A 72,089-nucleotide genomic window follows, 5' to 3' on the forward strand; every position below is an offset into this window, starting at 1 on the left:
TGGAGGAGGGCAGTTTATGTGCATTGCATAAAACTTGTCAACCCTCAAGTCCATGGCATCTTATAGGAGGACATACAACTTGCATGCTTATCAACAATACAGTACAAAATACTAGTATTGTATGGTGCATTTAAAAACTATAAAATTGTATAATATTGAAAAATCAAAATTTTAATAAAATAAAATAGAATTTGTGAACTTTTACCAATTTCATAAAATTCCATTCTCTCTTGTAATCCACCATCTCAAATGCGTAAAAAATTGAATATTTCAATTTCTATCACCATAATACCAAATCCTTGCATAAATAAATAATTAAACACATAAACACATGTTTTTTTTTATCACAATAATTGAATATAATTAATTTCTCAAACCTTAAAATCAATTTGAACCAAAATATCATTAGGAACATATGCAATCTCACATATAATTAAATATATAAAGATACATTTTATTATGTGTCATAACCTCACAATAAAATTAACAATAATTTAACAACAATTTAAGATTACAGATTTCCTAAATTTTCAAAAATATTAACTCAATGCCATACTTATTCAATTCAATATAAATTTGATATTTTTAATTTAAATAACAATTTATTTCAGCATTAAACACATACATTTTTTGTAAATTCTAATAACACAATATTATAGATACACATACATATATATACACAAGTATGTGTATATGACATTTATAAATACATTCGATATATATATATATGTATATATAGATATATTCATCCATAGATGTCTATACATATATTCACATATATATATATATATATATTCATACATTTAAATATATACATGCAAAACGAATTAACAAGCATAATATCAACACACACACACACACATATATATATATATATATATATGTATATATGTATCTGTACATTTTGATATGTACATACAACGCCTAAATACATATTTAAACAGATAAATATATATATATATATATATATAAATGTATGTGTGTGTGTATATTCACATCTCACAATATGTAGTCTTACATTATCATATATACATATCACCATATATATATATATGTAATGCATGTATTGATAGTATACCCACACAAATGTGCACATAAAACACATATACATATACAATTTAATTTAAATTTTTATTTTTCCACATTTAATATAGTAATAATCCAAAAAAAGCAACTTTTCAAATATACCACCAAAATTCACAAATGAGGTACCAACGGAAAGCTAAAGAGACGAAGAATACATTACCAATCTCATTGGGTTCAACTCGACTGGCAGTGGCCAAAAAATGAATAGAAAATTTCTACCAAATTTGAATTTGTCATATCTCCCAAATGGTAGCGCATTGAGCTGAGTGGACCTTGAAATTGAGCTCAAGAGGTCCAAAAATAGAGGAAAGGAGTATCAATTTGACCAGATTGTGGCTGGATTGCAAGAAAATCGGCCTTTCGTTGCCGATGACGGAGGCCTAATCTGGGCACATCCGGCAACAGCTTACCTTGCGGTTTCAGCTTCTGGCCGAAAACTTCATGCTCACCACCCTTGGCTAGCGCGTGCATCATATGGGTGATCAGAAAATTGGATTTTGAGGGGGACCCAAGAGAGAGGAAGAGATAGAAAGAAAGGAAGGAAAAGAAAGAAGAAGAAGAAGAAGGCTTGGGAAGGGGGGGTTGGCTCCCCTATTTTCCCATGTGAGGGGAAAAAGAAAAAGAAAAAGAAAAAGCAAAGTAAAAGTAAAAATAAACAATGATAAAATAATAAAATAACAATATTATATTATATTCGGGATGATACATGGTGCTTTATAAATACGACACATGGTGCATCCCATGTGGTGACACATTTCACACTTAAAAGTCTCCTTTCAACATTATATTACTTGGTAAAATCAATCCCCAAAAAAATTAGATACAACTTTATAGATCATAACTTTTCAACCGTAAATCCAAATTAAGCGTGCCACCAGCCTAAGGACTCGTCTCGATGAGTACTTTACAACTATACATGAGTCAAAGCAAAATTTCACAAAAATAAAAAGTCAAACTCGACACCCTTGGACAGTTTCGACCGCAACTTGTTTAGCTTATAACTTTCAAATCGTACTTTTGTTTTTGACGTGCTGCTAGTATATGAACTTGGTTTGATGTGTACTCTGCAATGGTGCCTCGACTAACATGAAATTCCATCCCAAGCAAAAAGTCAAAATTTGACCATATTTACTCAATGACGGTCAAACTTGGTCAATGCGAGAAAATTTACGATGTATTTTGGGACACGATGGTACAATAAGCGCGCAAGTTATATTCATGGTCGTTCTTGTGAGGGTAGACAAGTATAATACAGAATGAGCACCAACCATCGCCTTCTTGGCCGCAGGGTGGTTGCCATCATGAATTAGTTTGCATATATATATGGCCATCCAGTGAGAGTTATAGATCCAAGGTATGGCAAGTATTGAGCCAAAGAGCATTAGCCGCCCTCACAGTTGACTATTTAGCCATGGCAAAGTATAAGCAATCGGTGCCATTGGGATGCCAAGACGACCGATTGCAAGTTTTTCTTTTTAACCTTCCCATTAGTAGTACTTAGGACGCCACGTACTATCTGGCACCACTGGTATATAGTATGGTGCATCAAGTATCATTATATATATGTGTGTAGCAGAGTGCCGATGACAGCTGGAATCATGGATCGCGTAAGATGTTGGATGGTATCGTATATACCTCCGAAATTAGTGTGTATATTTTGTAATATGTTATGAATTTTAAAATATTATTTGATCTACTTTACCTTATTTATTCATAATTTGATTTCTTAATATTATCCTTAATTGCCTTTCTTGTTATTAGTATTACTATTAATATTATTGTTGTTATTAATATTATTATTGTTGTTGCTTATTTATTTATTTATTAATCATTATTATCATTATTAGGTGTTATTGTTATTATTATTATTGTTATTTTTTTATTACTATTGTTGTTGTATTTATTACTATTATTTATCATGATTGATTTTTATTATTATTTCCATTATTTACTATTATTATTATTATTATTATTATTTTCATTGTCAATGGTATTTACTAATAAATTTGGTGTCAATTATTTTTGTATTTGTTATTTTTAATTGATGAGATTATTATAATTATTATTATTTATTATTAGTATTATTATTTATTTATTCATTATTATTACTTGTTACTATTATTATTATTATTATTATTATTATCATCATCATCGTTATCACTATTATTATTATTATTATTTTTATTGTTATTATCATCAACTATTATTATTATTATACGTTAAGCCTTTGGGCAAGTGTGTAAGCCTTTGGGCAAGTATGAGAGCCTTCGAACAAGTTGGGTTGTTAATTCAATAGATAAATAAAAATATAAATAAGATAAATAAGAAAAATAAACAAGGTTTCTTTTTTTTTTTTTTTTTTTTTTGCTACTGATATAAACCTAGGTCGACACTTGCCTAAACCTGTATTATATTAGTCCGGATCTCAATTAAGTTCAGATTGGATTGATCTTAACCCCTAACCAATCTATGATTAGAAACTTTAGCATAATGAAGACGCCACAATAAGTTATGGATGCCTTATTGATAAGTCAAACTAAAACACACACTCTCTAATGACGTTTTAGATATTCAAAGAGAATAAAGAAAAATTCAATCTCACAAATTAATTTCTGAATATTATTAAATGTGTCTTCTTCCTCAAAAATAAGCCTTTAAATAGGCTAGAGTCACAAACAATAAAACCCTAAAAATTGAAGCAAAAACTGGCCACCAAAGAATAGGAAACCTAACTTAGCAAAAAATTATCTACTTTCCTAAACTAATTTGGATTAATTAATTCATTTATTTTAATTGAGGAATTAATTAATTTACAATGAAAACAATAAAATAATAACTTTCCTAAGTTGATTTGTCTAGCAGATAAATAAATAAAAACCAAATAAAAGACTAATTTTCTAAAACAAAAAGTCAAAATTAAATTAGAAAACTAAAATACTATCTTTTTGACTAAGTTGTCTTTGACCAGGTTTTGACCAATTTAAGCTCTAAATTAGCTTCAATATACTTTGTAGGATGCCAAATAGGATGATCATTGAGTCCCACACGTTGCCCTTGCTTGGAACAAAGAGAAAAAGCCAACTCAGCAAAATACAGTAAAACCGGCCAAAACCCCTCCTATGCACACAAGTCCATTTTGTTTGCCTTTGATGCTACCTTGACTTGATTTCATGACCTCTTAGAAATATCCATTGAATCCATGAAGTATTAGAACCATTTCATGTTGCTTGGAGTCCATATTTGCACCAAAACAACTACCTAAGTCTGTATCGGCTTCCACCACTTGTATGCTCAAAACATGCAAACTCTTTTGAGAATGGAGTATTCTTTATATAAAGGCAGCAATGTTATCTTTAAATCTCTTAACTTGAGCCCTAGTGATGGGCCCAGTCTTCATTTGTATTGTGTCAACACCCTAGCCGGCTATCGGTTGTGCAGGCATGGGCAAATTCTCATAAGTTACTGACCTCAGCATGCTAACATCAGCAGATGACACATCGTGCTGACATTAGCATGATTGTAACACCCCGTCCGGAAGTATATTGGAATTTCTAAAATTTGACCAAGGTTGACCGGGTTTAACCGTCGTTGACCGAGAAGGAGCCAAATGTTGACTTTTTGCTCCTGATAGAATCTCACATTGACCAAGGTCCCATTACGAAGTACACATTGTCACGAGTCCATAGACTAGTAGCACGTTGAAAATGGAGCTACGGTTTGAAAGTTATGAGCAAAACAAGTTGAGGTCCAAACTGTCCAAGGGGTTCCGGAGTTGACTTTTTCTTCATACAAAGTTGAGCTTTGGCTCATGCATGGTTGTGAAGTACTCATTGATACGAGTTCATAGACTAGCCGCACGCTTAAATTGGACATCTGGTTAAAAAGTTATGGACATACGAAGTTTTTCGAATACCGTAATATTTTAATATATTTGGCTTGAGTTAACAGTGTATGCCACATGTCGCAATTTCAGCCAATCCCGTGAGTGAACAATGTCACCCACGGGTGGCTTTTATTTTGGCAAAACAAGGGAGCCGGGGAGAGGAGAGATAAAGAAGGGAGGAGAGAGAGAGCTAGAGAGAGAAACTAACCGACCACCACCGTTCACCCATTTCTGGCCACCGGAACAGTACACGTGCCACCCCATCTGGAAGCCCACCTGAAAACCAGTCGGCCAGCCAAAAATCACGGCCAACCAACCGCCGATGAGCTCGGATCGAGGCTTTTTTCTGCGGCGGTGCCGATCACTTCAAACCTAGATTTCTCCCTATTCCGACCTCAGTTTGCCTCACCACCAGTCTCGTTGAGTTACCCATCACCAGATCTACCTTCCCACCAAAAATCACGGCCAGTGGCCATCGGAGGTGGCGGATTTCAGTGACCACGGCGGCTCGCCGGGAAATTCACTTTCTAGTGAGTTTCCAGCTGCACCGACCCTCCTTTCCCACTAATTCCGACCCTTTGAACCCAAATCCGATGTCCACTTTCCTCAATTCGTGATGGATTGTGAGAATCAAAGGCCACCACGGGTCCGATCTCCGGGAGGTAAGCCTCAATCCATGATCCTCGTTCCATAAGCATCGTTTTGGTATATTATTCACAAATTGTGGTTAACGATTGTGTTAAACCCCCGGGTACCGAGTATTATTTACCCGAATAAAATATTAATTTATTTGAATTGTGTAATATTGTTGTTCTTGGAGCACGTGTGCGTCATGGAATTGATCATATGGAGGATCTGCGGTTAATTGTGTGCTCGAGGTGAGTGATCCACTTTCAAACTTAATTTCGGGTGTTAAATTATATTTATTTTGTGATAATTAAATGCTTGGATTTAATAGTTATGTGTTAAATATTTAGCAAAATTATATTTGAAATTTTGATGGCACAATTTGAATAAATTGAAATATATGATTTTTGATAAATTATGGAAATCTAGATTTTATGACAATTTGATATTTAAATGAATTGTAAAAGTAATATTATTTGATTTATTACGGAATTTATTTGTGAATTTATTTTGATTAATAAAAAATGCATTTATATAAATTTATGCATTGTGGAAATTATTTTATGGTATTGAGGATATGTGGAATTAAATTATATATGAAATTCATGTGGTTTTAATATTGTTCTTGGTATGATTTGATTTTAAATATTTCAAGGAAATATTGGTTTAAGTTTGATGGTTTCAAATTATATAATTATGTCCTTGGAATATTATTTGATTGATTTTATGATTTGGGGAAAAATTATTTGTATATTATTATCTATGGATTTATGATGAGGATTGAAGAAAAATGTGGGAATGTGAGTTTGAGAAATGGTATAATTCCCACGGTGAATTTTGGAAAAAATTGCGTATTTTAATAATAAATTTGGTTATTTATTTTAGACGCACTCATACAGTACTGATGTTCTGTACTATATATGTGGATGAGCGTGCAAGTTATAATGTCTCCCGTGAGTTGCCATCGGACCGGGGGCAGGCAAGTTTGATATTGGCCATAAGCCGCTCCCCTCCATGGCCGGGATGACAGTTTAAGCAGCGGCGCTGTCGGGACGTTGAAGCGACCGTATGCAAGTTTCTCTCTTTAACCTCCCGTTACACAGTGCTCGGGACGCTGGGTATCATGGGACATCACTGATATATAGTGTGGTGCGTCAAGTAGCTTGAGCAGTGAAATTATTTGGTCAATTTTGACTAATCTCCTATAAAAAACAATGCTGAAATCCATATATATATATAGTCGCGGTTTCATTTGTTTCTGATGAATTTGAATTGTGTTTCAGAATAAATTCGCGGGGTGAAAACTCTCCATTCAAAACTTAAATCAATTTTCCATTATGAACAGGTCCTAATTTGTGCAAAAAATAATATTTTCCCAAAATTTTGGAAAAATATGATATACTGTATAATTGGAACGCGATGTTAGATAATATGTATACATTTATACAATTAAAAGGCTCCAATAAAAAAAAGATTAAAAGGGAATCAATTCATAAAACTCAAAATTTAATCATCAGATCACTCTTGATATCGATATAGTAAAAGGATTGGAATACTTCCATAGCATGAAATGTATAACATATAGTTATGAATCTTAATGTGCTGCTCTGATACCAATTGTTAGTGCTATCCTAATATAAATAATTAAACATGCATCAACCATGACACTTTATTTTTAAGATCTACACATAATTATAATTGTATTTAATTAAATTCTTAACCTTTTTTTATATAGCCATCAAATAATCATAGAATTCTTCATCTGTAAAACAAGTAACAAAGTGATAGGAGCAATGTCAAATAGACACATTCCTCTCTAACATTTTTCTTCAATTTTTCACCAAACAGGCATCCATAGATATCTCAAGCTCTAATTTCTCTATTTGTATATTATACTAATTCTCTAGTAAACTATTCTCAATTTATTTATATATATATATATATATATAAAATAATTAATAAAATAATAACAAAAATAGGGAATAAACTGATTCGACTTTTAGAGAGAGTAGGTCTTTCAATCCAATGTATCAACTGAAGTATTACAGAGAGTATGTACATGAAGGCTCTACTAAAAATCAATAAATAAGTCAGTTCCATTACTGGTACAAACAAGTCATATAAGTGAGTTGTATGATTATAACTAGTTCATACAAAATATCTAACAAATGATGTAGATTATACCGGCTGCCAATTTTGGGATAATTCTTATTAAGCCTTTTAATTCCTTCTTGGATGGTACACAGCCTCCATGGATCTGGACAAGGCTCATCATCATCTAGTTTTAAAGCAGCTTTGTTAAAGAACCTGTATATCAGAGAAACAACATCAACATAAATATACGAATCGCAATTAAGAAATGAGTTATACCTTATAAACTATGGTATAGTATATAATTAACAATTGATACTTTGGTGACCATATATATGAATCACAATTTAAAAATGAAACAAAGTTTAAAATAAATATCCAAAAAATATATCTAATATAATTTATGATTAGCCCTTTTCATAGTTGGCCTAAATATTATTGATTAATTTAATATCAAAAGTATTGTCATCCTCTCTACCAGTTTCAAAAATTTATATCATCCTTTCAATTGTTATAGAAATGCAAAACGTTTGAAATTAAAATAGCTATAGCTTAACAGTATATGAAATTAATGTTAGATATTTTATATGCACTAGCCATAATCATGTGATTTACTTATAGTATTTGTTTGTGCCAGTAATGGGACTGGCTTATTTATTTACCTTTTCAGTAGAGCCTTTGGGCACACATTGGGAATAAGTTACCAATGAATAAGTACAATAATATGATAGAGAAATTTATACTTGAAGTATCTATGACACCTATTTGGTGAAAATCTGAGGAAGAGAGATTAGGTAGGAGTGTATTAATTAGGTATTGCTCCTAGAAAGGAGTGTATCCATTAGGTATTGCTCCTAGTTCTTAATTATCTATTTTGCGTGTTAAAGAATTGTATGATTATTCAATGACTGCTTATAGAAATTTATAATTTAATTAAATAGAGTTCTATAAATGTGTGTGTAGATCTTGACAATAAAGTGTTGTAATTGATGCATATTTAATTTGTTTATGTTATAGTAGCATTAATAATTTGTATTAGAGCCACACACATGAAAAAGTTTTGTCAAATTTTTGTTGGATGAAAGCCAAACTTAGGCTATGTTGTAAATTCCTTTTTGAATTGAATGAAGTGATTTAAAGGCTTCAATTTGGCTTGAAACCATATGAAATTAGTCAAAACCATTAAACGGAGACCCATAATCCCTTGGTATAGGTATTGCTATTCCTGCGAGATAAGGCCAAATTGGCATGTGGGTTTCTGGAGCCATCATCGAGATGACAAAATATGGACCAATGACACTGGAAAACATGGTCCGAGGAGTGAGATATGGCTGAGTCAACTTTCAGGTTTGCAACCTATTTGGATTGGAAACCTAGGTTTTTCGGGTAAGATACCAAAATTGGACTAAGGGTTTTGTTTCCCATGAACAGATGAAGCCAAGGCTACCAGTATTATCGAATTGGATGTCTAAATAATGAGATTTGGTCGGGTCAAAATTCAGGTCACATGACCTGTTTATAGTCAAGTAGATCAACCTGCTACCTGGTTGGTTGAGGAAGACAAGCTAAACGACTTGTTGTATGCTGACATCAGCATACTAACATTAGCAGTTATTCTTCCAAACAATTTTTTCCCTTTTTATATTATTTTTTTTTTGTTTAATTTTTTTAATTTAGAATAGAAAACCCCATTGTCAATTTATTTAAATTTAAATGCCTCCGGTCAAATTAAACATTTATTTTGGGTTAAGGTTTCCATTAAAAGGCTTTATGCTATGCTTAATTTAGTAGTGAAGATTGGTTAAATGTTTACCTGTTGCAAGATTTGATGTGTCGAAACCATGAATTGTCATAAGGTTTAGTGCTTAGTTGGTAGAGTGGTGTGAAATTTTAAGTTCTCACATTTTATGAGACTTAAATTGCCCATATTATGTAATTGCCAATGTAATAGAAGTTGATATAGTAAATGGAATTTTATGTACTTGCTTATTGTGAAATTTGATTTATCCAATTTATGATTGTCAATATGAAGTTGGCATAATGGGTAGGATGCCCAAGTGCTTGTCTATCACAAGACTTAGCTTTCCTATTTTATGAAATTTCAAATGTAACTAATTCTCTCCTAGTTATGCTCCAAAGAATAATTAGGCAACCTTGTCATGGTTTAATTACATGGTAGGATATTTGGAATGGTCGTGGAAGTAGATAAAACACCATGAATCGCAAGTTTTAAGTTAGCTTGTCAGTTATTTAGTTCAATGCATTTGATTATGGTGATTTAGTTTACTATCCTTGACTTATGTATGGGCATCTTTTGTACTATGAGGACCTTAGCAATGTTATGTTCAAAAATTTAAGATGTTGGTTGAGAAACAAAGTAGACATTTTATAAAGATCTTAAAGATTGATAAAGGTAAAGAATATAACTTAAATAAATTTGGAAGGATTTGCGAAATACAAAGGTTTGGGAAGTTATTGACAATTGATTATACTTCGTAACAAAATGGGATATTAGCTAGAGAACCAAATTGTCATGGATGCAAAATCCAAGGTATTTGAGAAAGAAATGCCAAGAAACCATTAGATAGAAGCTATTAACACAATAATATCTTTTAGGGATGGGCACAAATGGAAATGAGCTAACCAAATTGACCAAACTAAACTAGATCATTTAGTTTTTAGTCTACGGTTGGTTCGGTTTGATTTAGTTTAGGTATTTGATTTAAGATATTAATAATATTAGCTTGAAATTACATATAATAATAATATGGATTTAGGCTGAAGCCTAAACCGACTAAACCAAACCAATGATGGCTGGTAAAATTTGGATTGGTTTTTCTTGATGGTTCGATTTGATTTAGGTTGCACAAAAATAAAATGCAAAAAAACAAACAAAATCAGATTGACACCCTTCTTGGTATATTTGATAAATAGGTGCCTAAAAATTAGTTTGTTGAATCAAACTCTATTTGAAGCTTGGAATGGGAAAAACTTCTTTGGTTAACCATATATAAATACCTTTTTTTTTTTTCAATGAAATAAAAAAGAGGTATTTTGCTAGTACTATATACCTCAGGCCAGTGGCCAGTGTCACATGGCATTGTATTATAGGACCTTCTTAGGTAATAACAAGACATATGAAAACTTGAACACAACTTCCACACTTGTTGGTATGATGGTTCGATCAACTTTCTTTTGCTAAGTTACCACCCTCAGTGGTTTATGTATGAATACTTTGATGTGTATGTCATGCACATATTCCTATAGAAGAAGATAAAAGTCAGATGAAATAGATGAAAAGTGTATCTTTATTGTATATAATTCAATGCCAAAGAGCTATAAGTTGTATAGCTAGAAGAAAAACAAAATTCTTATAATTTAGGATGTCATATTTGATGGAAAGAGCTAGATGAATCAGGAAAAACAAAAATTAAGAAGCATTTTGTCCACTAATACCTTTTTTTTTACCCAAAAAAAAAAAGCAAATTAGGAGGTAAATAATGAAAGTGATGAAAATTTAAGTTAACCAAATTCATTAAAGATTTGAAGTAACATTTACTAGAGATGTAATTTTTGTACTTTAGAATTGTAGAACGTTGAAGAGTTTGTCCAAGAAAATGTTGGAGAAAGGCTGTGGAAATGAGATTAAAGTGATTGAAATGAACCAACCTTGGGAGTTGGATAAAATATCAAGAAAATAAGTGATCACTGGACTAAAATGGATCCATAAGGTGAAAGATAATGTTGTTGGGTCGGTACAAAGAAACAAAGCTAGATTGTTGCAAGATAATATGCTTAATAGCCTAGAATTGATAATTGAAACATTTGCTCCAATAGTTAAGTTGGACACCATTAGAGCTCTAATTGCACTTGCAGCCTTAAAGTGGTTGGTTGTTATACCAATTTAATGTAAAATCAACTTTCTTGAATGGATAACTAAAGGAAAAGTTGTTTGTGGAATAATCTTAAGGATTTGTCATTAAAGGAAAATAAGAACACTGTACAAGTTGAAAAAGGCTTTGTATGGACTCTAATAAGCTCGAAAAGCTTTGTATAGCCAAAATGATGGCTACTTGATTGAAAAAGGATTAAAAAAATAAAAAAATAAGCATCGAGGTGAGTATAATATTCTTATTGTTGCTTTATATGTTGATGAAAATATATAAAAAGTGATTTGGGGACTATTTCTTGTTATTGAGATATATTAAGATAATGGTGAGTTTTAATTTGCTAACATAATGTATGGCAGTAAGCTAGTGGCTACTCCTTTAGTATTGAAAATTTGAAAAAATGACTAGAATGCTCATGCCGGGGGATGTGTTTTGGGGGGGGGGGGGGGGGGGGGGGGTGTGGGGGGTGTTGATGGTTTTGAGTTGGCATTTTCAAAATTGTTTTTGCAATTGTATATGCATAGAAACCTATAAAAGCCTATGCCTACTTTGTAGCATATTTTTCAACCCTCAAACTATAGTTTTGATTTGCAATTTATAAACAGCAATCAAGGACTTGGTCCTCCCATAATAAATATAAATAAAATCAGTAAATGCAGAATTTAAAGTGTAGAAAAGTAAAAATCAACATATAGATTTTTATGAAGAGAAAAAAAAAAAAAAAAAACCATGGCTGTTGGCCATCACCTCTAGTTTAGATAATTAATTATGAAAATTGACATTACACATAATAAGACTCAAAGTGTAAGAGATACATTAACATTTCTAGCCATTGTGGTAGTAGGTAACCCAGTTTCTTACTTTTAGTCTTTATGGACTTTAAATAGCTTCAGTATTCTAACAATCCTCCATACAAGGGAACTCCACCACTATCATTGCAACAATCCTCCTTTCAAGGATACAACTCTACCACTATCACAAAAGTTTTCCAAGTAAAGGAACATCTCATTTAAAACTTTGTCACAATAAATCTCAAAGAGCAGCAAGAATGTGATGAAGAGAATGCATCTAAGATGGTGTAATAAAAATGGATACAAACCTAGGTTGACTTGCTCCTAAACTTGTATTATATTAGCCCGGATAAAAAATTAAGTTAAGATTTTAATGGCCACTTTAACCCCTAATCAACTTGTTATTAAAAACCTTAGTATATCGAAGATGCCACAATAGGTGATGGATGTCCTATTGATAAGTCAAACTAAAATACTCACTATCTAATGGTATTTTAGGTGTTCAAAGAGACCAAAGAGAATTGTTTCTCACAAATAAATTTTGAATAATATGTAAGCTCCTTCTTATTGAAAAATAAGGCCTTAAATAGGCTAAGGTCACAAAATAATAAACCTTAATTAACTAGGTAAAATTCAGCCATAGAGATTAGGAAACAAGTGCTAGCCGAATTTCATATACTTTCCTAAACCTATTTGGGTTAATTAATTCCCTTATTTTGAATTAGGAATTAATTAATTTACAATTGTAATAATAAATTTCCTAACTTAATTTTTTCTAGCATATAAATAAATAAAAACCAAAATAAAAGCTAATTTCCTAAAACAAAAAGTCAAAATCAAATTAGGAAACTAGTTGACTAGTTTGACAATTAAGCTATCTTTGATAAATATCCAGCCTGTAAAGGCTCCAAGTCAGATCTAATGTGCCATGTAGGATGCCAAATAGGATTAATTATGACTCCCATATGTTGCCTTTAACTGGAACAAAGAGAAAATGCCAAATCAATAAAATATAGCAAAGCCAGCGGCAAATAGAGCAAATTCGGCCAAATTGAGATGTTGCACACACAAGCTGAATTTAGACTCTTTTGCTTCTACCTTGACATGATTCCATGGTCTCTTGGTGATATCAATTGAATTCATGAAGTTATGAATCCGTTCGTTGCTGCTCGAGTCCATAAATGTACTAAAAGAGCTATCCGGGTCCATATCGACCTCCACCACTTAAATACTTAAAACATATTTTGAATCTTCGGGTATTGACAATCCCTTTTGAGAATTAATAACTCCTTTTATGAAGCCAGCTAGGTTGTCCCTAAATCTCTTGTCTTATACCCTATTGATTGGCCTAGTCTTCAACTACATAGGATCAATATCCTAGCGGGTTGTCGATTCTAAGGTATGGGCGGATTCTCATCATTTCCCTCCTATTGAAAAGGATTTGCCCTCAAATCAATATCATCACATACAGTAAATGGAGATAAATCAGCAACATTAAAGATAGCACTCACATTATACTCACCTACAAGTTAAGTTTATAAGAATTTAATTTGACTTTCTCCAAGACTTGAAAATGTCCATCCCCTCAAGGCATACGCTTTGACTTTTGTTGTTTCGGAAACCTCTCATTTCTTATGTACAACCAAACCAAATCTCCTGGGTCAAATACTATCACAATAAATCCTAGAAATACAAACTCGTTTCGGCAAAAATCACACTTTTTAATATTAGTAAATAATCTTTCTTTCCTAGGTACTTCTAAAACTAACCTAAGATGTCCTACATGATTATCTAAATTTCTACTATATACAAGAATATTATCAAAATAAACAACCATAAATTTTCCAATGAATGGATGCATGACATGATTCATTAACCTCACAAAAGTACTAGGTGCATTAGTTAAACCAAAAGGCATTACTAACCTCTCATACAATCCATACTTAGTTTTAAATATAGTTTTCTAATCATCACCCTCTTTCATCCTAATTTGATAATATCCACTCCTAAGATCAATTTTAGTAAACATGCATGCACCATGTAATTCATCTAACATATCATCCAACATAGGAATTGGATGCCTATATTCAATAGATATATTATTAATAGCCCTAAAATCAACACATATGCGCCATGATTCATCTTTCTTAGGTACTAATAAACCAGGAATAGGTCATGGACTTATACTTTAACAAATATAACCTTTGTCAAGCAACTCACTTACCTGCCTTTTTAGCTCCTTTGCCTCCTCGGGATTACTCGTTTATGTAGGCCTATTAGGAATTGCAGCTTTAGTACAAAATTAATTTGATGTTTAATCCCTCGGATAGGTGGTAAACCATTAGGAATCTCCTTCAGAAAGACATATTCAAAAATCCTATAAAAGAGAAAGGATAGAACATGGCAATTTAAGTTCTTCAGGGTTAGCTTGATCATTTAAATAAACATCTTTGTGAATTATGACCAGTAAGAGTTTATCACTCAAAGTTACCTTTTTAATTTCCCCAAAACTAAGGTAAAAATTCTTCTTTTGCTTCTCTTTTCTTTCTTTTTTTTTTTTTCACTCATGAACACCATTCCTTTACCCTCACTTTCGGCTTTTTCATGCTTTCTCACTCTCAAATTCATCATGATGTTTCCATTCAATTTGAGTTTTAGTGGATTTACATTGGATAGCAAGTTTGGACCTATGTTCTTAGTTGAATGGTGAAACCGTGGGTGCCATGCTTGCTTTCTCCTTGAGTCATTCAGCCTCCCTCCTTTGTTGCATTTGTAATTGGTCTCTAAATACCTCCTTTGGAGTTAGTGGCTTCAGCTTAACTTTTTTACCATTAAATTTAAAAACAATGGAATTCTCTCTTCCATAGTGTATGGTATCCTTATCAAATTACCATGGCCTCCCCAATAAAATATGATTAGCATGCATGACAACACCATCACACCATATAACATCCATATATTTATCAATGCTGAATTTTACTTTGGCTTGTTTGTTTACTTTCATCTTACCACTATCATTAAACCATTGTAATCTATAAGGTTCTGGATGTTTAATGGTTACTAGTCCTAATTTATCAACTACCAAATTACTAATTACATTAGTACAACTTCCAATATCAACTATCATACTACATACGTTACCTTGAATTTCATATCGGGTGAGAAAGATGTTTTCTCTTTGAATTTGATCTTCATCTTTGTACATGGTTAGAACCCTTCTTGCCATCAAGCTCAATTCAGCCTTTGAAGCCTTGAGTGTTTCGGATTCCTCATGTTCTTCATCTTCAATGTCTTCACCAACAAATTCGGTTTCAGCATCACTTCCTTCACTTTCGGATTCCAAATCTCTATTACCTTTTAGCACCATGATCCTTTTATTCAGGCATTGAATAGCAACATGTCCTCATCTCTGGCACTTAAAACACACAATGTCACAAGTTCTAGAAAGTTTAGGATCAGTTTCACCTTCAATCTTAGGTGCCTGGACAGATTCGGTTTTGGCTTCTTTCTTTGGTCGATTGGAACTTTCTCTCCAAGTTTCGTTTGGCTTTGTATCATATGTGGGGTTGCTTCTCCAAACACTTGGATTTGTCCTCCCGCTGCTCTAGACGCCTTCAAACCTTGAGCTTGCACCGCTACTCTTGAATTGATTTTCAATCTTGATGGCCATATGAAGCATCTCCTCCAATTCTACATATTTTTGAAGCTCCACTTAGTTGGCTATCTCGCAATTCAAACCATCCAAATACCTTGCCAAGGTTGCCTCACGATCCTCATTCATGCTCAACCTCATCGTGAGCATCTCCATCTCTTTCAGTAATCCTCCATGGTCCTACTTCCTTGAGTTAATGATTGAAGTCATGGGCAAAAACCTATGATAGTGGGTCAGTACAAATCTCTTCCTCATGGCCCCTTTCATTTGTCTCCAAGTAGTAATCAATTCATCATCAACTCTCATTTGGGTACTTTGTTCATTTGTCCATCATTGAAGTGCATAATGTCCAAACTCCAAAGCTGCCAATTTAACCTTCTTATCCTTTGAACAATTATGACAATTGAATATCATCTCCATCTGCTCCTCCCACTCGAAGTAAGCCTCTGGATCATGCTTTCCCATGAATGGTGGTATGTTGATCTTAATATTTCCAAGATCATCAGCTTCTTCTCTAGCTGGTCTCCTATGGGTTGACATTCATTGGAATGCAAAAATATCATCCAATTCCTCCTCTAGGTTATCTTCAAAATTATCTTCCTCAAATCCTACCCTAGGTTGACCACGACCTCCTTGTCCTCGACTCAACTCCATGTAATTCCACCCTTGGATTCAACCCACCTTGTGATGTTTCTAATCTATCTATCCTTTGATCTAGGTGATCAAAATGAGCATTCATCCTTTGAAGTTGTTCCAAGACCACCATCATATCAGTAGGTTCATCTCCACTTCCCGTTGCTCGAGAGTCACCCTTGAATCATACGAATTTCTCTTCATTAATTTTAAATGAGTCATCTCCTCTTCCCATCCTTGAATCTGCCATGTTAGTATAAATAACACAAATTCTCATCCAAATTACTCCCTCACATGTTTCACTCAAACAAGGTCTCAACACTCATGTTTGCGCACTAGTTTCAGTTTTTTCCTTTTAAGCTCACACTCTCTTGCCTTTTTCCACTCACACTCACAAGAATATCTCAAAGTTCTAATTAAAACACACACAAAACAGCAACTAGATCACAAGTTTGCCTTAATTAAACTTATCAACAAAATGACAGCTAAAACAAACAGATACTGAGCGAATTGATAAAAGATATTTTCGGCCTAACTAATAAAAAACAAGGTCAAATATCAATGAAATTTTGGAATCAATAAATACTGGTCTAGATTAAAGAAACCAAAAGTTTAAGGATAAAATATAGAAAATAGATTCAAACAACGAACAAGAATCAATTCGAACAAAATAGGAAATAATTGTTGGTTGTTGTTCTTGTAATTTAAGTCTTTGTATCAAATTCTTTACCAATTTTAATCCAAATAATTTTAGCACTCAAAATTCAAATTCCCAACAAAAAATATTGAATTCCAGCAACTCCAAATATTACAATTCAAATTCCCAGCTTAAACAAATTCAAACTCCAAATTTTATAACAAACCGGCCTTTTTCAATTTTTTTTTTTTTTTTATCTTTGGCTTTTCTTTCCTTTTTTTTTTTTAACTCAAAGAATATAAACTCAACTCCAGTAACAAGAATCAACAATAAAAAATTGCAATTGCACACCAAAACTATACAAACCAAATCCTTCCTCAAATTATAACAAATTGCACAATTTTTTATTTATTTATTTTTTATGCAATATGCCTTAAAACTCTCTTTTTTATTATATTTTTTGAATTTATGAATGCAACTAATTAAGATTAAAATAGCAAAGAAAAATCAACAATAAACCAAATTAACAAGAATAATGATGAAAGAAAACCAACAAACTAGGAATCAAAATACAGTAAAACAAGAAAACCTAATTTGACTAGGAGTGGGATTATTTTTTATTTTTTTTGAATGCATAACGTGTATGAACTAAGAACAATTTTAACCTAATGCTAAAATTGTAGATTAACACAAAACAAAATAAAGCAAATAAGATAGATCAAATTCGAACAAAATCTTGACTTTGATACCAAATGATACGAACCTAGGTCGACTTAATCCTAAATCTGTATTGTATTAGCACGGATAAAAAATTAAGTTCAGATTTTAATGGCCACCTTAACCAATAATCAACTTGTGATTAGAAACCTTGGCATATCACAGATGTCACAATAGGTGATGGATGTCCTATTGAGAAGTCAAACTAAAACACTCACTCTCTAATTGTGTTTTAGGTGTTCAAAGAGAACAAAGAGAATTGTTTCTCACAAATAAATTTCTGAATAATATGTAGGCTTCATTCTTTGAAAAATAAGGCCTTAAATAGGGTTAAGTCACAAAATAATAAACCTTAATTAACTAGGTAAAATTTGGCCACAGAGATTATGAAACAAATGTTGGCCGAATTGCACATACTTTCCTAAACCTCTTTGGGTTAATTAATTCCCTTATTTTGAATTAAGAATTAATTAATTTACAATTGAAATAATAAATTTCATAAGTTAATTTTTTCCAGCAAATAAATAAATAAAAACCAAAATAAAATCTAATTTCCTTAAACAAAAAGTCAAAATCAAATTAGGAAACTAGTTGACTAGTTTGATAATTAAGCTATCTTTGACAAATTTTCAGCCATGTAAAGGCTCCAAATCAGATCCAATGTGTCATGTAGGATGCCAAATAGGATTAATTATGATTCTCATACGTTGCCCTTGATTGGAACAAAGAGAAAATGTCAAATCAACAAAACATAGCTAAGCCAGCGAGAAATATAGCAAATTTGGCCAAATTGAGATGTTGTGCGCACAAGTTGAATTTAGATGTTTTTTGCTTCTGCCTTGATATGATTCCATGGCCTCTTGGTGGCATCAATTGAATTCATGAAGTAATGAATCCATCCTTGCTGCCAGAAGTCTATAAATGTACTAAAGTGCCTGAAGTCTACAAATGGTCTTTAAATTATCAATTTTTAGCACTTTAAGAACAAAACTTTGAGGAAAATTTAACTTCAGAGGCTAAAGTGCCCAAAAAAAAAAAGTTCAGGGACTAAAATGCGAAAACATGTTCAGTTCATTGGGGAACTACACAATTACCCTTCAAACAATGTCTAAGCATTGTTCAAATTAAGTAGTTTGACATCCAAAAAGTTTGTAAAAATTATTTTGAACCTGATTCAAAGTAAGCTAATCATAAATCCAAGTAAAATAATCAAATCCAGTGAAAATCAAACTTGAATTTTTCAGAAAAAAAGAAGAAGAAGATATTAGATGGAAAGGTTGTGTCTAGCCACCTAATAATCATAGAAAATGGTCTTTAAATCACATACCAATCCTAATTGGAAGTTTTTCTTAATTATTTGACATGGACTAAAACTACCACACATGAAACTTGGTGTTTTGAATCATGAAAATCACTAACACACAAAAACTTATTCAACAAGTATGCAATAAAAAATTGATGATGAATGATGGAGAAAAAATAGTGAATGAAACTCTTTGTAGAAGCTTCGTTGGTAGCTTGCTTTATCTCACTACTATAAGGCTGAATATTTTATATTCAATTAGTTTACTTTCAAGGTTCATGAGTAGCCTCAATAAAATACAATTAGGTATTAGAAAATTGGTGTTGAGATATATCAGAGGCATTCTAAACTTTAGAATTAGATTTGGTAAAAATGATGAGATGAAGTTGATTGGGTTTTGTGATACTGATTTGGGAGGATGTGCTAATAATATGGAAAGCATATCTGTCTATATTTTATCTCTTGGTTCAAGAGTGTTTTCTAGGTCATCAAAGAAGAAAGAAAGCATACCTCAATTATCTTTTGAAGCTAAAGATATGTTAGTCTCTCTTGCATCTTCTTCAATTATTTGGCTTAAAAGGATTTCAATAGATATTGGAGGGAAAGAAAAATGAAGCTGTTGAGTTGTTTTGTGACAAAAAACCAGTAATTATAGTGGCAAAGAATGTAGTTCATAAATGTACATGACACATTAAGATCAAATATCGTTTTATAAGAGATACAATTGAAGATGTAGAATTTTAGATTACATATTGCAAGTTTGAAGATTAAATTGCTAATATAACCTCTATTGCTCTTATTAAAGATAAGTTCAATGTTTGAAAGTTGTATTAAGAGTTTCAGAACAAGACATTAAGGGCTCAATGTTGAAAGCCAATGTGTAGTGAAGTAAACTTGTTATGGTACAACCATAGGTTTGTAAAAATGGAGCTATAGTTAGTCTAATTTTCTATTATGGTAATATTTTTACACAAGTAGGGATCATATTAAAAAGTCTAGAAAAATCCAATTACAATAATTAAATTTTGATAAAATAGATAAAGAAAAATTTCACCTCTTTTATTTTTATATCAAGTTTATCAAAATTGAAATATATATACCACCAAACTTACATCAGGTTGACCTAATAGTTTTACTATCAAGACTTTCTTAATCAGTCATTTGATTGCTTCAAAGGTTGCGTTTTATCCATAATGCAATCCTATGTGTGGATACAAAAGCATGTAAATGTGTACAAAATAAGGACTCGTCAATATAAGCTCATAAACTAGTGGTATGCCTGATTTGGAGTTAAGATCCAGAAGGTATGGTTAAAATAAGGTTTTATCTAGTCTAACCAAGCGGGGTCCAAAGTTGACTTTTTATTTGGTCAAAATTTCGTATTGACCAATATACCGTCGTGTAATGTTTATTAAAATGAGTTCATCAACGAGCGGCACATCCCATTTCGAACTACAGGTTGAAAGTTATCGTAAAAAAAATGCTTAAAGGTACTTTGATAATTTTTGCAAGTAGATCCACTTAGTAAATATGTGTTTCGAATTATATTTTGTCTGTGTATATATAAATACGTATCATAAATATATATATGCATATAGGGTGGAATTTTTAAGTGTATATATATTGTTATTTATTAAATATATCATTATTTTATCATATTATTTTATCTTTATAATAATATTATTTTATTATTAGAATAAGTATTTAATTTTTTTGTATTATTTTATTGGAAATAAAAATTTGCTTATTGGTGAGGAAAATGGATACATCTACACTTTTGGTTTTTTTTTTTTTTTCTTTTTCCTTTTTCCTTCTTTTCCAACAACAAGAACTTTCTCTCTCTCGCTCTTTCTTTCTCTACTTTGTTTTGCGATAGTCAATTCCAAAGGGAAGTTTCTGCGATTCTCGGGGATCCAACCCTCATTGCCACTGTCATCCAATAGCCCACCATGCCAGCTATGCCATGGTGAATTTTGATTGCTAAAGAATCATCAAAATGCCGGAAAACGGCCATAGAAGCAGGCGGTGAATACATAGTTCGACCTCTGGATTCCAGACAGTTTCCAGTAAAGTTTTTGGTATTTTCCCCCTAATTCGAACCTTTTGAAACTAATGGTGACCTTCGTGTAGCTCAATTAAAGCTTATTTATGGCATACAAAGAAGAAAAGCTTGGTAGCAAATTTCCTATGGAATTCCTTTCACTGGCGGTGAGTTATGCTAAGTTGAGCTTAGTATTCTTAATTCTCATCTCTCAAGCTTTTATTTGGTATATTGTTTAACTATTATTATTGGGTATTTAAGATTTTACCATTTTTGAGCTAATTTTTGCAATTATTGTGAAATTTGGTTAAATTATACATACATATATATATACTGTATCAGTTATAGGAATTCTAGTATTGTTATTTTCTCCTCTTAAAAGTTTTTATGGTATGCTAACATTTTCACATAATAAGGTGATTGCTAAATAGATTGTTTATACTTTAGAAGAAATTTGTTTAATCTCATGTCATACATGTGCATATATATATATATATATATGTATATATATTAAAGTGTAAAAGGATAAAATATTACCTTGTAAAGATTGAAAGACTTAAATTGACCTTTTTAGTACGACACATCTCATGAAATTAGCTATTTGTTCTCTTGAGTAATGACTCACAATATTTGTATTTGTGAGGTTGGGTGTTTATGATTAATCGGGTGTTTATGATGACTAGTCTAGAAAAACAAGTTTTAAATTATCTAAAGCTTATTATAAATGAGTATCTTCTATACGGTTGAAAGACGGGATATCAAGTGTTCTTTGATTACCTTGCTGCTTCATTTTGTATCATATTCCATATGAAAGTTTCTATAATTTTATTTGAGAACTGATATTCTGTTTTGTGTAGGTTTTATGGGCCATTCTTTAGGGGTTAAAATTTCAATGCTTTGGTTTTGATTTGAAACACAAGAAAACATCAACTATCCAAGAGGAAAGACCGAACGGTGCTTAGGACATTTGACTCTGTCGTGGAGCAAGAGTTACTATCGCTAACATTGCACCCAGGCGAAACTTGCAAAAGCCATTGCCATGGAATTAAAAAGGAAGTATCTTCAATTCTGCGAGTGGTTCATTTCTCAAATACTTTCGGAGCTATGCCAAATTATATATATTTTTTATTAGTACTGTTATCATTATTATTATCATCATCATCATCATTTATTTTTCATGTCTGAAGTTTTTGAAGTACTAAGTGTCATGTATATATACATATACATATATGTGTGTGAACACTTATAAGTGTGGATGGATATAAGTACGTATTTAGATGTATTTGATAGAAAATTATCTATTTATTCATTTATATTGTTTATTTATTTCTCTATTTCTTTAAATTATTTAATTATTTATTCACTTGTTTATTTATGTATTCACTTATTCATTTATTCATTGTTATTAGGGTTTGGATATACCACTTAATGTGTATGTTACAAATTATTCATTGTCAATTTTTATTTTTACCATGGTATATATATATATATATATAGTTAGACAATATATATATATATATATATATATTGTTACTATGGTTTGGATATACCGCTTAGTGTGTGTGTTACAAATTATTCATTGTCAAATTTGTTTTTAACATGGTATATATATTGTTAGACAATATATATATATATACACATATGTATGTATAGATATATATAATTATGATTTTGACGATTATTTGTTTATGTTTAGTTGTATTTATTTTAAAATTTTATCATATTTATTTAATTATTTATTTATTTATTTATATTCATTTATTTGATTATTTATGTTGATTTAAAAGAATTAAGAGTTATAAAAATATTTAATATTAAGATAGTTTTAACATGATATATTTTCGTAATATTATATTTGTGTTTTCAAAATTTTTCATTATTGTTTATTCATTTTTGGAAAATACTAAAATGGATAGAGTTATGTTTGATTTATAGAAGGCGTAAAATTATTCATTATGTTAAATTCTTACTTTTTTCATTTGTTTATATTTTTTTTATATATTTATTTATTTGTTTATTTATTGATTTATTTATTTATTTAAAACATTTATTTACAGTTTCAAAAGGTAATTATGAAAAATTGATGCTATCATATTTGTATGCTTATTCATGTTTAGTTGATTAATAGATGCACCACAGAGTATTGGTATTCTCAATGTATACATGATTAATATTAACATGCAGATTATATGTAGTCATCGTTTGCGCGCTACGGTGAGTGAGGATAGGCATGTATTTTACATTGATAGCATAAGTCACCCTTCCATAGCCTAAGGATGACAGGTAATATTTATCTATCCTATAGGCGCTAAAATGAGCAATGGTAGACAGATATTTTGAATTAATAACATTAGTCACCCTTTGTTTAGCCGCAGAATGGTAGGTTATTTAGCACTGACATCTTTAGGACGTTAAAGGTGCCGTGTTTTTCTCTCTCTTCTGTTAAATGGTGTTTAGAACGCCATTCATCACTGGGCATAACTGGTATATCGTATAGTATATTAGATATCTTTTCAATATATATATATATATATATATGTATTATGTGCTAGGGGTACCATACCGTATCAGAACAATGACCCAATTAGGCCCATGAATTAGTGAGTATCATATTTCTACTGCATATGAAATTAGCAACTTGTATAGACAATATAGGCAACCATCCCTGACCATATTGGTAGTGGTATACCGATAGATAACTAACATCATGGGACCATGTAGTGGTATATGATATGGTATATCAAGTGTATTTTTCCTAAGAGTGTGCAATTTGCATGATTTATTATCATTTTAGTGGTATTTTTATATTAATATTTGTGATGGTCAGTGTGAGTGAATGCAGGGCACTAACAAGCTACTTTGTGTCCAATTCAACATCACTTGAGTATATGTTAGAGGATGATTCAAATGTAATAATAAGCACTCTTAGGCCTTTATGGAGCGTTTGACTTAAGAGTTCGAAAGAACTCCTACCGCTTGTAAAGTCCTAGAATGAGTGACCTCTTGGGAAGCTATGAATCAAAAATCTCATATCAAGTATTGTGGCTAAATTGGGAACATCGATAGAGAGTGACAATTCCACCACTGGTCGCGGGGTGTTACAAATGATATCGAAGCATGTACCCGACCAAAAGTGTAGATTAGAGGATGAATAAAATGTAATGATAGTCAGTCGAAAGAACTTTAAAGTTAAGTATGCTTAAGTGAGAGCAATCCTAGGATGGGTAACCTCTCGGAAAAATTTGAACAAAAAATCTTATCGAGTGTAGTGGCTAAAATAGAAAAATATTAGTAAAGAGTCACTGGTCTGCCAGTGGAATTATTACATTATTACTATTATTATTATTATTATTATCATCATCATCATCATTATCATTATTATTATCAGCATTATTATTATCATCATCATCATTATCAATTGCATGATTGGTGTATTTATTTGAACTAACAGCTTTAAGGATTTTAAAGCATGTGTGTAACACTATAAAGTAGGGGAAGTTCATATAATATTGGTAACAAAAATCCATATTAGCCATCGAGTAGGCATTTTAGCCTTAGGCACTTCTATCAGCCTTCGAATAGGTATATGAGCTTTCAGGTAGGTGTTTTATCCTTTGGGCAAGCATATAAGCTTTTGGTATTAGCTTTCGAGCAAGTGCATCAGTCTTTGAGAAAGCGTATTAATTTTCGAACAGGTATATAAACCATTGATCAGGTGTATTAGCCTTTGAAAGACTGTATATATGTTTATATTTATGTATGCATGTATGAAGAAGATGTGTATTTACATTGATTGTGAATAGTGGTATTGTTATCTGAATTGTTGTCACAACCTTAACTATTCAATTCAAAGTATTATTTATATGTGTGTATTTTAATGTAATTTATTTTATTTGGATATCTTATAGTTTATTGTTCTTGAACAATATAAGTTCATATTTGTATATTTCCTAAATGTTGAAAAGTAGGTTGTATGATTTAGGGTCTAGGACAAAATTTGTCTTTCTTTATTATTATCTTCATTATTACTATTACAAATACATTTATGGTTGTACCTATTATTGCTAAATATGTTATGGATTTGGGATGGTCCATATTATTATTTTATTATTATCTTTTTATTTATATTTATGTACTTATGTATTTATTAAGTGCTGTAAAATTTTACAATGGTAGTAAGTGGAGGTATGGACGGCTATGAATTTATAGAAACAAGTTTCTTATGCTTAAAACTTGGGGAAGAGTCGGAGCTATTTCAAAGTTCCGATAGGAAACTTCGAGAGGGATTTTAACACATAAAATGGTATTTATGATTTAATATTTATATTTTTACTCTATTATTATTGAAGTTTTGTAAATTTGTGAAGAATCATCTTAAGGAAGGGAAAAACAAGACAAACATATATTTTTGGAGAAAGTTAAATTTACAAGGCAAATGGTATCGGATTTTCCATAAAAATTTCGATAGGGTTTCTCCTAGTTAGGACCATCCTAGTAGGCAACTTTAAAAGGGTTTTGATATTTATAATTTATAATTGATGCATTTCTTTTAATTCTTTTTTTAATTTGCCATGTTTAGTTGGAAAGTATATAGATATTTCATTATGATACAAACTTATGCATTTTTTTCCCCAAAAACATGTTGATTTTTCCTTTTTTTATTTTTTATTTTTTTCGATTACATGGTGAGTTTGGGACTCAGGAGATATTTCACTATGTTATATAATAATTTATGCATTTGTTTTTTCTGAAAGCTCTTTTTCCTTTCCTTTTTTTTATTCCTTTTTTTTTCTTTCTCATGTTATTTTTGAAATTTTATATAATAGCTTATGCAATTTTTTTTCCAAGTGCTATTTTTCTTCCCCTTTTTTATTATTATTATTATTTTTTTCTTTCCCATGTTAATTTTGAAAGTTTATAACCGATGTTTTTATATATATTTTTTCTGAAACATTTTTTTCCTTCTTCTTTTCTTTGGTTGCTAAGGTAAGTTGGAAAGTAGGGACTAATTTTTTTTTTTAATGTAAATTTTTTATTAGTCTTCTTAATATTATTTATCTTTAATAATACATTATTACCATACATAATTATCAAAACTCAAATTTAATATATCATGGATAATGTAACACTTTAGATAAGGTCAAACATTTTTTAGCTTCTTATATTATTGTATAACTCTAGATGATGTAACTATCATCATAAATAATAATCAAAATTCTATTAATATATTTATTGACAAGTTTGATACACTAACGATATGGTAAGAACTTTATTTGTGTAAGATGCACTTAAAATTGTTATAAAAGATTAAATGGACTTTTTAAAATATAGTTGATAATTTATTTTTTCCAATACAGCAACCAACATGGATGATTGGACTTGCCACATAGTATGTCTTTATTTTAGGCTTTCTACCTAAAATCAAATGAAATTAAAGATGAATCGAGAAGAAATGAACCTAATTCATATAGCTACTTGGTATGACTACAGAGACCACTCCAACCCCCATAGCTCCCTGAGCTTACCTAGACTCTCACTACTTTAATTCTATCTGATGAGAGCACATTTAAGGGCACCGCTTTGGCAGAGCATAGCCTTTGGCCAGATTTTTTTTCTCCGGATCCAACATGGATGATTTGACTTGCCACATAGTATGTCTTTACGTTAAAGTCCTCACGGCATTCAAATTATATCAAAATTCTATTAATAGATGATGCAATTATTTAATATAATTATATGAATAATAAAAAATCAATTTAATCTCTTTCAAACAATTTAATTATTTGCACAACGAATCCATAAATTATAATAAAAATAAATTTTGTTTATATTTTTCTTGTTTAATATATATATATATATATATATGTTTACAAAATATATATGTATATTCAAAAATTTGTAGTACAATACGATTCTGTACGAAATATTGTATAACACTAATATAATATAGTATAGCACAGTACTTTACAATACAATATAAACTAATATACCATAAACTAATGTAATATGGGTTTATACATGTCTATGTACCATGCGAACCCTAACTAATTTTTAAATATCAACTCTTAAGAAATCTAAGGACTAATAAACAAAAACCCGATGCTAAGCCCATAAGGTAAAATGTGAGCCTAATTCTATATATATATATATATATGTAGATATACCTTAGTTTATTTCTTCCATTGCAATTCACTTAAATTGATTGTTTTAAGTAAAATACACATGTACGATAAAAAATCTACTCTTTACAATAGCAAATCTCCTTTATAGGAAATTTCATTAAGCTTTTTATTGCATTTTTTTAAATAGGATTTTATTATGTCCTTAAATTATGTTAAGAATTGAGGGGGAATTATTTTTTAAAACTGTTAGAAATTCGTGTATTGAAATATTTTCAAATACATGTAAGAAAAGAAGGTGGGGGCTTTGACAATGTGAAACTCTCAAAAGCTCACTAGAAGTATATATATATATATATTTGTTGTTGATGGTGTACATTGCAAACGGGAGAAATGTCCTATGTATAGGAGATGAAATTGCCATGCTTGTTGACAACTAGCTAGTTTATGTGTCAACTAATTATATTACAATTTTATGCATAAACACATGCATTAATTTATGTGTGAGTTAATTACGTTACATGTTCATGCATGAAGACAACAAAGAAAATGTGTTGCCTCTATGTTAGTCTTAATTGATGAGTAATCAAATCCACTTGCTAGGTGTTAAGAAATTGCATCACTACATTTCAACACTCCTTAATGCACAATTCGAAAACTATGATCATTTTCAAAGTAACTTAAATTGTGTTGAAGGCAACGCTTTGGTGAAGATGCCTACTAGTTGTTCTTCACTTCTGCGGTACATCAATTCAATTTCCTTATCTCTTACCAAATCATGTAGAAAATGGAAATTGATCTTGATGTGTCTTGCTTTCTTATGAAATACAAGATTTTTACCATAACGATTATTGGTTTACTATCATAAAAAATATCTATAGCTTGATTATGAGATTCTCCATGTCTTTGAAAATTCTTTTTAGCCTAATTACCTAACTTGCTTTAATTGCAGTTGCAATGTATTCGGCTTCAGTAGATGATTGCCCTACACATTCTTATTTTTGCGATGCCCATGAGAAAATTCCAGAGCTTAATATGAATGCATATCTAGAAGTACCCTTCGACTCATCTACTGATCCAGCTCAGTCGCTATCAGTGTAGCCAAATAATTTATAATTGGTATATGATTTGTCCAAAATTCAATAATTTTTAGTTCCTTGTAGGTATCTAAGTAAAGGTTTTATTGTGTTGGAATGTATTAGACTTCGATTTTGCATGAATCTTGAATCTAGACTTGATGCATATGTGATGTTTGGTAGAGTAGAAGTATGATATAGAAAACCTCCTATTAAACTTTTGTAAAAGCCTGCCATATGCCTTTTCAAATCCATCTTCTTAGCTCATCTTTATATTTACTGTAAGCGGTGTAGTCATTTATTGACTTGTAATTGTTCACTTTGAACTTTTTCGACATTGTTTTGGTATACTTCTTTTAAGATATGAAAATATCTTCCATTTGTTGGCTTATTCCAATGCTAAAGAAGTGATGCATTAGACCTAGATCTATCACTCAACTTTTCCTTGGATCTTTATGTATTGAGTCAGTTCACTTTTACTCCTCTTCGATCCTTGATTTATAAATACCTATCGATTCTGCTGTAGCAGGCTCACAGAGCTAGTTTTAATCCATACAAAGCTTTTTTCAATTTGAGAGCCTTTTTTTCCTTCTCCAAGATAGCCAGTTAGAAATGCATACTTTATGTCAAGTTGATGAATGTACTTCTTTTTTTGAGTAACAAGTGCAATAAGCACTCTAATTGTGTCTAATTGCACTACTAAAGCAAAAGTTTCATTATAATCCACACCACATTGTTTTAGATAGCCTTTCTCTACATGTTTTGCTTTGTGTTGAGCCTTCTTTTTTTTTTTTTTCTTTTAAAACCCATTTAACTCCCATAACTTCTTTGTTAGCAAGTGATTCCACTAACTCCCAAGTTCAATTTTTTTTTTCAATGATCTTTATTTCTTCTTACGTTACGTTCACCCCAACATCTTTGTTTGATGCAATATCAAAATTTTCAGGCTCTAATGTAGTGAAGTTGTACGCTTCATATTTTAATACACACATCATTTTTATTGATGGCGAATCAGGATTAAATGCACCATGTTGAAGAGTTCACATTTGATTGAGATTTTTTAGCTCTTCTTTCTCCACTTTTTCTTTACCTGAAGTCGAAGATTAAGTTGAGATAATAATTGTTTTCTTCTCAATTTTTCGTTCATTCCAATTCCAAGTTTCACTTTCATCTACTTTTTGACTGACAATGAAATTTTTTGTTTTTGAAGCTATAGACTTTGTAACCTTTTGATTTAAAACTATAGATAAGAAAAATACCTTTTTTATTTTGTTACCCAATTTGCTTCCTTTTTTTTTCTTCCCATTTTAAGATGAAAACATAGCAAATATAAGCAAACACTTTGATATGTTTTACTGAAGGCTGCTGTTGATGTAACACCCAACCTCCTAGTGGAATTGTTACTTTTTATTTATATTGTTTCCAATTTAGCCACCAAACTAGGTATGAAATTTTCTATTTAGAGCTTCCTAGGAGATCACCATCCTAGGATTGTTCTCTTTTGAACATGCTTAACTTCGGAGTTCTTTTGAACCTTAAAGCTAACCACTCTGAAAAGGTCTCAACGTTATAAAGTGACGATAATTACATTTTAATCATCTCCCGGTCTACACTTGGGTGATGTGGGATCGAACACCAAGTAGCCTGCTAGTGTCCAATACCCATTCACATTTATCATCACAATCCACTCCGCTTGAGGTCCAGCATCCTCGCTGGCACACTTTCGATCGAGATATAGCCTTTGTTCATAACACTGTGTCTCCACTTGTATACTTGTCACTCTCTACTGATATTGTCCCCAGTTTAGCCATCAAACTTGGTATTGTCCTCAATTTAGCCATTGAACTCAGTATGGGATTTTCTTTTCAAAGCTTCTCAAGAGGTCATCCATCCTAGGATTGCTCTCATCTAAGCTCATTTAACTTTGGAGTTCTTTTGAACCCTAAAACTAACCAATCTAAAAAGGCCTCGGTGTTATGAGAGTAACTATTATTATATTTGAATTATCCCTTGATCTATATCCGAATGATATGTGATTGGACACCAGGTAGCCTGCCAATGTTCTGCACCCATTTATAATGGTCATCATAGTCCGCTCTATGCCTTAATTGGTGTCTAGTTACAAAATTCATTTGTTGGATACTTATTTAATAGACAAACTGTTGTGTAAACAACTTCAACCTAAAACTTGTTTGGAAGGCCTTTGTCTTTCAATATAGTTATTGCCATCTCTAAAATAGTTTTGTTCTTTCTCTAATACACTATTTTGTTCAAGATTATAGCCAACTATCCTTTGATGTTCAACATTTTCATCTTCATAAAATTTAATAAACTATTTAGAGTTGTACTCTGGACCTTGATCGCTCCTTGACACTTTTATTTTATGACTATTCTGATTTTCAACATAATTTTTGAATTTTTTTTTTAAATCTCAAAAGGTAGTAATCTTTCATATGTAAAATATACTAAAGTCATCCTTGATAATCATTAATGAAGAGAATGAAAAATTGTTTTTATTTTGTGTTGGAGTTCTCACTGGTCAACATATATCTTTATGCACCAACTCTAATAAGTTTTTAGCTCTCTATGATTTGCTTGAGCTGAATGATTAACGATGTAGCTTCTTAAGAAAACAACTTTCATAATGTCATTGTTTTCTTTGATTGATGGAAAATCTTTAATCATATTTTTATGATGCAAAGACTCAATCCATGGTGGTTGAAGTGACCAAACCTTTGATGATGTAGACATGAGTTGTTATGTTGCACCTTTATAGCTACATCTTTGTTATACCTTTATTGAATAAGAATAATTCTTATGCTACATACTGCATTGGCTATAGCCATGCCATTGTCATAGATTTTGGATGTTTCTCTTTCAAAGAGTAGAGAATAGTCATTTTATATCATCTGACCTACACTTAGTCGATTTTACTACACACTGGAACTAAAAGAATATTGTGCATAAGTCTTATTTTTTATTTTATTTATTATTATTATTATTATTTTGTTTCATTTGTACAACAATTGTACCTTTACTAGTTGCTTTTATTACTACTACATTTCACAATATGAATTATGGTTTACATGAAGTCTCAATATTGCAAAAAATCCTTAGTTATGTGATTGCTATAGCCACTATCAATATGCTACCTGTCATTTTTTACTCTTCTTGAAGCTTAAGAATTATAAAAAAGAATTTTAGTAGCATCTTTATCTTTAGAAAAATTAACTTTGCGATTTTCTCTAAAATGACAATCTTTTTTAATGTTGAATTACTATTTCTCCTAAAAATTTAAGCGAATGAGAGGTGAACTTTCATTCTTTTGATACTTTTTCCCTCCCCTCACATGTAGACCAGCTTATTTTAGGCAATTTTTTAGGTCCCTATATGCATTTTTTTATTTTTTTAAATGGAGTTGTTGAGTTTTGAACTCAAAATCTCTTTATCACTAGCTTTGATATAAGTTGAATTAACACTTTTCTTTTATACTTTTTCTTCAAATTTCTTTCAATTCTTACATTGTGGTTTATCACAAAACCAACACTCCTTCTCCAAATGGTTTGACTTTTTACATATACCACAAAGAGAATAATTTACACTTCTTTTTGTACATTATTTTAAGAGATTTCTCCTCTAATTTTTTCTTTTTTTTTTAACATCATTGTTTGATTTTTAACAGAGTGGATTAGATTTAAATTGAAATGCATGTTTAATAGACTTTTCACTACGAGTACTCAATCTTTTTTCAAAAGCTTGTAAATAGCTTGTTACTAAAATTTGAGAAATATCTTTTGACTCTTCAATAGCAGCCACTATAGTATCATATTTTTCAACAAAACAAATCAATATTTTCTCGTTGATTACCAACTTTTCTATTCTAGTGCGGTAATGTTTAGCAAATTCAGAATTTTTCATCTTCAAATTTCAAACTCTTTTCTTAGAGTTTGTAATTTGGAAGTGGGTACCTTTTAATTACCATGAAGAAAAAATTTCATCTGCTACGGCTTGCTGCAAAATATATAATACTTTTGAATCTCTTTGTAAGATCTCCTTTACTTATTTATTTTTTTAAATCAAGGCTAGCAGAGGTTGAGTTATCAATTGGAGATATGATTCTAGTCATGAAAATATCCCACAAATCTTGGAATTTATAAAAAGTCTTCATTTTAATGTACCAATAATCGTAGTTCTCACCCTTGATAATTGGCACAAAAATTGTGAAGAACTTAATTTGGCCATGACAACAGTATTTACCGAAGAATATCTTTACACCCAACAATGATTGAACAGAGCTTTGATACCAATATTTGAAATTGAGGGGAAAAATACTTTAAGAAATTATTAGAAATTCTTGTATTGAAATAGTATCAAATACAAGTAAAAAACGAAGGTGAAAGCTTTGTCAACGTGAAACTCTTAACACCTTACTACAAGTATTTTTTATTTTTTGTTGTTGCTTTTGTACATCACAAATGGGATAAACATCATATTTATAGGAGGATGAAGTTACCATGTTGTTGACAACTAACTAACTAATGTGTCAACTAATAATATTACAATTTCATGCATAAAGACATGTATTAATCTAGATTTCAACTAACATGTATTAATGTAGATTTCAACTAACTACATTACGTGTTTATGCTTGAAAACACCTAAGAAAACATGTGCTGCTTCTATGTTAGTCATAATTGATAACTAATCAAATCCACTTGCTGGGTACCAAGAAATTGCATAACTACTTTCCAACAAATCCTTATTAATTTAGTAATTTATCTTTAAATTTCAACTATTGAAGATATTTAAGAACTAATATAAGAAAACCTAATGCTAAAACTTTATGGCCGAATTGATGTGTGCCTAACTCTTTCTCCCTCTCTCTCTCTATATACATATATAATTATTTTCGTTCTTCCATTGTAGGTCACTTACATAAATGATTTTGAACAATATACACATAAAATGTCCTCCATATGGTAACAAATATACCATATAAAAAAAATGTCCTCCATATGGTAGCAAATATACCATATAAAAATTTTGTTGAAACTTTTATTTTTTTATTAGGGATTATTACATATTTTAAACTAAAGGAAGGGGAAACCTACAACCTCATGGAAGTAGGTATGAGGGGAATTCCAAGGCTCATTCATCTTTGCATAACCAAGCTTGATTGACAGAAATATTACACTGCTCGGTGTCAAATTTCACAGTGGTCTTGTAACAATATCCCCAAGAACATAACAAAAAGTAGACAAAATTCAGAGCACCAAGTCCAGCAATGAGGAAGTAAAAATAATCCAATTTTCCATCATCTATATCATTGGTTAACCAATTCGTTGTGCTGTGCACAATATTCACTAACAAATTGCTCAAATAGCTTGCTCCTGCTATGGATAGATATAGTAGAGAATTCCCAACGGTTCTCATTTTATGAGGAAATTCGTTGTTGTAAAACTCAATCTGTCCAACTGCACTGAAAACTTCAAAAAAACCGACGAAAATAATATGAGGGGCCAGCCACATACCTGACATCGTTGCAATACCGCCCGGTTGAGGGTTTGACATGGCCAAAGCCCTCCTTTTTCTCTCCACCAAACCAGCCAGTACCATGCATAAAATTGAGCAAACATTTCCAATTCCTATTTTTTGGAGAGATGAAATTCCTTCTTCGCTTTTGGTGATTTTTCTAATGGTGGGTAGTAAAATGATGTCGTAAAATGGGACCCATATAGCTATTGTTATATATGATAAAACACCGAGTGAACCTGGAGGAATTTCAAACTTGGGTCCGAGGTGGAGATCCATTTTCATGGCTTGTGATATTGTAAATGTTCCTTGTATTGTAATGGCAACAAAGGAAATTATACAAGAGGCCCATATTGGAATGATTTTTATCAAGCATTTTACTTCTTCCACTTGTTGGACGCTACATAGCCTCCATGGATCTGGACAAGGTTCATCATCTACCTTCAGATATTGATCATTATTGTCCACTATTAAAGCAGCTTTGTTAAGGAACCTGGGCATTAATTAGAGACACAGAATTAGCATAAACATGCAAATCAATTAACTTTTGTAAAAACAATATATTCGTCTCATTTACCCCATATATATATATATATATATATATACACACAGTCCGACTCTAGGAACGGAGCCAGATGCCTTGTTTGGCGGCCATATCAATGTAAAAAAATTTGTGGAAAAAAAAAAATCATATACCATATATATTTTCCTTTCATATATCATATTTAAAGAGAAGATAATATATAATTATACAAATTATGAAAATTTCTTTTTATATTATATGAGTAACAATTTATTAGATAAAACTGACACAAATTGTTAAAAAAAATAATATCATTACCAAGCAAAAATATGATATAGAGAATATGGATATATATATATATATACACACAATATTTGATAAATTTGTTCCAATTTAACTAATGTTAATATTGTAAGAAAATTTTCATGTGATTATTGAAGAAAATACTTTATGAGTAAATTTAATTTTTAAATTATTATTAGGTGGAGTGATATTATGGTGTAATATATTTAAAGAAGCGGTTATTCTAAAGATATCTATTATCAAATGGAAAAAGTAAATCAAGTCAAAATGAAAATTTTTAAATGCAAATAAGATCATTAATAAATAGAAATTCTAACCCAAAAAAAAAAAAAAAGCTAACCATGCAAAACTTAAATATGTTCTATAACTTGATTATTAGAAAATATATGTATATGAAATTATTATATATTAAAGATATAAGTAATATTCAGTCTATGTAAGGTAAATGCAGTAAATATTTAAATGAAACTTTTTATAGTAATAATTGTTTTCCTTTAAATTTATTTGGTAATTTATAATAAGGTGGATTTATATTAATTAACTTTTACATCGATCCAAATATAATTTCAAAAGGGAAATGAAAAAGACCTAATAGGGAAGGGAGCGATGCCCTCTCAGGCCAACACATTGCTTCCTCCTTGTCTGACTCAATTAAAGATATTTTTAACTTTTTAAGTTGAGGATAAATGTGTTTGATTATTTAGAACCTTTAAATTAATTATGTGTCATCTCAAATACATAAAATTCAATGATTCTAAATTTAGTCTACTTATCGTCGTCAACTTAAAAAATTGAAATCTTGAGCACCATTTATATATATATATATATATATATGTTGTCATAATAGATTCATATACACAATTTGTTTCTACTAAGCATTATTGCCTGGTTAAAAAACTCCTGTATCGATATCATATCAATAGTTAATATTTAAAATTGAAAAAGTAGTCAAATATAAATTTCATTACATACTAAAATTTTATTTAAGTGAACAATATTGGAACCAATAATTAACAAATATAATCTTAAATCTTGATCCTTGATGCAATTTAAAAACTAAAAAAAAAAAAATTCTAATATTAAAAATTTTATTTGAGTCTGACTCTATATATATATATATATTATATTTTGATCTCTTAGGAAATAGAATTTCCATTTTATTTTAAAAGGTATGCTAATGTGGCTAGTAAAAGTGGGATTGACATGTTTTAATCTACTAGGCTTTGTATGTTAGATTTATTAAATTTTATAAGATCATGTGGATCCTAATTTTAATATCCACATCAGTAATATTTCCCAAGAAAGATGGAAACTATCTCATAAGAGATCAATATGTATATATATATTTGAAACTATACTACCAAGCTCAAATTATGTTGTTAATATGAAGGTCACGATATTGTTTTAACCCTTGGATCTGATGAAGGCTAAATTTTAAATTATATTTTTTAATAATCGATTATCGACGAAGGTTACTTTTTCTAATTAGATTTTAATGTATAACTAGATCTATATTTAATCATTTTTTAATTTTAAATTCTAGTGTAATATAATCCAAAAGAAATTCGAAATTAAAACCATCAAATACACCTAATGTGAGACTGGCTCTAAAAATATATATATACACATTAAAAAAAAAAAAAAAAAGGTAAAGTCATACGAGTTATTATTTAGTAGCTATCAATAATAACAAATAGTTATTTAATTAATTAGGTCGATGTGTGAATATTAACTTAGAAATCAACATAAATTTAAATAAAAATCTTATATATGTTAAAAAATTATTATTATGTACTTCGTTTAGAATTTGTTCTAGATACAATTTGACATTTTATGTTTGAAAAAATTCATCAAAATTCCCTCTAGTTTCAACAAATCATCATGTGCCTCCCCATTGTTGACCCCTTGCCCTTGGATTAATATTTTCTATGCCCCTGCACGGGTGTAATTGAATGTACTTTTGAAACCATGTAGACACTTATGTAATTAATCGTTATATACCTCTCAAGAGTATGAAATTAACGCTTAAAAAAAAAGGTAAATAGAATATTGGGTTATCAATACCATTTTATTACCTTAACTGTGTGGAGAGTGGCAGCTTGGCCGCATCATTTTCTTTAAGTGGAGGATCAAAGAATTCGGCATCAGTTAGAACCTCTTGGTGGCATTTCTTATAAGCCGCTACAAAAACTTGAAGAATTCCAGAGAAAACGCTTCCCTCAGGCTTTTCATACACATATATTTTGGTTCCAGCTAAAAATAAGAGAATAGAGCAAACCATAAGAAAAGTAGGTATCCCAAAACCTAATGCCCAATTAATTGAGTTTTGGATATAAACAATGGTTTGGCCGAAGAAGAAGGCAAGAGTATAAACGGTGTATAAGTAATTATAAAGACTGCTTGTCGCTTTCCTTCCTTCAGAGTTGGTGGTGTCAAATTGGTCAATTCCAAATGGAATAGTGCAGGGCCTCATTCCACCGGTCCCTAAGGCTAACCAATATAGGCCGATAAGCAAGATCCACAGTTGGGATTTTGTGTAGCCAACGCACTGGTCCAATTGTTGCATTGTTGGGCTGCATTGTGGTGGTCTAAGCTGTGGCACTGTTGCTGTTAATGTGATTATTACCATGCCCTGTTCATGATGATGGGTAATTTGCCAAACCAGTAATAGTATTAAGACTTTGTTTGCAAAAAATGAAATGGTAACAATAATAAAGTTTTATTTATTTATTTTTTCGAGAAATAACAATTAAGTATTGAAAACTCGAGTTTTTGAAAACAGTACCTTTTTTTTTTTTTTTTTTAAAGTCAATTGCCAAAACAGTAACTAGTGTTGAAACTTTTGATTTAATTTGTTGTGGTATACAAAATTTTTAACAAATTAAATAAGTCACGGACCCACTTGAAGGTCAAAGGCCCGTCAACCCCCGTAATTAGCTTTAAAATTTTATTTATAAAATAGTAATAATAATAAAGTATTAACCCTGAGAGATTAAATTTTCTCAAAGGTCCAAGTGTAATTTACACCTATTTAGTTTGTTGTGCAATTTGATGTATTGACTCTCTTTCAAAAGTGCTAGCCAAATTGTAGATGCATAATTCGAAGCATAGTTTGTGAGTAATGTAATTCTACTTTAATCGAGCACACAATTAATAGTTAGAAGAAAGTAGTATTGAAACTTACGGGGAGAGCTACTAAAGAAGCCAAGATAATGGTAAGATAGTTGCCAAGGTAAGCATCGGAAAGGAAGGCTCCAACTAAAGGAGAAAGGTTACTGGCCCCATTCCAGACATTGAGAATATTTGTTGCCACCACTTGATCCATATGGAACTCCCTCACCAAATACACCATAAAATTTCCCATCAACCCGAACGTTGCCAATCTTTGAATCGCTTCATTTCCTGCAAAAAATTTCCCCAAAAATTAATTCCCGCCTAAAAATAATATATATATATATATATATATATATTTCTCACATATATATATATATATATATATACTATAAGTGAAGAAGAAAATAGACAGAGACAAAGACGATCGACCTAAAATGTAGGGCACGGCCTTCCAACCAAGCTTTCTTGAGGTGACGGTGGTGCTGGGAGATGATAAATTGACGTCGTCGTTTTCTATCAATGCTCTCTGTAGGGAATCATCATCAGTAGTACTGCTACTGCTTGATTTGTGTTTGGTCCAGCAAAAAAATGACCAGAAAGAAGGACGCCTGCAACTTTTTGTTGTGTGTTCTTTCATCGCCTTTTTCTGTAGCTCGCTGGTTTTTTGTTTTTTTCTCTATGGGGTTTTGAGTAATATTGTCTCAATTCTCTCTCTCTCTCTTTCTCTCTAAGAATCCAAATTGGTTAAAGCCCATTTATATAGATTCTTACCTGTCATGCATTCAAAAACCATATCCTCTTAAAAAGGTTCCATATATATATTTCTGCAATATCTTATGGCTACAAGCATTTTTCATGCAGTGATTTTTTGGCTGTTTTCTGATTGGAGCTCAACCATTGGTTAAAATTCCATTCCAAGTAACACTTATAATGTAGTATCCAAAGCATGGATATTTTCCTTCCAAGTTATCTTATCAATCTTACTGTTTGGTTTTTAGTTATCAAATTAATTTGCGCTTTATTAATTTACTTTCTTGCTGTCTACGGGATTCGCCATTTATTTAATATACTCTCTTGTTGTTCCAAGGTGGTATCGTCGCTCTTTTCCAATTAGCGTATGAGTTAGAACCCTTACCCCAGGGAAGGAACTAAAAAATCATCATTGGGTGCACGATGTAGAGAAAAGAAAATAAAAGATACAAATATATTCGATAAAATTATTTCAAATGACAACTTAGGTGTGTATTCAATTAGAAGTTTAATACATTTTAAAAGCCCAAAGATATTCAATTAAAATTTCGATGGAATCCATTAAAATATTTGGGTATCAATTCAGAATTTTATAGAATCTATATAAATATGATATTATTCAATTATGACTTTTTAAAAGTCTATTAAAACGTGTTGGTATTCAAAAAGTTATTGACTTAGAAGGATTTTACAAATTGATGGATTTGATTGGATTTTGAGATGCTAAATATAAATATTCAAGCCTTTCACAAATCCAGTCTCCATCCCAGAGATTTTACCGGATTTTAAAATACAAAACATTGAGTGAGACCCTGCTTTGAGATAAAACAAAGAACGAAGAAAAAACAGACGAACCCAACCTGCTGGATGAACGGTCGAATGAAATCGGCGAACTGATGGCAACCAAAACAACGGTCTTTCCTATAGGCTCTCTCCTCGTGCTTCCTTGCTTGATTTGGTTTTTTGGATATGATTCAATTTTTCTGCTTTTTTGGCATTATCCTGCTATTGTTTGATAAAAATCCAAATCAATGTTGTGAAAATTTTGAATTCCAAGTGAGAAGTTTTGAGTTAAAAAAAAAAAAAAAAAAAAAAAGAGTGAGAAGTTTTGAGTTTCTAAGGAACGTATTTGTTACCCTATTGAAAATTTTATAGCTAGCAGTTCAATACTCCTTATTAAAAATAAGTCATTGAAGAAAACATATGGTAGTGCCTGCAAACGTTAAATAGTTCTGATCCAATGTGAGCATCAAAAGCACGATCAAGAAGAACCCCTAATAACTTAGAATGTTTTCTTCAATAGTTCCATTCTGAATCCATGATATTTGAGCAGTTATTCCACATACTCAGTACCTGTTCTCAAATGGGTACCGTACCTTTGTTCTAAATCCCCCACCTTTCCACCTTCCCATAATCAGTGGTCATCCCATAGACCGACCTGTAAGAAAAAAACCCATCATCAAAAAACAACCCTTTAAACCTTTAAAGTTCCCCCCAAAAAGCACAGAATGAATTTATTAAAAACCCTTTGAAATTTATTCAAAGTTATCAAATGGGTATCTTAGGAATTCACTTACCAATTCCCCAACAAATAAACCTAGCAACACACAAAACTTTAGCCATTAAGCCATAAATACATAGACGAAAGCGCGCCCCCCCTCCCCCCCCCCCCCTCCCCTTGAGCCTTAAACACACAGACGAAAGCAGGAGCATAGAAACAACTGCCAGGTGACAAAAACTTTGAGGGGTTAGTTTTGAGGAGGGTAAAGATCATCTCATCTCAAGATTAATGATCAATTTATTTTCTTTGTACCACAAAAAAAAAAAAAAAGGAAACAGTGATGATCACAGCCTATGGAGGAAAAAAAAAAAAAGGTTGGTACATTAGGCATAATGAATGCGCATGTCGGAAGCTAGCCTCACAATTTTCCATCAATTAATACATTTATATGGCTTTGAAAAAAAAAATAAAAAAGAGTTGGTAGCTTAGGCACAATGAATGTGCACGTCAAAAGCTAGCCACACAATTTTCTATCAATTAATAAATTTATATTATAATATATATATATGTATAGTTTCCTGTACTTAATTAAACACACTTCCTTAAGAATTTGTACTTTTGTTATTGCTTCCACTGTGAGTGATTGATTTGGTGTTCTATCATTATTATTATTATATATATAATTCTTGTACTAATTAAACACACTTCTCCAAAAATTTGTGTTTTGGTTTCTGTTTCACTGTAAATGGCTGACCATGTTTAGTGTTCCATTATAATTATTATTATTATGTGTTACGAAATATTTCTATCTACTTGCGCTCAAAAAATATATGTTGCTCTCTAGTACTACATGTTCATGCATATATATATATATGATTTCAGAAAAAATTAGAAAAATACATTATTTTTTGTTACAGTTAGTAATCTTTTAAAATGTATTATGAATCTAATATGATTTATTAAATATTTCTAATTTGATTTTATAGTTTGATGAGTTGGAATGTGAATATTTTGATCTTATTTATTATATGTTTAATTTATAATATATATATATATATATGTGTGTATAAAAATGTGAGTTTCAACTATTCATGGGCTTTATATTTAGATATTTATTATTACAGTGGGAGCTTTACAACGAAAAGGTAAAACTGCATATAATACATGGACCTCACAAGAGAGTAACACATGGAACGGATGGTTCATGCTGCTAAGCATGGACGGCGTGTCAATAATGGTGTATTTAGCAAACTAACTGTGGAAAGTAAGATACTTCCTAAGCTTAATGAAGCACTTGGGTGTAATAAAAATTATACTCAGTATCAGAGTCACTTGAAATGGATTAAAACGCATTATCAAACATTTCTCAACTCATGTGTTTCAACTCTTGTTTTAGATGGGATGCAAAGACACAAAGATTTACTGCCACAGATGAAATATGGGATAATTACTTTAAGGTGAGATTATAAATTTTCATTAGAATGTATTTTATATTATTATATCTTATATATGTCTACATATATATATATATATATATATTTGTATTTTTATATGTTAACAAAATATTATATTTGTTTTATTTTGATTTTTTTATTTTTTTTATTTATCGGTCTCATCCAAATCAGAAACACTTCGAACAAACACTTTTGCTGACTTTGAGGATTTAAAAATTGCTGTTGGAAATGGATCTGCCATTGGAAAAAACTTTATTGGATTGGGAGACGATACAGATGCAAGAATTTATGGGCAAGATGAAAGTACACATGTTATGTCAGGACGCGTCAAAGATCCCTCACCCGAATCCTAGACAAGCCCTGATTCTAGGGAAACACCACCAAACCTTCCAACGGAAAATCCGGCAACATCTTCCCTAAGGGTAGAACTTACCACAAAATTCCATGCACATAAAACACACTCCAATAAACACCACCTTATTCCTCCCACCTTACTACAATTTGTTTCCACAAATTTCCAGGACTTCAAATAAATGACAGGGAACTAGTGCTGAATTAATTAAATAAACATCCAAATAGTATACAGAGCGTTATCCACTACAATTGAATATGAAATTTAATATAATATAAGATAAAAAGAAATAATACAAGATAGAAAGGAAAGGAAAAGCCTCTTGGACTTTCGGCAACGAACCAAGACGTCAAGCTCCCCCCCGAACAATCAGCGTAGACTAACCTGGGCCTAAAGGAACGGAATTTAAAAACATGAGATGCTAATCATCTCAGTGAGTAACCCAATCTACTATATAATAATAATAATAATAAAAGGGTAAATAACTTAGTTAATTGGTTAATAAGAAACAAACAAATAAATAATAGGTAGTTAAAAATAATATTTTCCCTTGAAACCCCACGATTCACTCAGTTGGAAAAGTTTACTTTTTAAAATGTTTAACAAAACCCGCTATTTGTATGCCCCGAAAACCAAGGAAACCAATTAGTCAATAGTTTTCTAATAAAATATGATAATTTAATAATTCAAATTTATAATGAAATAAATTGAAATAAAAATAACTTATAACAATTAATAAATAATTAATGCATGTCATAACAACTAATACCGAAATATTAATAAACTCACATTAAAACAATTCATGAAATAATTTAATAATTAAAATAAATCAATTTATTGAATAATTAAGCAAAGAAAAATTTAAATCAAATTAAAACCTCCATTTGAAATAAATAATAAAAACAACATTAAATATATTCTTAATTTAAATACAATTTCAAAATATTTATTTTGAAATCCATGTTCTGAAAACCATTTGATGCATCCACTATATACCAGTAGCGCCAACGGTACCCAGCATCCCAAGGTACTGTCATACAGGAGGTTAAAGAGAGAAACCGGCATACAGTCGCGTGGCGTCCCACTGCACCGCTGCTAACAGGCGTCCCGGCCATGGAGGGACGGCCTATCCTCATCCGATGCCAACCACAGGATAACCCCATAAATCACCTGTGCACTACTTACACTCACATGCGCGCTAGTCATATCCATTTGCGCACTAATCACATCCATATATACAGAAGACCAGTACGTGTATGATACATCTAAAAACTCGTAAATCATAAATCAATATTTTTCAAAATCTCAAAATTTCATAAATATCATCTGGTTTATTCCATCTAATTAAACCCGTAATTTTCCACATTCTCTTTTAAATCATCATTATAAATCCATCACGTTCAAATCCATCAAGTTAAATATACAAATTTTTCAATGGAATAAGGTCAAGCCATTAATATTTCAATGCATAAATATTTTTGAAACATAATAATTTAAATCCATATTTTTCTCAAATTCTAAAAAATCAATTTGAATCAATAATATAAAAGCCATATAAATTCCATATATAATTAATTCATATAATTGTGCACAATAATTGAATAATAACCATAGCAATAATTAAAATAAATCAAAACCACAATTTCTTTAAATTCCCAAATATATTCTTTTGGCACCAAAACATATATTAAAAACATTACAAATTGGCAATACAATTCTAAATAGAAATTCTCATAATATCGAACACATAAACATATTTTTGAAATATTCAATTATGAAATATTCCTACAAATTAATTTAATAATTAATAATTTCAATTTCAATTTCATAAAATTCTTTAGATCAAAATATTTCTTAATATATATATATTTTGATTCACTCAATTGAGCATCAAATTTCCAAATATAAATCTACTAAATATTTATCACATAGAATATCAATTTCAAATATTCAATTAATATAAAATATTTACAAATTTTATTCCCGAAATTAATTTGAAGGTGGATCGCTCACCTAGAGCACACAATTAACCCAAGATCCTCCATGGCATCAATTTCACAAAGCACACGTGCTCCTAGAACAACAATATTACATAACTCAAATAAATTAATACTTTATTCGGATAAATAATGCAAACGGTATCTAAAATTCACAAATAAGGTGTCTATGGAAAGTTAAGGAGACAAGGATCACATTACTGGCCTCTATTGACCCCAAATTCTGTTGGTGGTGGTTGGAATTTGCCCGGGAAGTATCGGCCGAACTTCACCTCCTCATAACTCGTGAACCACTTCGAATTTAAACAATTGGAGACCATATTTGAACTCGGAAGACCCAAAATAGGGGAAAAAGGATGGAAGATCAGACTGGGCTGGTCGAAAACGGCGAGAATCGCCGAAAAAACAATATGAGGCGCTGCCTGCTTCAATCGCCGATCGGCCGGTCGCCAAACTTGACCACCAAGCTCACCGACGACTGGGCTTCGCCGATGGCTGGCTTATGTGGCCACCCAATGACTAGAAATGGAGAAAATGGCAAGGACCCGAGAGGAGGAAAAGGGAAGGAAAAGAAAGAAGAAGAAAGAAGAAGAAAGATTCGGGGGGGCTGGGGGTGTTTTGCCCACATGGGGGAAGGGAAAAAAAAAAAAAAAAGAAAAGAGAAAGAAAGAAAAAGAAAATAAAAGAAAATAATTAAATAATATTATTGTATAGAATAATAATAAAATAATATGGTATTTAATCATGGTTGACATATGGCATCTCACCGTTGTGACACATGGCACCCTTTATTAAGTCACACGTGGCACACTGTTCACATATTTAAAAATAATACTAAAATAATACTGTATTTGAAAATTTTTATAGGTCCATAACTTTCAAACCATATGTCCAAATCGGACGTACCGCTAGTCTATGAACTCGTATCGACAAGTACTTCACAACCATGCATGAGTCAAAGCTCAACTTTGCATGAACAAAAAGTCAACTCCAGCACCCCTTAGACAATTTTGACTTCAACTTGTTTTGCTCATAACTTTCAAACCGTAGCTCTTTTTTTGATGTGCTACTAGTCTATGAACTTGTGCGAACATGTACTTCGTAATGGGACCTCGATCAATATGAAATTCCATCAAGAGCAAAAAAGTCAACATTTGACCCCTCTCGTTCAACGACGGTCAAACCCGATCAACCTTGGTCAAATTTTAGAAATTTTCGATATATTTCGGGATGGGGTGTTACATGTTAAGATAGATGACTATGTATATGATGAGATTAATAAGGTATACATTCCAACTTAACTCGATCCATCATGCCAAGCACTTTCACCTGGACATAATAAACCATCAATGTCAGAGTTCGATCCAAATTTAGAAGTTCTCATGGAAAATGTTGTTCAAAGAAAGTGAACTAGAATTGAATATGAAGGGAATACTCATTTATTTGATCAGAATGCCATTCGAGTTTATCTTCTAGAAAAACTTTCTCATGGTTTGGACTTAATTGGAAAAATTGCCACTAAAATTCGGGGAATGTATAACCTAATGGAGGAAAGGGAAAAGGCAATTAGTGAAAAGGAGAAAAAGAATGATATTTGGAATCCTATTAAGGAACCTCTGAATTTACATAATCATGGTTGCATAAAGCACTTGCGTTGATTCAGAAAATAAGAGTCAAAGATGCATTCTTGAAGATGTTTCCTGAAGAGCACTCAGAATGGATATCATTTAATATGGAATGAGTGTTACAACATATATTTAGCTATAACTATTTTATGATATAGGTTTTAGTTTTGATATCTCTTTCTTTCTAGTTTGTTTAAGTGAATTTTTTCATTTACTTTATTGTTCAAGTTTTACTGAATTGAATTTTTCATTAAAGAGTTTTTTTTTTCTCTTCCTAATATTATTATTTTTTATTACATTTCATATTTTCTAATAATATTTAATGTTATGTTTTAGATTAGTAGAGAAAATGGAATGGGAAGAACTGGGAGAAAGAGATACACAAGAAGATGGAGAATTTTATGAAACCATTAAATTAATATTGTTGGCAATTCAAGCAATACTTGAGGTATTAGATGCACTAATGATTATCATATGTGATGAATATATTGAACGTCCATTGGCTTGATGACCAATCACTTCTAAGGGGTATAATTATATTAATAAAGTATTGAAAAAAAGATCCTCAACATTTTCGGCAACTATATAGGTTGTATCCTAATGTGTTTTTGAAGTTATATAAAATTATTAGAGAAAAAACATATTTACAGGATACAAGATTCAATTGCATTGAAGAAATGCTTGCAACATTTTTACTTATTACAGGTCAAAATTCTCTCTATCGTATAACTGGTGAAACGTTTAGTCGATCACATTTCACAATAAGCAAAAACTTCAACAAAGTTTTAAGGGCTTTGAACACAATAGCACCAGATATGATGGTTACACCGAAATCTACACTGCCAAGTAAAATAAAAGAACATACAAGATTTTACCCTTACTTCAAGGTAAGTAATGAATGTTTTATCTATTTATTTTTTAGTAATAATAATTATTATTATCATTGTTATCGTTTTGTTATTATTAATGTTGTAATTATTATTCAAAACACCTTATGTTTTATGTTAGTTATAAAATTTATTATTTCTTTTAGGATTGTATTGGAGCTATTGATGGCACACATATACCAGCAACAGTAAAGGGTCATAATATAAGAAGCTATCGTAATTACCATGGAAAAATTTCAGAAAATGTTTAGCGGCTTGTAACTTTGATTTGGAGTTCATACATGTGCTTAGTGGATGGGAGGGTTCGGTTTATGATTCAAAATTACTGCATGATGCCTTATCAAGGAGGAATGGACTTAAAACGTCACAAGGTATATATTTTTTTGTTATATATATATTTTCAATATGTACAAATTTTTACAAAAATAATATTTATGAATTAATAATTAATATCTTATATTTTTAGGTAAATATTTTCTGGTGGATTGTGGATTTCCAAATCGTTGACAATTTTTAGCTCCATTTCGAGGGGTTTGATACCATTTGTAAGATTTTTCTGGTCCATGTCGTCACCCTGAAACTGCACCTGAATTGTTCAATCTCTGTCACTTTTCTTTAAGAAACATAATTGAGAGGATATTTGGTATATTCAAATCTAGATTCACAATTTTTAAGTTTGCACCTCCATTTCCATTTAAGACATAAGCAGAGCTAGTTTTAGCTTGTGCAGGATTAAAGAAAATGATGAGTTTCCTATAGAGCCAAATGATGAATCTCTATCATCGTTATTAACACAAGAAACTGAATAAAATAATTTTGAAGAGTTGTTTGAAAGTCAAGAGCAACAACGAGAAAATGCTAATGAATAGAGAACTACAATGGCTTCAAATATGTGGATGGATGCCCAAAATGCAAGAAATCAAAGTAATGAGCAATGAGTTTTTTTTTTTTTTTAAAATAAAATTTTGCATATAATAATAATAATAATAGAGATGATATAAGACTATTTGATATATTTATCTAATTTTATTTTAATTTATGTTGACAGTGTTTTTTTTTTCATTTTTTAAAAAATATTTGAAGGATAATATTATTAAAGTTTAATATTCATGTATATGTTGTTTGCCTATTTGTTAATTTGTTCGATATCATAAATATTCAACAATGCTAATGGTATGATAAAAATAATAATAAAAACTATGCTTATAGTATAGAATAAATGATATTATTTACCAAAATAGTAAAATAAATTATATAAAAATATTTAAAATCATTATAATTCCATTAAAATCTATTAAAAGTTTATAATATAAGTCTCACAAACTCCATTAAACTCCATATAGGATTATGACAAAATCCATGTGGAGTTTATTGAATTCTAAGAAAATTCATAAATTCTATCAAACATTTTAACTCTTTTAAAATCCATTAAATTCCTAATTGAATACACTCCCTTTAATTTTTTTGAAGGGAAATGAGAGTTTAATTACATGAAAAAAAATTGTTAATAGAAATTTTCCAACTATACGCAGTCAAAAGAAACTCATTTACATAACTTTTTTTTTTTTTCCGTATACATAGTTATCAATTTTCGCCATGGATAATATATTATTTCTAATTGATAATTATAATATTAGTAATATACTTTAGATTTTCTTAAAAACCTACCATACCAAATATTGAAAAATGAAAAACACAAAAAAAAAAAAAGAATTATAAATGTAAATCGACAGACTTTAAAATATCATATTAACAAAAAAAAACATCAAAATAAACTAATAAACACTTTAATAAGTACTACCTTGAATAAACATTTTAACAAATTCTACCTTAAATAGATAAGAAATGCAAAACTAAAGGTAAAATTACCAATACTTTCCATGTAATTTTCCTAAAAGCATTGCAAACGTGCATTTTTTGGGATCTAAATTCATGTTGTATTGGTGCAATATCTTGTATGCTTGAGACAAATGGGTAACATAATCAACTACATGCACATTTTTATAAGCATGCCATCTACATACACCTTAACTATATTGCCTAGAAGTGGGGCAAACATTTTAATCACTAGGTGTTGATAGGTTCCATATTTGTTCTTCAAATCGAATAGCATGTTTAAAGCAAATAGAGACCTATATCAATGATGAAGGCAGTCTTTTCTTGGTTAGATAGTTGTATCTTGATTTGATTACATCCAGCTTAGGCATCCAAAATGTTAGGGCTTCGTTGTCTACCATTGCATCCACTAATTGATCAATGTGTGGCAATGGGAAGTAATCCTTTAGGCATGCTTTGTTAAGTTCTGTAAAGCCAATGTGAGTTCACTATTCTTCGTTCTTCTCGGGGTACAAGATTTCCTAAATGAACCAATTATTCAACAACTTCTGAACATTCTAAAATATGGCATGATATCTTTCCACATTAAATTCTGCCTTTTTTATTTTACAATGCAGGCATTTTGACTAATTTTTAGTTCGTGAGCAATAACCTTAGCTAGCACACAAATCAAGTCATTGTGGTTCCATGTGCATACATCAAAGTTAACTCTTAGGAATGCAATGAGTTAAGCTTTAATATCAATAAGTAATGCTATGCCTACCTTGAAAGACTTGACTAGTTCTGGGTGTCATTTGCTATGATTGAATAATCATCCTCGCTTGTTATGATGGTTGGTGCATTCTAAATATCAGCTAGTGATTGAATTGTAAATACTTCCATTGCTAATGGTTCATGTCGAGCTGCAATGTCATAACAATGATGGGATTTTGGTTGGTCCCTCAATGATTTTCCAACGCCCTATTTTATTGGGAATTTTAGAGCTTGGTGATATGTAGATGAAACTGCTTGAAATTCATTTAAGGAGGGATATGACATAATGACATTATATCAAGATAGGTTATTTACGACCAAAAAATCAATAAGCATTATATACTATAGTGGTGGTTCACCAAAGGTCATAGGTAATATGATATTACATTCTATGATAAGGGTACTTTCATCAAAGCTAGTGAGTGTGACTTAGGTTTTATGTAACTTCTTGCACATGAATCCGATCTTGTTGAATACATTCTATAAAAAAATGTTTGTCGAGCTACCAATGCCTATCAAGATTTTCTGGACTTTATTGTTTGCTATAGTGATGGAGATGACAAGTGCATCATCATAAAAGAGATGTAACCACCTACCTTCATCTTCTGTAAATTGTATGGCAAATTGATGTGCTTTTGCCGTTTTACATGGGGTAACTGAATAAATTTTCCTATGCATAGGCGTGCTTGTTGTATATTTTCATAGCATTTGGAGAAGAAGCATATTGTGAACCCTTAAAAATTGTTCAAATATCCCATTGTGTGTGATTTTGGTATTACTTTGCATGGTAAAATCCTAAAGGTACCAATGCCGTATTATTTTCTAAATTTTATCTTTGAAAGCAATACATGAATTTGTGGTACGACCATAGTCGTGGTGGAAATGGTAATACTTTGACTTATCTTTGCAAGAATAATTGGATCACTAAGGCAATGGCAATTAAGAAATTAGATTTATCTTTGTCGTGTCAACATGAACAGCGAGTTGCATCAGCATGCTAATGTTTAAGAAGTACTTAGAACTAGAAGAAGACTAGCATAGTGTCCCCTATGTGTGAAATAGTTTATCACTTTTACCAAACCATTGTCCTCTATTTAAACTAGAATCTTTGGCAAGAGATCAGTGATTAGCTACATTACATGCAAAGCTACATTTGTTATCATAGGTGTCTTTATGCATGAGCGTGTAATATAATTTATTAACACGTAGACTAAAACTTGTCTTACATGCATGAGCTAGTAATATAATTACTTGACACTTGAAACATCTAGATGTCAATATGCATGGCAACTTCATCCTTCTACAAATAGCTAGCTCTCCCTATTTCAATAGTACAATAAAAGAGCTAAAAACACATATAAATGTGCTTGTAGGCAAATATTGAGAGTTTTGATACAAACCTAGGACGACCTGCTCTCCAACCCGTATTATATTAGCCCGGATCGCAATTAAGTTCAAGTTCTAATGGAATAGACCTTGATGTGTAAAATCAACTCGCAAGTGCACGAATCGTTTTCAAGTAATAAAGTGGAAAAATAGGATTGTCGTACCCAAAGGATTAAGTATTAAGTACCAAAGATAATTAGGTTTTGATAATATTTGAACTAAAATTTAAGATGGCAATTGAAAACTAAATAAACTAAATTAAACAAAATCAATCAATTAAAATTAGATCAATTTCAAGTAAGAGAGAGAATTGAATAATTATGAATACTAGGGCATTTGATTTCACCACTAACTATTCCAATTTAATTACTTAAATATGTGAATTTAATTAACTAGTAATTTTGTTAACCACACTTAATCACAAAATTAATCAAAAGTAGTTTCCACTCACAATTGATGATATTCACATAACCTAATTTATTCCTTCCGGCCTATAAATTAAATCATGCAAATTCATCAAGCATAGATTAAGCAAATAATATGGCATGAGACATAACTATTTTCCAATCAATTATGCATTCATGTAAATCATTGGAGATCCATAATATTATCCTTTTCCAAGCTCAAATATTATTAAAATCATTCATTCCTTCCAGCCTATGAAAGCATTAAGTATACCAATGATTTATTAACAAAACATATTACTAATTAAATAAAACTCAACATATATTAAAATAATTAAACCTTCATAGTTAGGGCTACATCATAGCCCTAGCTATGAAAATTAGTTCATGGTAAAAATAATTTCAACATCCATAATTATTAAAAATAATAAGAGTCACAATTAAAGAGAAAGGAAAAGAGAATAAAAACTATTGAAGAAATTCTCCTCCAAGAGCTCTCAAAGTCGTAGCCTTCTTCTCCAAGCAAGCCCACGTCTCTCTGCCTCCTCCAAGCTCTCCAATTGATCTTCTAAAACTCTAAAACTTTAAAACCCTAGAACCCTTAAGAGAATCTTAGAAACTCCCAAAATTTGGTTTGTTTCTATTTAAGCCTCCTAAAAGCTCTTAAATAACTCTCTAAACTTGTATATCTTCCTTCAATGAGGTGGGGGCTATATATATAGGGCCTTGGGAATCTTTTTCTCTCTTTATTTTCAATGTGGGAGTCTTGGAAGATACCTTTTTTAGGCCATGAAAAAGGTTGGACGAATTTCATGTGTAAAAAGGAAACTGTATATTACTTGCTCTCTACTACTTTCCTTTTATCTAATTCCTCCTAAAAAAAATAGTTAATTAGTCTAATTTACCCTTAATGAAGCATGTGACATGACATGTACCTCATTAATAATAAATTAACCAATTATTGCCACTTGTTTTTATCTTGGCCCTCAAATTGCCTTGATTTCCTCTTTTGATCAATGGTGGAGATTTAACTAGAATATTCCTTCTAATAAATTCCAAACTTTAAATGATGATAACTCTTTGCTCGCACCTCGAAATCCAAAAATAACGAGACATTTGAAATCCTCAGATCGCGATGATTCATATGACATCCACTTCCACCATGAAATTCTCGATAGAATCTTTATGGAATCTTCAAGGTATCTTTTTGGAATCTTTTTAATGCTTAGTCCGTTCAAGCTCAAATCTTGCTTCCTACCATAATTCGACCCAAAGAATCCATTTTTATGGTTGTTTTCTTAAAATTCTTCCTCTTTTATCTAGATTAAGAAAAATACATAATTAAGTATCTTTTCATAACAAATTAACACAAACTAACAAATATTAAGCTATAAATATGGCATAAAATCATCAATATTTTAGACCTAACAAATACCCCGAAACTTAAGATTTGCTAGTCCCTAGCAAAGAAAAAGAATAAGAAAATGAAATGTTATTTAAAGAACATAAGATACTTTAATGAGGTGCCTCAAAGATTGTATAACATATGACTTTTCAAATGGTTTCAAAGTAATTATGTAACTCAATACCTTATATTCTATCCAACATATATGATACTTCCAATGTGTGTGTGTGGAAATCAATTTATACACTTAATTACGATATGCTTGAATAAATTTACAAGAATTAGAGATTGATAATAACGTATGAACTACCATATGCTTGACTTAATTATCACTCTCCACTAATGTAGGTTAATGCACCACCTTAAATCATTAGGACTTCATGGTTTCTATTGTTAAGGCTAATGGATAAAGATAAAGAAAGAAAAGGATAGGATATAATAAATCAAAGAAAGAAAGCTAAAATTAAATATCAATGAATAAATTACTTGTAAAATTCGTTTCTTTATTAAAACTTCTTTTCTTATTTTAACTTCAATTTCAATATCCTTTTTCTCCTTTTTATTGTGCATACATTCTTCAAATCACACATATTCTATCTTTATTTCTTTTTTTTCTTTTCTTTTTTTCTTTCTTTTCCACTAAACCCCCAAACTTATTTTTCTTCTTATTGCACATTCAAATCTCTAATTTACACAAAAATGCATACTAGAGCCAAATTCACCAAATACTTAACCTCCAAACTTTATTTTTTTTTCTTTTTTTTTCATTTTTTTCTTTTTCAACACTCAAACAAGCTCACAAGCATAGATTCATATCAATTCAATTAAAGCTCTCTTTGTAGTATGTTCAAGGTAGGAAAAAGAAATTTAAGGCTAAAAAATGGTAAGTAAATGTGCTTTAATGAAGAAAAGGCTCTAATACATCTTTATGCATCCTAAAGGCTCAAATAAGGTACTAGTGGAAGATAATGTATTAGGTTGGCTTGAAAGGCTCAAACTTAAACAAAGATGGCCTAAATCATGTTCTTAGTAATGCATTCACCTAGGATTTCGCTTCAAGCAATAATCAAGCAAGTTCTAGAGTTCAATTAATAATAAAGTACTCTAATTCATGCAAACCGTCTTCAAAACACAATCTAAATTATGCATTATTGATTATGTACTCAAAATTTATTGAAAGTAACAATATGTGAATTTATATTCAAGCATTTAGGCATACACAAAAACAAATCCACCATCTAAAAACCAATTTATTTTCAATCATAGTCTTATCATTGGCTCATTAAAGTACTTAAGAAAACACCACAAAAACAATTTTTTTTTTTTAAATAATGAAGGAAAATAAAAACTAAAACTAACATGTTTGAAAACTAATAAAAACACTTAAAGGGACAAGATTTAAAAGATGCAAAGCATGCTTTTCACCCCCAAACTTAAAATGAACAATGTCCTCATTGTGAAAAACATAAAATAAAGCAAAAGTAAATAAAAGGTAAAGAATACTCCCCTTTGAAAACATGGAATGTTCCTTGCAATGTGAAAACTTGGGAAAAACCTACATGTTGCATTTTCCCTACACACCATGCGGCCAAAAGAAGGGTAGGTATCCATACAATTTGATGTACTCCAATGCATATTCAAGGTGGTTATACTCTAAAAACCTAACTTGAGACTTGAAATGCTCAACATTCGTCTTTTGCTCTTTTACACCTAAACATCTTAAAACCTTGCAAAAACTCAAACCAAACACATCAAAACAACCTAAAAACAAGAAAACAACTAGAAACAACTAAAATAAATAGATAAATATAAGGTAAAGAAAGAAACTTGGGTTGCCTCCCAAGACCGCTTGTTTAAAGTCATTAGCTTGACTTCATCCTTTTGATGTTCAACCTGGATTAAATATATAAATGATGTCATCCTCATAATATTGTCCAAGCTTATGATATGGAAATTGGGCATGATGATAATCTTGTGGCCTTAGCAAACTTTTAACTCCTTGTCCTATATAAGTCTCAATTTGAACCAAAAGCATGAATTGAACTTTCTTTTTGGTAGATTGGATTCTTTTAGGTCCAAAAATGCTTTGTTTGTCTCCTTTTGGGATGCATTCAAGCTCAATTGCATTTTTGGAGCGTGGATATACATATTGGGCTCTTGAAAATTCAATATTTGGCTTGAAAAGTTGATATTTAGCCTCTGTTGGTAAGCAATCTTCTTGAAGTGCGGCCATAGCTTTATCCTCATCGGATTTGGCCAAATTTTGGCTTGATTGATTCCTTGACTCATCCTCTTCATGATCCTGAAGCCCGTTTTGCAATGAATTTGAAGGAAAATTAGAAAATTCCCATGAACTAGTGATAGTGAGTTGGGAAACTTCTTGTGGTGGGCAATCTTGGTCATGTGTGTGTACCTCATTAAAATTATCCAAAATTGAAGATTCTTGCTGCATTTCACTCATTATAGACACCTCTTCATGTTCCTCAAATTTGTCATCATTATGTGGCTCTTGAAAGGATTCAAATTCATCAACTTGCTTATTACAAGTAATCTCCATGTTAATTTCCAAGTCTTCTTGAGATCCTTGTGAAAAAGTTGTCATTGGTTGCTCTAATTGAACTTGAAAGTTTGTACTTGGAGAATATTGATTTTGCAACTTGCCAATCGCTTCATAACATTTAGAAAATGTTTCCCTATGCCTTTCCATACACTCGATCAAAGATGTGCTCACTTGATAACTTGAAAGATCTGAATTGTCATACCTTGAATAACTTTGCGGAGCAAAAGGATTTCCCACTTGACAATGTTCACTTAAATGATTGCCTCCACACCATTGACATGTTATAGCTTGAACCCCAAAATTTGCAACTTGATTATATTGTCTTGATAAGTCTTCTATTGAGTCTTCTAGAGCAAAAGGATTCCCCACTTGACAATTTTCACTTGAGTGATTTACTCCACACCATTCACAAGATACAGGTTGAACTCTAAAATTTGCAACGAGTTTAGACATGATTGCAAGATTCTTTTGTAACTTGACAAAATTATCACTTGGAGAACTAGTTGGCTCCCCATAATCCCAATAAGGTTGATGACCATAAGCTTGATATTCCATGATTTTCCTAAAAAGAAAACACTAACAAAACAAAGGTTCAAATTAATTGCAAGTTTGTCAAGCAAACAATTAAAATTAAACCCTAGTATACAAACTAAAATTGAAAAGAATAAAGATAAACAAAACTCGAAAATAAGAAAAAATCCTAAGTATGCATAACTTTTAACCTAGACACTAAAATTAAAACCCTAGCATGCAACATTAAAACCAAAATTAAGAAATAAATATAAAAATTTAAAATAAGAAAACAATGTTCAAAGTACTACTAAACCCAATCTGAATTAATATTAATGCCTTAATCCCCGGCAACGGCGCCAAAAACTTGATGCGTAAAATCAACTCGCAAGTGCACGAATCGTTTTCAAGTAATAAAGTGGAAAAATAGGGTTGTCATACCTAAAGGATTAAGTATTAAGTACCAAAGATAATTAGGTTTTGATAATATTTGAACTAAAATTTAAGATGGCAGTTGAAAACTAAATAAACTAAATTAAACAAAAGCAATCAATTAAAATTAGATCAATTTCAAGTAAGAGAGAGAATTGAATAATTATGAATACTAGGGCATTTGATTTCACCACTAACTATTCCAATTTAATTACTTAAATATGTGAATTTAATTAACTAGTAATTTTGTTAACCACACTTAATCACAAAATTAATCAAAAGTAGTTTCCACTCACAATTGATGATATTCACATAACCTAATTTATTCCTTCCGGCCTATAAATTAAATCATGCAAATTCATCAAGCATAGATTAAGCAAATAATATGGCATGAGACATAACTATTTTCCAATCAATTATGCATTCATGTAAATCATTGGAGATCCATAATATTATCCTTTTCCAAGCTCAAATATTATTAAAATCATTCATTCCTTCCAGCCTATGAAAGCATTAAGTATACCAATGATTTATTAACAAAACATATTACTAATTAAATAAAACTCAACATATATTAAAATAATTAAACCTTCATAGTTAGGGCTACATCATAGCCCTAGCTATGAAAATTAGTTCATGGTAAAAATAATTTCAACATCCATAATTATTAAAAATAATAAGAGTCACAATTAAAGAGAAAGGAAAAGAGAATAAAAACTATTGAAGAAATTCTCCTCCAAGAGCTCTCAAAGTCGTAGCCTTCTTCTCCAAGCAAGCCCACGTCTCTCTGCCTCCTCCAAGCTCTCCAATTGATCTTCTAAAACTCTAAAACTTTAAAACCCTAGAACCCTTAAGAGAATCTTAGAAACTCCCAAAATTTGGTTTGTTTCTATTTAAGCCTCCTAAAAGCTCTTAAATAACTCTCTAAACTTGTATATCTTCCTTCAATGAGGTGGGGGCTATATATATAGGGCCTTGGGAATCTTTTTCTCTCTTTATCTTCAATGTGGGAGTCTTGGAAGATACCTTTTTTAGGCCATGAAAAAGGTTGGACGAATTTCATGTGTAAAAAGGAAACTGTATATTACTTGCTCTCTACTACTTTCCTTTTATCTAATTCCTCCTAAAAAAAATAGTTAATTAGTCTAATTTACCCTTAATGAAGCATGTGACATGACATGTGCCTCATTAATGATAAATTAACCAATTATTGCCACTTGTTTTTATCTTGGCCCTCAAATTGCCTTGATTTCCTCTTTTGATCAATGGTGGAGATTTAACTAGAATATTCCTTCTAATAAATTCCAAACTTTAAATGATGATAACTCTTTGCTCGCACCTCGAAATCCAAAAATAACGAGACATTTGAAATCCTCAGATCGCGATGATTCATATGACATCCACTTCCACCATGAAATTCTCGATAGAATCTTTATGGAATCTTCAAGGTATCTTTTTGGAATCTTTTTAATGCTTAGTCCGTTCGAGCTCAAATCTTGCTTCCCACCATAATTCGACCCAAAAAATCCATTTTTATGGTTGTTTTCTTAAAATTCTTCCTCTTTTATCTAGATTAAGAAAAATACATAATTAAGTATCTTTTCATAACAAATTAACACAAACTAACAAATATTAAGCTATAAATATGGCATAAAATCATCAATATTTTAGACCTAACAGACCTCAATCCCTAACCAACCTGTGGTTAGAAACCTTGGTATAATGTAGACGCCACAATAGGGGATGGAAAATCTATTGATAAGTCAAGCTAAAACAATCAATTCTCTAATGGTGTTTTAGGTGTTCTAAAAGAACAAAGAGATAATTAATCTCACAAGTAATTTCTCAATCAAATCAAAGTTAATTCTTATTGAAAAATAAGCCTTTAAATAGGCTACAAAGCCATGAAATAAAACCCTAAAAACAAAGGGAAAACCAGCCATCCAAAGTAGTTTCCTATGGTGGCCGAAATTCTCACTCCTTTCCTAATCTAATTTGGATTAATTAATTCCTTTATTTTGAATTAGGAATTAATTAATTTACAATGAAAATAATAAAATAATAACTTTCCTAAAATTATTCTTCCAGAAAATAAATAAATAAAAACTAAAAAGTAATGGTAGTTTCCTAAAACAAAAAGTAAAACAAATTAGGAAACTAAAAAAATGCTAGCCTTTTTGATCAAATTGACTTTGATCAATCTTTGACCTCTTTGAGTTCCAAATCAGCTTCTAGATGCTTTGTAGGATGCCAAATAAGCTGAATATGAAGGCCCACACGTTGCCCATGCTTGGAAAAATAAGAAAAGGCTAATACAGTAAAATACAGTAAAGCCAGCAAGCAATACAGCAAATTCGGCCAAATTGTTGATGCTGTCCGTACAAGCCCTTTTTGATTGCATTTGAGGCTGCTTTAACTTGATTACATGACCTCTTAGGCATATGTATTGAACCCATAAGGCATTGGAACCATTTCATACTTCTCGAACTCCAAAAATGTACCAAAACCTTCACCCGGGTCCGTATCGGCTTCCACCACTTGGATGTTTAGAATAGGCTTTGTATCTTCAAGTATGGACAAGCTCTGTTGAGATTGATTACCCCCTGTATAAATACTCCCAGGTTGTCCTTAAATCTCTTAATTTGAGCTCTTGTGATTGGCCTAGTCTTCATCCGTGTTGAGTCAGCACCCCAGCGGGTTATCGGTTGAGCGGTCTCGGGCGGAATCACATCATTCCCCTCCTCTTGAAAAGGATTTGTCCTCAAAACAAGATCATCACCTGCAGCAAAAGGAGTTAAATCAGCAACATTAAATGCAGCACTCATGTTATACTCACCCAGTAAATCAAGCTTGTAGGCATTCTTGTTATTCGGCTCCAAAACTTGAAAAAGTCCATCCATAGGCGGCATGAGCTTTGACTTTGTTTGTTTTGGAAACCTTTCTTTTCGTAAGTGCAACCAAACCAATTCTCCTAGGGAAACACTATTACAACAAAATCTAGAAATACATGCTCATTATGGTAAAAATTACACTTTTTAAAGTTAGCAAACAATATTTCCCAAATTTTCAAATTGCCACTAAGTAAAGCTCTCAACAATGCAGATAAAGTTCTATGCAATAAAGACATCTTTAAATAAGTATCTTTCAAATTCATGGTCAGCAATGATTTCTTATTCATAATTACTTTATTAACATTACCAAAGCTAAGATAAAAATTTATATTTTTCCTTTCTTGTCTTCCTTTTCCTTTCTCACTCAATGCCATCTCACCTTCCTCACTCTTGGCTTTTGCACCAAAATTTTCACTCTTGGTTTTATTAAAATTTTTCCACACAACCTGAGTATTAGAAGACTTACCTTGGATAGCAAGCTCACCTTTTCCCTCTTGATTGGATGGTAGTCCACTTGGAATTTCATTTGGGAAGACATCTCCAAATTCCTTCAAAAGAGAAATCATTGAACTTGGCAATTCAAGTTCTTGAAAGTTAGTTTGATCATTAAAATAATTTTCTTTATAAATCATGACCAGAAAAGGTTTCTTACACTCAATAACCTTATTAATATCCCCTAAACTCAAATAAAAGTTGCTACTTGACCTTTCTTTTCTTTCTTTTTCTTTTTCCCCCTTGGATTGGCGCAAACCTTCGGATTTCCCTTTCTTCTCCAAGCTCTCGGGTTTGCCACTCTCTTTCCCCTCTCTTTTGATTTTTCCTTGATCTTTCCACTCAATATGAGTCTTACAAACCTTACCTTGATCAACAACCTCATTCTTACCTTATTGAAAGGATGGTGAAGCCATTGGTGCCATACTTGCTTTTTCCTTAAGCTTTTCGGCTTCTCTCCTTTGGTGCATTTGTAATTGGTCTTTGTAAACCTCTTTAGGAGATAATGGTTCCAGCTTGACCTTCTTCCCTTTAAACCTGAAAACAATACTATTTTCTCGACCAAAATGAGTAGCATCTTTATCAAATTGCCATGGTCTACCTAATAGTATATGTCCAGCAATCATGGGTACAATATCACATAAAACTACATCCTCATATCTACCTATATTAAATTTTACTTTGGCTTGTTTCTTTACTTTCATCTCACCACTATCATTAAGCCATTGTAATCTATATGGTGCAGGATGTTTTATTGTTTTTAAGCCCAATTTATCAACTACGAGGTTACTTATTACATTAGTACAACTTCTACTATCAATAATCATACTACAAATCTTACCTTGAATTTCACATCGGGTGTGGAAGATGTTCTCTCTTTAAATTTCATCCTCATCTTTGTATGCAGCAAGTACTCTCCCAAAAAGCAAGTTTAATTCAGCATTGGATGCTTGCAAGGTTTCGGGTTCATCCTCCAAGTCCTCCTCCTCCTACTTGGCTTCATCCTCACTTTCTTCACTTTCCGATTCTAGCTCGTCATTGCCCTTTAACACCATGATTCTTCTATTCGGGCATTGGCTAGCGATGTGTCCTCCTCCCTGGCACTTAAAACACACAACATCATGAGTTCTAGAAGGTTTAGGATCTAATTTTACCTCATTCTTTGGTGCTTGGACAGATTCGGTTCTAGTCTCCTTCTTTGGCCAGTTTGAACTTTCTTCTTCGACTTTCGGCTTTGGCTTGCTTTCATAGATGGGATTGTTCCTCTAGCCACTTGAATTGGACCTTCCACTGTTGGAAACACCTCCAAACCATGATCTTACACCCCTCCTCTTGAATTGATGCTCTAATTTAATAGCCACATGCAACATCTCCTCCAATTCCACATATTGTTGCAATTCTAGTTGATTGGCTATTTCACGATTCAAACCACCAAGAAACCTTGCCATGGTTGCTTCCCTATCTTCATTCAAGTTCAATCTCATCATAAGCATCTCCATCTCCTTGTAATAATCCTCCATGGATCCATGTCGTTGAGATAAAGATTGAAGTCTTTGATGCAGCAACCTATGATAGTGTGATGGTACGAATCGCTTCCTCATGGATCCTTTCATTTGTCGCCATGTAGTAATCAAGTCATCACCAACTCTCCTTCGGGTGTTTTACTCATTGGTCCACCATTGGAGTGCATAATGTCCAAACTCCATTGCTGTGAATTTCACCTTCTTGGCCTCCGAATAATTATGGCGGTCAAATATCATCTCCATCTTTTCTTCCCACTCCAAATATGCTACGGGGTCACTTTTTCCCATGAATGGTGGGATGTTGATCTTGATATTGCTAAGATTGTCATCTGTTTCTTCCCTCATATATCTTCCATGGCCAGCTCTATCTTGGACAGCAAAAGTTTCGTCCATACCTTCCTCAAAGTCTCCACCGAATGGCTCCTCATCAAATTCCTCTCTCGATCTTTCGCGACCTCCTCATCCTCGGCCTCGTCCTCCATTGAATTCTTGCCTATTTCTTGTGTTCAGAATTCCTTGGAAAACTTCTAGCCTTCCCATCCTTCGATTCACATGCTCAACTTGAGCACTAACCCGCTGTATTGAATCCAAAATAGCTCTCATGTCCACTTGGTCTCCACTCCCGATAGCTCGGGCATCGCCATGGAATGCTACGGATTCCTCCTCATTGATCCTCAAAGGTGGATCTCCTCTCCTCATTCTTGATTCTTTCATGTTAGTATAATAATAAAATAGGACCTTACCAATTTCACTCCCTTACGTGTTTCACTCAAAAGAGGACTCGTCACTCGTGTTTGCACACTTGTTTCGGCTTTTACCCTCTTTTAAGCTCACATATTCTTGCCTTTTTCCACTCAATGAATTATCTCAAAGTTCTAATTAAAACACCCACAAAACAGCAATTAGATCACTAGTATGTTTTAATTAAACTTATCAACAAAACAGTAAGCAAAAATAAACAAATACCGAACAGAATGAAAAAAACCTATTTTCGGTTTTTCTAGACAAAATAAAGCAAATTGATGAGAAAACTTTGGAATTTTTGAAGAACTGGACCAGATGGTAATAGATTATGAGTTCAAGAATAAAATTCTAGAAAAAGAAATTCAAATACGAACAAGAATCAAATTGAACAAAAATATAGAATAGTGTTGGTTGTTGTTCTTGTAATTCAAGTTTTGTATCGATTCCTTTATCTAATTTTAATCCAAATAATTTAAACACCCAAAATCCAAATATCCAGCAGCAAAAATAATTCTCCAGCAACTCAAATATTGAATAAATAATCAAAAAAACAGCAGCTCCAACAAATTTCCAGCAAACAAATCAAACTCCAACAAACTGAAATATATATATATATATTTTTCACTCACAGAACATAAACAACTGCAGTAGCAAGAATAATTACCAAAATTGCAATTCCAACTCCAAAACAAACACCAAACCCGTGACCTCCAAATAAACACAAATGTGCAGTTTTTTTTTTTTAAATGTTGCCGCAAACTCTTTTTTTTTTTTTTTTCTTTTTTGAATATATGAATGCAAATATTTGAGACTAAAACAGCAAAGAAAAACTCAACAAAAACCAAAATCAACAAGAACAATGATGAAAAACAACCAACAAACTAGGAAATAAAAATACGATAAAACTAGGAAATCCTAATCCAACTAGGAATGAATTTTTTTTTTTTTTTTTTAAGATGCAGAACATGTAGGGGATGGATGCAACCTTAACCTAATGCTAAAATTGCATAATAACACAAAAATGAATAAAAAAAATAAAGATAGATCAAACCTGAACAGAATTTAACTCTGATACCAAATGATACGAACCTAGGACGACCTGCTCCTAAACCCATATTATATTAGCCCGGATCTCAATTAAGTTCAAGCTCTAATGGAATGGACCTCAACCCCTAACCAACCTGTGGTTAGAAACCTTGGTATAATGTAGACGCCACAATAGGGGATGGAAAACCTATTGATAAGTCAAGCTAAAACAACCAATTCTCTAATGGTGTTTTAGGTGTTCTCAAAGAACAAAGAGATAATTAATCTCACAAGTGATTTCTCAATCAAATCAAAGTTAATTCTTATTGGAAAATAAGCCTTTAAATAGGCTACAAAGCCATGAAATAAAACCCTAAAAACAAAGGGAAAACCAGCCATACAAAGTAGTTTCCTATGGTGCCGAAATTCTCACTCCTTTCCTAATCTAATTTGGATTAATTAATTCCTTTATTTTGAATTAGTAATTAATTAATTTAAAATGAAAATAATAAAATAATAACTTTCCTAAAATTATTCTTCCAGAAAATAAATAAATAAAAACTAAAAAGTAATGGTAGTTTCCTAAAACAAAAAGTAAAACAAATTAGGAAACTAAAAAAATGCTAGCCTTTTTGATCAAATTGACTTTGATCAATCTTTGACCTCTTTGAGTTCCAAATCAGCTTCTAGATGCTTTGTAGGATGCCAAATAAGCTGAATATGAAGGCCCACACGTTGCCCATGCTTGGAAAAATAAGAAAAGGCTAATACAGTAAAATACAGTAAAGCCAGCAAGCAATACAGCAAATTCGGCCAAACTGTTGATGCTGTCCGTACAAGCCCTTTTTGATTGCATTTGAGGCTGATTTAACTTGATTCCATGACCTCTTAGGCATATGTATTGAACCCATAAAGCATTGGAACCATTTCATACTTCCCGGACTCAAAAAATATACCAAAACCGTCACCCGGGTCCGTATCGGCTTCCACCACTTGGATGCTTAGAATAGGCTTTGTATCTTCAAGTATGGACAAGATCTGTTGAGATTGATTACCCCCTGTATAAATACTCCCAGGTTGTCCTTAAATCTCTTAATTTGAGCTCTTGTGATTGGCCTAGTCTTCATCCGTGTTGAGTCAGCACCCCAGCAGGTTATCGGTTGAGCGGCCTCGAGTGGAATCACATCAAGTTTCACATATCGTAAAAACTCCCATCTTTTGTAATACTCTTCCTCTACTGGCAGACTTATCCCTCCCTACCGATATTGTCCCTAATTTAGCTACCATACTCGGTATCAGATTTTTTTATTTAGATATTCCTATAAAAATGTTACACATCCTTGGATTACTCTTAAATGAACACATTTAGCTTTAGAGTTCTTTTGAATCCTAAATCCAATCGCTTTAAAAAGACCTCAACTTTATGAGAGTGACTATTATTATACTTGAACCATTCTCTAGTCCATACCCAAGTAATGTGGTATTGGACATTAGGTTCTTCTAATGCCCTGTACGTGCCTACACTAGTCAGCACATTCTTTTCTTTCTTGTATTGGAAAATATTTCAATATAAGAAATTCTAGCAATTTCCAAAAATATTTTCCCTTTAATTTCTAACAATGGTATTAGAGCACCATTTGATTGTCCTTGGGTGTACAGATATTCTTCAACAATATTGTTACCATGATAGAATCAAACTTTTCATCAATTTATGTGCCAATTTTCGAAGGTGAGAACTATGATCTTTGGTGCACTAAAATGAAGACTTTCTATAAATCCCAAGATTTATGGGATATCATCAAGACTGTGGTTTAAAACTCCAGTCCATAGTTAACCTTGCTGGTCATGATGAGAAAAAAGTAAATGAGATATCACAAAAAGATTCACACTGCAATAAAAGATATTTTATAGGAAGAGTTCCATTGCAACAAAAGATACACACTTCCAAATTACAAACTCTTAGAAAAGAGTTCAAAAATGAAAGAATCTAAATATGCTAAGGATTATCACTCTAGAATCAAATAGTTGGTAAATCAAATGAAAGCATACGAGGACGATATTTCTAATAATAAAAATATTAAGAAAATATTGGTAAGTCCTACTAAAAAAATGTGATGCAATAGTGATTGCTATCGAAGAGTCCAAAATTTTTTCTCAACTTTCAATAATAGAGTTGATGGGCTTTTTACAAGCTCTCAAAAAAAGATTAACTGCCCGCAGTGAAAATTTGGTTGAGAGTGCATTTCAATATAAATTTGATGCTGATGTGATTCCGCCCGAGCCTATACAACCGACAACCTGCTGGGGTGCTGACCCGATTCGGATAAAGATCGGGCCAATCAATAGGGCTCAAACTAAGAGGTTTAGAATCACCTTGCTGCATTTATCCAGGGCATAATCTATTCTCAAGAGGGCATGTCTATTCCCGAAGAACTAAGACCTGTTTTGAGTATACATGTTGTGGAAGCCGATACGGGCCCCGGTAGCGGTTTTGGTACTTTTTAAGAGTCCAGGAAGCATGAAATGGTTCCAAATATTTATGGATTCAATTCATATGTCTAAGGAGTCATGATATCAAGTCAAGGAAGCTTCAAAGGCAAACAAACAGGTGGTGTGCGCATGGGTCCAAGTTTTGCTGTATTTTGTGCTGACTTTATTGGATTGTGCTGAGTTGGCTTTTTCTCTTTCTTCCAAGCAAGGGTAACATGTGGGACTTCATGGTTGGCATCCTACAAAGCATATTGAAGCTGATTTGGAGCTTAAATTGATCAAAGAATGGTCAAAGTCAACTTAATCAAAAATCTAGTATTTTAGTTTCATAATTTGATTCTACTTTTTGTTTTAGGAAATTACCATTACTTTTTTATTTTTATTTATTTATTTGCTGAAGAAATAAGTTTAGGGAAATTATAAAGTTATTATTTTATTATTTTCATTGTAAATTAAATAATTCTTAATTCAAAATAAAGGAATTACTTAATCCAAATTAGATTAGGAAAGGAGTGAGAATTTCGACCACCATAGGAAACCATTTTGTATGGCCGGTTTTCCCTTTATTTTTAGGGTTTATTTTGTGAAATTGTAGCCTATTTAAAGGCTTGTTTTTCAATAAGAATTAAGCTTGAATTTTATACAAAAAATTATTTGTGAGATTGAATTTTCTTTGTTCTTTTGAACACCTAAAACATCATTAGCGAGTGAGTATTTTAGTTTTGACTTATCAATAGGGCATCCATCACCTATTGTGGCATCTTCGATATACCAAGGTTTCTAATCACAGGTTGGTTAGGGGTTGATGTGACCACTAAAACTTAAACATAATTAGATCCAGACTAATATAATACGGGTTTAGGAGCAGGTCGTCTTAGGTTCGTATCATTTGGTATCAGAGCCAAATTTTGTTCAGGTTTGATCTATATTTATTTGATTTATTTGTTTTTGTGTTATTTTGTAATTTTGGCATTAGGTTAAGGTTGCTTCTATCATCATACACATTCTGCATCTTAAGGAAAAAAAAAATTTTCATTCCTAGTCACATTAGGTTTTCCTTATCCTATCGTATTTTTGTTTCCTAGTTTGTTGGTTGTGTTTTATCACTGTTCTTGTTAATTTGGTTTTTTTTTTCTTTGCTGCTTTAGTCTTCAATATTTGCATTCATATATTCCAAAAAAAAAAAAAAGAAATTTCGAATAGATATTTAAAAAAAAAAAAAAACAACTGCACTTTTGTTTTTGTTGAAGGCCACGGCTTTGGTGGATTTTTGGTGTGGAATTGCAATTTTGGTGTTGATATTTTCTATGCAGTTGTTTTGTATTCTGTGAGTGGAAAAAAAAAAAAAAGAAAAAGCCGAATTAAAAATAAAAATTGGTTTGTTGAATTTGGTGTTTGCTGGAAATTTCCTTGAATTGGTGCATTGTTGACTATTTGCTACATATTTGGAGTTGCTGGAGAATTATTTTTGCTATGGGATATTTGGAATTTTGGGTGCTTAAATTATTGGAATAAAATTAGTTAAAGGATTTTATACAAAACCTTGAATTACAAGAACAACAACCAACACTATTCTATATTTTTGGTCGATTTAATTCTTGTTTGAGTTTGAAATTCTTTTCCCTAAATTTTATTCTTGAATCCTTAATCTCTTACCATCTGGTCCAGTTCTTCAAAATACCAAAATTTTCTTGTTGTTTTGCCTTATTTTGCCTAGAAAAGCCGAAAACTAGGATTTGTTAATTTCTTCTATATTGCTTACTTTTTGCTACTCTTTTGTTGATAAGTTTAATTAAAACATACTTGTAATCTAATTGCTGTTTGTGGGTGTTTTAATTAGAACTTTGAGAAATTCATTGAGTAGAAAAAGGCAAGAGTGTGTGAACTTAAAAGAGGGTAAAAGCTGAAACTAGTGTGGAAACATGAGTGTCGAGACCTTGATTGAGTGAAACACATGAAGGAGTGACTTTTGGTGAGAATTTATTTTATTTTGGATTAAGAATACTAACATGGTAGATTCAAGGGTGAGAAGAGGAGATCCACCTTTAAGGATTAATGAAGAAAAGTCCGTAGAATTCCATGGCGCTCCTGAGCTTCGGGAAGTGGTGAGCAAACGGACATGAGGGCTGTCTTGGAGCAACTACAGTGGACGAATACTCAATTTGACCATTTAAATCAAAGGATGGACAGGTTAGAAACATCCCAAGGAGTGCCAAATATAAGGTTAGATGCTCATGGAGATCGAGGACGAGGAGGCCGAGGGCAACCAAGAGATGAAATTTTTGAACCTCAAGAAAGGCTAATCCGTGGAAGACCAGCAAGGAATAAAGATGATGATCTTGGGAATATCAAGGTAAACATTCCACCTCTCATGGGAAAAAGTGATCTGGAAGCTGATTTGGAATGGGAGGAGAGAATGGAGATGATTTTTTATTGTCATAATTATTCGGAGGCCAAGAAGGTGAAGTTGGCAGCAATGGAGTTTAGTCATTTTTGCACCCCAATGGTGGACCAATGAGCAAAACACCCGAAGGAGAGTTGGTGATGACTTGATCACTACATGGCGCCAAATGAAAGGATCCATGAGGAAGCGGTTTGTACCATCACATTATCATAGGTTGTTGCATCAAAGGCTTCAATCCCTATTTCAAGGAAGTAGGTCCGTGGAGGATTATTACAAGGAGATGGAGATGCTTATGATGAGATTAAACATGAATGAGGATAGAGAAGCAACATGGCAAGATTCCTTGGTGGTTTGAATTGTGAGATAGCCAACCAACTAGAATTGCAACAATATGTGGAATTAGAGGAGATGTTACATGTGGCTATTAAATTGGAGCATCAATTCAAGAGGAGGGGTGTAGGCTCACGGTTTAGAGGAGTTTCTAATAGCAGGAGATCAATTCTAAGTGGCTAGAAAAACAACACAACCTATGAAAGCAAGCCAAAGCCAAAGGTGGGAGAAGAAAGCACCAATCGCCTAAAAAGGAAGCCTAAAGCCGAATCTGTCCAAGCACATAAAAATGAGGTAAAATCTAATCCTAAACCTTTAAGATCAAGAGAAATTATTTGTTTAAGTGCCAGGGATGAGGACACATTGCTAACCAATGCCCGAATAGAAGGATCATGGTGTTAAAAGGCAATGGTGAGCTAGAGTCGGAAAGTGACGAAAGTGAGTGTGAAACCGAGCAGGAGAAGGAGGAAGAGCTTGAAGGTGAAGCCAAAACTTTGAATGCTTCACATGGTGAACTAAGCTTGGTTTCTAGGAGAGTGCTGGCTGCATACAAAGATGTGGATGAAATACAAAGAGAGAACATCTTCCGCACACGATGTGAAATTCAAGGTAAGATTTGTAGCATGACTATTGATAGTAGAAGTTGTACTAATGTAATTAGTAACATTATGATTGATAAATTAGGCTTAACAACTATTAAACATCCAGAACCATATAGATTACAATGGCTAAATGATAGTGGTGAGATGAAGGTAAATAAACAAGCCAAAGTAAAATTCAGCATTGATAAATATGTGGATATGGTTTTGTGTGATGTTGTGCCTCTGCATGCGGAACATATTTTACTTGGTAGGCCTTGGAAATTTGATAGAGATGCTATTCATTATGGCAGAGAAAATAGTATTGTTTTTAGATTTAAAGGTAAAAAGGTCAAGCTGGAGGCATTAACTCCTAAAGAGGTGTACAAAGATCAAATTCAAATACAACAAAGGAGGATGACCGAACAACTCAAGGAAAGGACTAGTATGGCCCCCACGATAACAATACCCATCCAAGGAGTCCAAGCTGTGAAAGACCAACCAGGTATGTATTCTAAAACCCAACTTGAGTGGAAAAACCAAGAGAAACCCGAGAGCTATAGCAAGAAACCCGTGGGTGAGGAAAAGTGTGTTGTGGCCGAGAGAGAGAGAGGGAGAGAAAGGAAAGAAAGAAAGAATAAAAATATTTATTTGAGTTTTGGAGATGTAAATAAAGCTATCCTGAGTAAGAAACCATTACTGGTCATGAATTTTAAAGATAATATTTTAAGATGTTTTTGTTGCATAGAACTTTATCTGCATTATTGAAAGCTTTACTTAGTGGAAATTTGAAAATTTGGGAGAGATTATTTGTTAATATTAAAAAGTGTGGTGAACTTCTATTTCTAGTATTTGTTATGGTAGTTTTTGACCTGGAGATTGGTTTTGATTTCAACCAAGGAAGGAGAGGTTTCCCGAACAAAGAAAGTCCAAGCTTATGCCGCGAAGAGATAGGTCTTTTCAAGTTTTGGAAAGGATCAATGAAAACGTCTACAACCTTGATTTATCGGGTGAGTATAATATGAGTGCTACATTCAAAGATGTTGTAGGTGATGAACTGGAGTTGAGGACAAATCCTTTTCAAGAGGTGGGGAATGATGTGATTCCGCCCGAGCCTGCATAACCGACAACCCGCTGGGGTGCTGACCCAATTCGGATAAAGACCTAGCCAATCACTAGGGCTCAAACTAATAGGTTTAGGGATCACCTTGCTGCATTTATCTAAGGCATAATCCATTCTCAAGAGGCTGTGTCTATTCCCAAAGAACCAAGACTTGTTTTGAGCATACATGTTATGGAAGCCGATAAGGGCCCGAGTAGCGGTTTTGGTACCTTTTAGGAGTCTAGGCAGCATGAAATGGTTCCAAATATTTATGGATTCAATTAATATGTCTAAGAAGTCATGAAATCAAATCAAGGCAGCTTCAAAGGCAAACTAACAGGTGGTGTGTGCATGGGTCCAAGATTTGCCAGGTTTTGCTGTATTTTGTTCTGACTTTGCTGGATTGTATTGAGTTGGCTTTTTCTCTTTCTTCCAAGCAAGGGAAACGTGTGGGACTTCATGGTCAGATTATTTGGCATCTTAAAAAGCATATTGAAGCTAATTTGGAGCGCAAATTGGTCAAAGAATGGTCAAAGTCAACTTAGTCAAAAAGCTAGTATTTTAGTTTCCTAATTTGATTCTACTTTTTGTTTTAGGTAATTACCATTACTGTTTTATTTTTATTTATTTATTTGCTAGAGAAATAAGTTTAGGAAAATTATAAAGTTATTATTTTATTATTTTCATTGTAAATTAATTAATTCTTAATTCAAAATAAAGGAATTAATTAATCCAAATTAGATTAGGAAAGGAGTGAGAATTTCGGTCACCAGAAGGAACCATTTTGTATGGCCGGTTTTCCCTTTGTTTTTAGGTTTTATTTCATGACTTTGTAGCCTATTTAAAGGCTTGTTTTTCAATAAGAATTAAGCTTGAATTTAATACAAAAAATTATTTGTGAGATTGAATTCTTTTTGTTCTTTTTAACACCTAAAACACCATTAAAGAGTGAATGTTTTAGTTTTGACTTATCCATAGGACATCCATCACCTATTGTGTCGTCTTCGATATACCAAGGTTTCTAATCATAGGTTGGTTAGGGGTTGAGGTGACCACTAAAACTTGAACATAATTAGATCCGGGCTAATATAATACGGGTTTAGGAGCAGGTCATCCTAGGTTCTTATCAAGTGCACCCTCACAAAAGTCAAAATATAAAGAAAGAAAATCAAAGAAAATTTTAGATGAGAGAGTTCTGAAAATGATGTACAAGAAAATAAAACAAATTATTCTCATTGTGATATCTATAAAAAGTCAAACAATTTAGAAAAGGATTGTTAGTTTCATGATAAATCACAATGCAAGAATTGAAAGAAACCTAATTACATTGAAAATGATTGTCACTTCAGAGAAAATCATAAAGTTAATTTCTCTAAAGACAAAGAAGATGTTGGAATTCTTTTTTATACTTGTCAAGCTTCAATTAAAGCAAAAAATGTCAAGTGGTATAGTGATAATGGCTATAGCAACCACATAATTGATAATGTAAATATTTTTTGTAATATTGATACATCATGTAAATCATAAGTCAGATTGGGAAATGGGGTATTAATTGAAGCAACTAGTAAAGTTATTGTAACTATCTAAACCAGACAAGGAAAAAGAGTTATGCTTAATGTTCTTTTAGTTCCCAGCTTGAAGCAAATCTACTAGATGTAGGCTAGATCATACATAATGACAATTCTTTACACTTTGAAGGAGCCTCATGTAAAATCTATGACAATGGCATTGATCATAGCCAACATTATGGTAGAGCAAAAGAATGTTCCCATTCAATGAATGTATAACTGGATAACTTATGACTATGGTATGAAATGTTTGGTTACTTTAATATCCATGGATTAAGTCTTTTGCATCCAAAAAATTAGATGAAGGATTTGTCATTAATCAAAGAAATTAATGATGTTTATGAAAGTTGTCTTCTTGGGAAGCAGCATCATCAATCATTTAGCTCAGGAAAATCACGAAGAGCTGAAAGCTTGCTAGAGTTGGTTCACATAGATATATGCACCCCATTGAGAGCTCCAACACAAAACCAAAATAGCTACTTCATTCTATTCATTAATGATTATTCAAGAATGACTAGAGTATATTTTTTGTGAGAACGATCACAGGTTTATGATATTTTCAAAAAATTCAAAAATTATATTGAAAATTAGATTGGTTGTAAAATAAAAGTGTTAAGGAGTAATTGTGGTACTGAATATACCTTTAGATAGTTTACCAAATTCTATGAAGATGAAGGTGTTGAAAATCAAATAATAGTTGGCCATACTCCTAAACAAAATGGTGTATCAAAAAGAAAAAAAAAAGAATTATGGTTATGGTAAGAACTATACTAAAAGACAAAGGTTTTCTAAATAAGTTATAGGTTGAAGCTGTTTACACACCAGTCTATCTGTTAAAGTATCCAATAAAGGTAACCAAATACCAATTGTGGCATGCAATAGATAAAACCCTTCAACAAAACATCTCAGATTATTCGTTTGTATCTATTATATTCGAATCCCAAAACAAAAAAGAAACAAAATGGATGACAAAAAAAAAAAAAACAAGTTATTTTTCTTCGCTATAGTTTTGAATCAAAAGGTTATAGATTTTATATCTTCAAAACAAATAAAATTGTTATTAGTTGGGAT

The 72,089-nt window shown here is 31.7% G+C and overlaps 1 protein-coding gene and 1 pseudogene across 1 annotated transcript; one reads left to right on the plus strand and one right to left on the minus strand.

Annotated features, from left to right (window-relative positions):
- Positions 1 to 33,687: 33,687 nt before the first annotated feature.
- Positions 33,688 to 38,655, minus strand: LOC112493083 (putative protein NRT1/ PTR FAMILY 2.14). The gene is made up of 4 exons (XM_025077939.2): positions 38,406 to 38,655; positions 38,089 to 38,306; positions 36,980 to 37,536; positions 33,688 to 34,571 (listed from the first exon to the last, which is right to left on the minus strand). Exons 1-4 carry the CDS (start codon positions 38,653 to 38,655, stop codon positions 33,695 to 33,697), a joined length of 1,902 nt encoding a protein of 633 aa, XP_024933707.2. The 3' UTR covers positions 33,688 to 33,694.
- A 2,802-nt stretch (positions 38,656 to 41,457) lies between these two features.
- LOC125418454 (uncharacterized) lies at positions 41,458 to 47,522 on the plus strand (annotated as a pseudogene).
- The last annotated feature ends 24,567 nt before the right edge of the window (positions 47,523 to 72,089 follow it).

The sequence above is a fragment of the Ziziphus jujuba genome, chromosome 12, assembly GCF_031755915.1.
Source record: "Ziziphus jujuba cultivar Dongzao chromosome 12, ASM3175591v1".
Classification (NCBI taxonomy): domain Eukaryota; kingdom Viridiplantae; phylum Streptophyta; class Magnoliopsida; order Rosales; family Rhamnaceae; genus Ziziphus; species Ziziphus jujuba.

What these genes read in the sequence shown, in the direction of transcription:
- LOC112493083 (XM_025077939.2), bottom strand. Translation starts at nt 38,655, where the DNA reads ATGAAAGAACACACAACAAAAAGTTGCAGGCGTCCTTCTTTCTGGTCA. An exon ending in TATTTTCTTCTTCACTTATA is followed by an intron (nt 38,307 to 38,405) that starts GTATATATATAT and finishes AATTTTTTGCAG; the next exon opens with GAAATGAAGCGATTCAAAGA. An exon ending in CTTCTTTAGTAGCTCTCCCC is followed by an intron (nt 37,537 to 38,088) that starts GTAAGTTTCAAT and finishes CATCATGAACAG; the next exon opens with GGCATGGTAATAATCACATT.